This window comes from Dromiciops gliroides, chromosome 2 (assembly GCF_019393635.1).
Source record: "Dromiciops gliroides isolate mDroGli1 chromosome 2, mDroGli1.pri, whole genome shotgun sequence".
Classification (NCBI taxonomy): domain Eukaryota; kingdom Metazoa; phylum Chordata; class Mammalia; order Microbiotheria; family Microbiotheriidae; genus Dromiciops; species Dromiciops gliroides.
In genome coordinates this window covers 555,112,866-555,184,954 of record NC_057862.1, presented here as the reverse complement: position 1 = coordinate 555,184,954, position 72,089 = coordinate 555,112,866, and the positions used below count along the sequence as shown (strand labels likewise).

Sequence of the window (72,089 nt, the reverse complement as noted above, 5' to 3'; positions counted from 1 at the left end):
GAAGCCATACAGCATTACCAAGGAATATTGGTATATAAAGATGGACATTTGGAGTTATCTAAAGCCCTACACAGTTTTCTAAAGTCTTCCAAAAAGAAATTTAATTAACAAAAAACTAAGTAGAGAAAACAACTCATCAGTAACACAGATGTTCCTTGGCATGAGAAAACATACCATGGCAAAACTATTCTGTTAAGTAATGAAAATGCTCTCCTTCTTTGGTGGCAAATAATGGTTCTTATCATAAGGAAACACATTAAAGCAAAAGTGCATCAGTTAACCTCAGGAGTAGGCAAGGATGGGAAACAGGCCTTTAAGAACTATGGAGATAGAGTAGACTGGACAGAACAAAGAAATGGAGTGTTGTATGTTGTACTGGAACTTAGCACCAGCCCCACAATGTACAGCAAGAAATTGGGATGTGATTCTTAGCTGACTATAAGGGAGAATTAAGGTTTTGAGATATTAAGCTAGATGTTTTATGAAGATATTCACAAGGAATATAGGCATACACATATACCCATAAGGAAAATGAAGTAACTATGCAATTAAAAATATAGAATGTCAAAAGACATATAAATGTGAGTGTATAAATATGAAAATATACACATATGTACACAAAAGTATCAAGAAAGCTCTTTGAGAACAGGAATTATTCTATTCTTTATCTCTCCCCCCCCCCTTAAGAGAGTTTCTGGCAATTTTTAACTGCTTAACAAATGGATATCGATTGGAGGTATCAATATCTACATCCATATATACATATTTGTGTATGTATATATATATATTCATATAGTCAATCATTATTATAGGTATATATTTATTACATAATATACATATATATGTATATACACACTCTCACATATTGTCCAGGCTAACTTCTAAAGGGAGCTTCCTTCAAGTTGTCACAACTTTGGAATTAACCAAAAGTGGGTAGAAATCTAATCTTTTGGGGATGAGGGTGTGCGTGGGGATATAGATAATTTATATAAATTGCTTGTTTTGTTTGTGTTTTTGAATGCATGCATATTTATTTACATGCATACATGTGTATGAATACACATATGCCCTGTGAGATAGCAAGGGATCAGATTATATGAAGGGCTTTAAAAGCTAGAGTATTTTATATTTGTTCCTGGAGGTGATAGAGAAACACTGGAGTTTATTGACTAGGAGGATGACAGAGTCAAATTTTATGACTGTGAAATTATATGCTTATATAGCATATCTATACAGATATATAATATACATAGACATACATCTATGCGTGTATATACCACCCAATGAATATATGCACAAACATGCATGCATATACACATAGTATATAAATGCACTATACATATAGCAACCACACATGTAGCGATATGCATACATGTATGTGTCAACACATATAACATGCACGAAAACCATCTATGTCCATGCACATGTATATGCATTTCAATGCCTATTCTTTTACTAGAGTAGAATATCCTTATGATGCTTAGATTTGAAAACTGCAATGCCATTTGTACACTATGACACATTGGCTTAGGGCTAAATGAGGGTTACAGACACTTCCTGCTAGGCCTTCTGGGGAAAGATTGCTATGGTCTGAAGTTGTCAGGGAAACCTTCATAGAAGGGATAGAATGAGTGTCTTGAGAACTTGGGAAACCCATGGTACAAATATTACTATTATTCTCAAATTCCACCTTTATATTAGGATTCTACTTTAGTACAGAAGGGGCAGGCATCTGCTTTGTACATAGTTTCCATGTCATCTCCCCCAGTAGACTGTAAGATCCTTGAAGGCAGGAATTGTCTTTTACCTTTCATTGTGTCCCCAGTGTTTAGCACAGTGTTAGATAAAGTGCCTGGTGCATAAATTCTTGGTGACTTGATTTGAGTTCAAATCTTGGCTCTGCTGCTTTTACTTTTGTGACCTTGGGTAAGTCATTTAACCTCTATAGGCCTCTATTTCCTTATCTGTAAAATGAAGAGGTTGGACAACATGATCCTGAAGTTCCTTTTCATCTCTTGATTGATGATCTTCTAGATTTACAAATAAAAATCTTCTCACAATACTATTATAATGGTTCTCTTACCCACAACCTCCACCATAAACCCAAATAGTTAAAAAATATTTCCTGGAAAGCTATCATGAACAGTCATTCTTAATGGAACAGGTGACTTCTTTGACATACTTTGAAGATTCTTTCTTAATGTTATGCATGCAGATTTATAGATGGAGTTGAGGGTTAAGCTATTACTCAGCTGCATGATTTTCTGACCTTCCTTTAACACCTAGGAAACTAAGCCAGTATTTTAGCAGCCCAAATCCAGGCATAAATGCCATGTCAGAGCAGAGGAATGCTTTGCTGGATATGTGAAAATAAGTAGGTGGTCTTTCAATCCCTATAACTATGGAAACAAGAAGGATTTAAAAAAGTCATCAGAGAAGGTCCCCTGTATCCAAGCATGTGGATGCCAAAATCAAGTGGTAGCCTTCCTTCCTTATGAAGAGTTTTGTACTACTGAAATGAACTGCTTAAGGTCCCTGTTTTTGACCAGAGTCACCTGGCTAATTTAGTTGATAATCTGACTCACCTTGTTTCTTTGGTTTTGTGGACATGGCCTCTTGAGGAACTGAAGTGTATCTAGTTAAACTACCTTATTTTGTAGGTGAGGGAAATGAGCCCAGAGAGGGCTAAGTGGTTTGTCCAAATCACAAAGCTAGTTGGTGACAGAGAAAACTTCAAAATATTCTCCAGCTATCTTTATTCCATGCTTCTTCAATCCAATCTTGGCCTCCTACATGGTATACCATTTCCCATCCTGGAACCTATGCTGCTTCATTGGTGTGAGTTCTCAATAGCCAGCCCAACTCACACTTAGTAGCTATTCTTCATGTCAGTTTTCTAAGCATATACACTCCTTCCTCATGCTGCTGCTTTCTACCTCTAGCTCTGGCATCATTAATCAATCAATACTACCATTCTGGGGAGGGATGTAGTTATCAATTGCTCTGTGATTCCATCTAGCATCCTTGTAATTGCCTAAATCAAAGTACTCTAAAATGTAAGTGTCTTGCATTTTAAAAAAAATTTGTATCCCTAGTGCTAAGCAGAATATCTTTGTACATAGGAAATGCTTGGTACATTTTTGTCATTAATTCATTCAACTTGGGTTCCCTGATGTCCACTTTAGTTCTCAAGCTACCACAGTATGCTATTTATGATCAAGGGATCAGCTTTACCTAAAAAGAAATAAAGATATCCCTGGGACCTGATTAGCCTTGGCTTCCTCGACAACTTTCTGGTCACCAAAGGTCATAAAAAATCTCAGCTACATGGAGTCTTAACCCCTTAACCCCTTAGAACTGGTAGATATCTGTGATCACAACAGTTGTCCTGCCCTGCTGACCTGCTGAACAGAAAATGTTTCTATAAGGACATGAAAGAGGCTACATCTATAAAAGCTAAAGATAAGTGCTACTATATTCTCATTACATACCACTCTTGTGTTAGTGCAAAATAAATCTTCTTTTAGTTAGCTGTTCATTGATTTATGTGTCTCATTTCATCCCCAAATAGGGGGTAAACAAAGAGACCGCTGGTCTTGGGCTCATTTCTTTTAAGTGCCAATGCCCAACCCATCTCAGATTACCAAATCAAAGATCAGTTATTTCCATAAGCCTGAATCAAGTTTTTAAAGCTACTTTTACCTACAAAATAATTTTAAGGCCAATGACCTTTGGATGAGATAGTGTTGAATTCTATTCACTATCCTGAGAGCTGAAGAGCATTCTCTTTTTCTGGCTCAGAGAACTGGGAATGATGTGAGTGATCACGGAATTGGCCATAGTTTGGGATTTTCTCAGCCCCCTGAGGCAAAGACCTCTCTTAAACTCTCATAAAGAACAAATGGGCTATGGAATCCCAAAGGCTTTATGAGAATGTTCAGTGAATCTCTCTTCAAGAGAGTAGATTTTCCACCTGCTTTTGTTTCACAGCTGATTTGTTAGTGGTGGCACTTTGAAGGAACATCCCTTTGGAAATAAGCCTGAAAGGATGTCTTCCTAGTCATTCTTCCTAATCCACCCCCCCCCGCCTCTTAAAATGAGCATCTTTTGTGTCCCTGTCTCTTTCTCATGTTCAGGAAAAGAAAAGAATTATCTACAAATAAATAGTAGTTTTGAGCTTTTTAAAAAATATTTTCCGATAATGATTGGCCATACCAGATCCCACATGATATGGATAGGCAGATGATTTTTATGACAACAAACCATTGGAAATATTCCCATAGGGAATCTGTATGACACTGGAGGTGCAAAGAGCTTACTACTAGTAAGGAAAATGCAACATTTGTGTAGAAGTAAATGAAAGGATATATATATATATATATATATATATATGTATGTATATATGTGTGTATATATACATACACACACATATATATATATAAATACCAAACAACCAACCCCTTCCCCCCAAAAAAACAAGCAATTTCAGGGAGAGGGGAAATTCCTAACAATGATGATAAGGAAAGATCTTGAAGATGAACTTTGAAGGGAATTAGAGCTTCCAAGAAGTCTTGATGAAGAGGGAGAATATACCAATCTTGGGATGCAAAGGTATAGAGGTGGAAGGAGGAATGTTGTAAATGGGAAATGACTAGTAGGCAAATTTGACTGGAATGTGGAGCTGAGAGAGGGAGCTATGTGAAGTAAGCCTGTAAAGATAGATTAAGTCATACTGTGAAGAAGAGAATTTTATATTTTATCTCACAATTGGGAGTCGTTGAAACATCTTGAGCAGGGTAGTGGCATGGTTAAACCTGTGCTTTAAAAATATCGATTTGTAATATGTGTGAGTTGAAAATGTGAGAGACTGTAAGCTAGAGAGAGTAATTTATATCCTGTTTCAATATCTATGTGAAAAGTTTTTTTTTAATATGAAGACTTAATATAGAGTGGGTAGTAGCTATGTGAGTGAGAGAAAGTGACAAATGTAAGAGGTGAGGTAGAATCCCCAAGACTTGGCAACTGATTAGATATTGTGGAGAGGAAGAGTCAAGAGTCAAGAATGACTCTAAACTTGTGATCCTGGGTGGATTAGAAGAATGGTGGTGCCTTCAACAGAACTAGGGAGGGGAGATAGAAGAGTGGGCTTGGGGGAGAGACCCTGGTTAATCTTCCTCACTATCTCTCTGTTTTATTCTTGCTATAATCCTTATATCTTAGATATCTGTAGCACAAAGTAACCCAATTATGATTTTTTTGGGGGATGTCACATTTCATTTGGCTCAACCTCTACCCTGAAACAAGAGATTCTTTCTCCACTGGACAAGCTGGCACCAACTATTTTTTTTTAATTAACAAGTACTTATTTCCTCTTTCTTCCATCTCCCCCTACACTGGGGAAAAAAGTAAAAGAAAAACAACTTCTCCTTTACAAGCACACTGACCACAATGCACCAGAGTAATCACAAAGGCCTACAAAGTTCCACATTGTCTAGTTCCCAGTATAATTTACAATCATAGGATGAAGAATCTTCTCATACTGCGTTCTTCTGTAATTCCATTCTCTCCTTTCTTTTTTCTGCACCATAAATGTTGTACCATTCACATACCTTAAAAGACCAGCATTCACTCTTCTTGTCAGGATTATGTCTGTGATTAAAAAAAATGAATATAATTTTTCTAAAAAAGAAATTTCCATATTTTTAAAATGAAAATTAGACTTGAGATCAGGGACTTGTTTATTTTATTTATATTCTCTGCATCCCAGCACTTAGCCCAGGGCCTAGCATGTACTAGATGCTCAATAAATGCTAGTTGATTGCCTGCAAAGAAAATCAGATCAGGTTTTTATATATTGTTATTTAACTCATGATCTATATATCAATGTCCATACTTGTTTAAAAATGGTAGCTACTGTGACAGTGACAACTTAAGAACCCAATGCAGAATGATTTTTGCTTCATATGAATTGCTTCTTTTCTTCCTGTGAATATATAATCTGGAAAACCCGCAAAAGCCTATGAAGCTAAAATGTCTTTAGGACTTTGAGTTTTTCTCTTCTATTTGATGAACTTATCCATCTGCCCCTCCCCCTTCACCAGCTTATTAACTGTAGGCAAAAGTCCCTCACCTCCAACCATTATGCCTGCCCAAACTACTAATTCTGGAGCCAGGTTCTGCCTTCCCTGCAATTCCCCCTTTTTAAACTTTCCTTTGGATATACTGGGAATTCATCCTGAAGGTGTATGAGGATGTCTCTGTGACATTCCTCAGTATGATACATCTCCCTTTGGAACGCCAGATCATTCTCTCTCCAGAGGTTGTTTCTGTTCTGCCAATAATATGGGATAGAGCAGGGCTATAAATATCATCCCCAAAGCATAAGATTATAATTCTAGCTCTAGAAGCGACCTTGGAAACCATCTAGTTCTATCCATTAATTTTATATATGAGGACAAGGAGATCCATAGATATTAAAGCATTTTTATAAGATCTGATGAGTAGTATGTGACAGAGTTGGGATTTGAACTCAGAGCCTATCACTCTAAATCGATAGCCTTCCACTGGACCATGCCATCCTTATGATGACCTCCATTTGCAAAGGACCATATCCCAACTGTTCAGGAGCTGACAGGCATCCTGCAATGGTTTTCAGCTCTATTGATTTCAACATTAAGGCACATTGTTCAAATGTGGCACACATTTTCATTTGAACAGAGAAGCACTGACAATCCATGTCTATATAGCTCCCAACGTAATACATTCAACCTTTATAGATGAAATTTGCTAGTAGTGGTGAAATAACTCTTGTAATCATTGAGGTCTGGTAAAAATAAAAAAATAAAAGACTGCATATTTGCTTGGTAGATTCTAAACAATTGAAATGTAAAAATTCACGCTAAACTTTAATTTTAATTTTTGACTGAATTCCTCTTATAATTTTACAGTTTTATAGATCTTATCCCACAAACCATTCCCAATGAACTCCCCCCACCACACCATTGGCATACACATTTCTTTTATAATGAAGAGATTGTTTTTGGCCTTAATATACAGTATTTAGCACTTGTAAAAGTGAGACAAAGTACATTGGCAGTATTATTCCTTCTGCAAGCCAAGAATCAGGAATGACCTTGTGTAGATTTTGAGCTTTTCATCCATTCTAGAATGACAATTGGAATTTCCTTAAACACATTCTTTATACAACTTACCTGTGCTTTTTAAGCCATATAAGAACACAAATTCATTCTTGCAACCCCCAAATGACATATCATTGTTATCATTTATACTCTCCAGTGAGAATATGAAGACAGATGGAGAGGTTAAACTAGCTTACCCAAAAGAACATAGGGAGAGTCGGTGACTGTGCCAGGATTAGAAACCCAAGCCCTAGCCTCCCGCTGCTCAGACCACACAGCTAAACTCCCATGCTGAGATGTACTACATACCAGCTGCCAACATCCCACCCTGATATGAAGGTAGAATGGATAGTGAGCGTTCTATATACTCTTCTTAAGTTAATTTACATAGTGCTTTAAAGGCTTCCAAATGTTTTGCATATATTATCTGTTTGCTTTGCAATTAACTCTGACCAGTAGGTGCTATTATTGTCCCCATGTTATAGCTGAGGGCACTGAGACACATGAAGTTAAGTAACTTTCTTAGCGTCAGTAGGTATCTGAGGTCACACTGGAAATTAGGTTTCCCTGGATCCAGGTCCAGTGCTCTACTCACTGTCATCTGGTTGCCTAATATTCAATATTCTGTATAAAATATTCTCAATTCTGATTATCTAAAGCTTAGCAGAAAACCTTGTTGAAATCATTTTAAATTGTCCTGCCTTTGTAAAAAAAAGTATAATGAATGGGATTGAATATTTCAATGTAGACTGAGGATCTTATAGTGCCTCTAGTTCATCATTCATAAAATCAATTATCAGTAAAAACAAGTGAGATAATATGTGGGTATGTCCCAAAAGTCTTAGTGTATTTTAAAGCTATTAAGGCTTAAAACTGCAACAAGACTTTTGGGACACCATGTACATCAAGCATTTACATATTAGCTATTATCATTAAAGGCATTTTACAAATGGCATAGTGGATAGAACCCTGGACTTTGAATGAAGATGTGAATTCAAAAACTGCTTCATAACTTATTAGATGCATGGCCATGGGCAATTCGCCTCTCTGCCTCAGTTTTCCCATCTCTAAAGTGGGGATAATTATAGCACCTTCCTCCCAGGGTTGTTGGGAGAATCAAATGAGATCACAGGTGTAAAGAACTTTGCAAACCTTTAAGTTCTTTGAAAATACTAGCCATGAGCTATTGTCACTCATAGAAGTAGCAAGTATAGCCTGTTGGACTGTATCAGTTCAATAATGGACAAGAAGATATTCCCTGAAAGTTCCTCATCAACAACAATTAGCATTTATATGTTGCCTTAAGGTCTGCAACCCACTGTACAAATATTATCTCACTTGATCTTCACAGTAGCCTTGGGAGGTAGGTGTTATTATTATCCCCATTTTAGAGATGAGGAAACAGAGGCAGCCAAAGGCTAAGTGACTTGCCCATGGTCACATATCTAGGAAAGGTCTGAGGCAGGATTTGAACTAGATTCTTCCTGAGAAGAGGTCCAGAATTTTATGCATCAAGCCATAGCAATGACCAGGGCAGCAACAACAGCAAAGGACTTCAATCCTTGCTCATTTTCTTGTGTGTTCTTTCTTTGTAAGAAAGCAAAATCCAGAAAAAAAATCTGAGTTAATTGGAAATTCTGATTATCTGGGTTCTGGATAACTTAAGTTTTGCTGTAGTGTCCAATTCCACTTAGGTTTCATACAAATTTATTTAGTATAGCAGCAAGTTCAGAAAGTACAGCCTCTGTTTAAGACAGTTCTTTCTGTTCAATATTATGTTGGTTACAATTTCCTGATGTTTTCCTCACATGAAGAAGTCATAGCACATCATTTTTGATTTGAGTTCAAGATTTTTGTGTCATCAAATTCCTAAGAGATGAGTGAGAGAGGCTGAATTGAGGAGACAAGCTGTTATCCCAAAATTGAGCTCACGCACGATTTTTCTGGTTAATTCAAATCCTCAAATATTCATCATGTTCCTACTATGTGAATGGTACCACAGTAGCTGCAGAGAATACATGGATGGAATCAGATTAAAAACATGTCTTCAAGAACCATCAAAGTTAATATTTGGGAAAAGTTTAGCTCATGAAAGAAACTCCTGGGGAAATTCATTTTCAATGGAGACTAAAAAAAGCAGTACCATTATAGAGTGAATTAAATACATCAGCATGTGGAAGGGCATCTGGGCTGGCATTTAGATGAACGAGGTGGTCCTCCTCCTCCTAGTCCTAGATCTTCAACTGACTATGTGACTTTGACAAGCAAGAGGCTTAATATCTCTGAATCTCAGGGCAGGTGATAGACGAATTAAATAATCTCTAAGGATTCTTTCAGCTCTAAAATTCTGTGGAGCCATGATGCCTGCCCCTTCCCCAAATATCCCCAAAGTGCACTAAAGAGTGACCTAACTCTATGCTATCAGCATGCAAGTCAGAAGAAAGCAAATCCCAATTAATGTCTTTGCTCTAATCATGGAAGGCAATTTGAGATCAATAGCAGGAGGTTGTGCAAGTCTGTCAGTACTCACAGCTGAGACAGGTTCTTGGAACCAATACAGACTAATCTAACTTCCTGAGGGAGTTTTCAGAAAATCTATGCACAACATCATGTGGACTGCAAATGTCATATTTTAATCCCTAATGAGAATTCATAAAGAGACCAGGCCAAATGAATGTCAAAATGCCACATGTCACAATGGTGTGAACTTAAAAGTCAGACAATGCCAATAGAATCTAAGGCCAAAGCTTGGCTCTTTGATAACAAAACAGTATAAAGAATGAAAAAGACAAGGAGATGGGAGGGGGGAGGTTCAGAGTAGTGCATAAAAGGAAGAGTAATATTTCAGTGTATATACATATATATGAATAATATATACATACATACACATGCATACACATATATAAACACATATACACATGTACCTACACCTACACTTACACCTACATCTGCATCTACATCATATACATACATATATATATTTCAGAAAGAAATAGAATTCAGTTAACCACTGCTGAGGGAAGGACCAGTGAAGAGAAGTAGGGAGGCAGAGAGGTGGTACTATAAAACAGACATAAGCTCTAGAAATTAGAAAGTGAGAAGAATTTAACAAGGACTTTTCTATGTGCCATGCATTATACTAAGCATTTGACAAATATTATCTCATTTTGTCCCACTTTATCTTATTTTATCCTTGTCAAAATTCTGTTGTGGTGGTGGCACAGTGGATAGAGTTCTGGGCCTGAATTCAGGAAGACTTATCTTTGTGAGTTCAAATCTTGCCTCTGACACTAGCTGTGTGACCCTGGAAATGTGACTTAACCCTGTTTACCTCAGTTTCCTTGTCTGTAAAATGAGCTGGAGAAGGAAATAGCAAACCATTCCAGTATCTTTGCAAGAAAATCCCAAATGGGGTCAAGAAGACTCAGAAACTCCTGAACAATATCAACAACTGTGAGGTGGCTATTATTATCCACATTTTATAGTGGAGGAAACTGAGGTAGACTGAACTTAAGTAAATTGGTCAGGTTCAAATGGTTGGGCAGTGTCTGAAGCCATATTTGAACTCAGGTCTTTCTGACTCCTGGCCCAGCACTCTATCCACTGTGCTACTTAGCTAGAATTTGGAAATAAAAATCTGGAATTTGATGCAAAATGGGGATATGAAATTTACACAAACAATAAATTGATTGTATTCCAATAATAAATGGTAACATTGGATCTTTCCAAAAAGGATTTGGCTTCTTTTATAGAGCTAGTCATCCCTTTTTTTGCCTGCTATATTCACAGAATAGCATTTTGGTACAGTTTATGCAGACAAAGTCTTTGAGTCAGGAAGAGCAATATCCAGATCCTACCTCTGACAGATTGTCTATGAGGACATGGACAAATCATTTCACCTCTTTGTGCCCCACAGGAAATACTCTAAAACAAATTAATTGCAGAGCTGCCCATTTGCATTGGTGAATGACCAATACCCACACCAGGACTTCCCCACATGGACAGCAACTCTATGCATACAAGTGAGTGCTCAGAGCAATGCCATGAATAAGTCAACATGATTATGACCAATCCCTAGATTCACTGACCTAATTAGTATATGTCATTCAAATGAATCTGTGACTTCATTGATTTGGAAGTTTACTCCAGGTATATAGATCACAACCTATCTGTGCCTGTCCATCTTGTTTATCTCTGGTCTGTGGCTTCCCATAAGGTGTTGACCCAATATGTCTTTAGTTTTTCTCAACACAATAAGGATACAAATGGAATTCTCAGCCTATTTAACTAGCTCACCTTGCCCTCATGATATGATAAATCCATCTTCCCTTACCTTCATACATTTCCTTCATGATGTCTTTATTCATTTTCTTCTTTAAAGAAGATACCAAGAACTTCCTGAAGTTTATTTTCTCAAAAAATCTGTCACATTCCTATTTTTCTGAGAAAATCCATTTCCCAGCTTAATAATAATGATAACAATAAGAAACAACTGCCATTAAGATTGTGTTTCATTTTTTGCAAAAATGTGTCATATACATTCTCTCACTTAAGCTTAACAATAGCCCTGTGAAATAAGTTGTACAGGTACTGTTATCCTTATTTTAAAGAGACTCAAAGTATAGAAGTGACTAGTTATGGGAGGCAGGCTTTGAACCCAGGGGTTCCTGACTCAGTCCTACATACTGTCTACTATGTTCTTCTGGAAATAGTCTGGCTTCCTGTTGATCAGTACTGTCTGATATCCAGCTTATTGTGAGAGGCTTATATGTTATCATATTTATAATTTTCTGACAAGTGAAATAATTTATCTTGAATGTTATGGGTTATGAATTTAAAAGACAAGAGAATGGAATTATTTTAAAAATTGCTCATATTTACATGCACTTTTTTCTGTGATCTTCTAGATGTGTGGAAACATTCTCCAATCCACCAAAATTGCCACTAGACTATTAAATCATCACTGGTCCAGCCCATATCTTCCAATTCTCTCTCCCACTTCTATCCAGATTTGTGATCTACTATTTATGATGATGTCCTTTGTTCTCAAAGAGGACCAAAATGGCATCATCAGGTTGGAGTCAAGATACATTGTGTCCAATTGTGGCTGATCAGATCAATAGGAGCTTGGAAGGCTCTACAACAGGTTAGGCACAAATAGTTGATATGAACATTTGAAATGGAGATGTCTCTAAATTTGCACATCTCATGATTGCTTTGTGCTATTACAATTCTGTATTGCTCATACAGCACAGTCTCTTCTTTGGTGGAGGCAATCCATGCTAAGTGGGCCTGTGCCAGCATATCCCATGTCTTACAATTAATTCCATCAGAGTTGCCCTCTCTGCAGGAAAGTTTGAATGCTTGGTAGTTCAGCTCAAGAAAGGACCTCAGTGTCTGGTACCTTATCTTGCCAGGTGATCCTCAGAATATTCCTCAGATGATTCAAATGGAAGCAATTCAGTTTCCTGGTGCTGGCCTACTTTCAAGGTTTCACAGGCATATAACAATTAGGTCATTGCAATGGCTTTCTAGATCTTCAGTTTGGTAGGCAGCCTAATACCTCTTCTCTTCCACACTTTCCTTGAGAGTCTCCCAAACACTGAGCTAGCTCTGGCAATGTGTACATCAACCCTATCATCTATGTGTATGTGTATATCCCTGGAAATTTCTCCATTTGCTGTAACAGATGGTTCCACATATGGATGGTGTGGTGCTGACTGGTAACGAACTGCTATTTTCTTTGTATTAACTGTTAGGCCAAAATTAGCACAGGCAGGAAAGAATTGATCCATACTTTGTTGCATGTCAGCCTCAAAGACTACATTAGACACACAATCATCTGTGAACAAAAAGTCATGCACCAACCATCCCTCCATCCACCTTTGGTCTTGGCTTGTAGCCTTTTCAAGTTAAATAATTTACCATCAATGCAATAGATGATCTTGATGCTGTTTTTGTCCTTATTGAAGGCATCTTACAATGTAGCTGAAATAAAGCATGGGAGCAAGAGCCCTGCTTCACTCCATTGGTGAATGGGAAAGCACAAGAGCATCATCTATTATCCAGAACCTGAGTCAGTATGCCATCATGAAACTGATGTACAATACTGATGACCTTCTCTGAGCAACCAAATTTTGCTACACTGTTTATCATGCTACTGACCAAAACACCTACCTTCAGGAAGCATAGTCTCCTCATGAAAACAACAAAGCAATGCAGTTGAATGCAACAGATTACAATACACAATTATTAAACATCTACTCTAATATACTCTAAGTTAAGTTCATATACATATGTAGCACTTGCCCTGGGCCTCAGTTCCATACTCACCCTCATGGGTAGGAGCCCCAAAAGGCAACTGACTACTATTACTTTATGGATTCTATAAATAACCGAAAGCGACTGTTTTTCTGGAATTGTTGCTCATGAGCCCCACAACTACCACTGTGCTCCCCCTTAACAACTAGCAATAGATTCAATAAGCTTTTAGAAAAGGTGAAAATACTAAGAACAGTTGGTAAAAGAAATAATTGCCCCTAAATCTTATGTTTTTTTCTCCCACAAATACATATAGTCTTCCTAGGGAGAATGGACTGGAACTTAGAATATAAGTGATAAGAAGTCTGGGTGGAAAGGGAGGTGATATGATAGACTTGTACTGATGCTAGGTAGGAAACGGGGCAGTCCTTTCTGTGCCCAGCTGTTAGGGACACAACTCAAAGTAGCACTCCCACTGCAAATCCAAAAGGAATAGAGAAATATGGATGGGTAATCCCTTTTCTATGCTTATTGTATCCCTGTTCAGCAACCAAATTCACCAATTATTCTGCCTTTGATAGTTAATTGGGTAATTCTTTGTCATTACACAGTAGAAATCCCTTTCTGAGTCATTATGGCCTAAACAGACTCACCCAAGGCTTCCACATGGGTGCTTGGACTCAAACTTGGGATTGGCCCCCATAATAGTCTACTCCCATTACTTATACCTTTGATAAGGTATGGTTCTTATCTTCAAGAAAGAGAAAAATCTTATCTTCTAGTAGGAAGATAAAGGATCAATAATGAGACAATGTGCTTTAATGAAAAATGGCATTGTATTTGTATTGAGGAGGCTTGGATTTGAAGTCTAACTCTCATATTTATTGAGTGATCTTGGGTAAGTCACTTTCTCTGAATCTCAATTTCTCCATGTGTAAAATAGAGGAGTCCAAATAAATGATCCCTAATGTCCCTTTCAGTTATGAGTCTAAGAAACTAAATAATGCACATAATTCTATAGTAAATACAATATAGACTACAAATCAAAGAATTATATGAAGTCCAAGGGAAAATTTCATTACCAATTATGGAGGAAGATAGATCAGAGAAGGTTTCCTTAAATGGATGACATGTTGACTTGGATTTTAAAAGATGGCTAGAAATTAAATATCCACCCTTCACCCCCAAGACAAAGAAGATAAGATATCTGAGGCATAGACAACTACCTGGGTAAAAATATGGAGTTAGAAATTCAGGGTTACAGATAATTGCCAAGTTTGGTTATAGTATAGCACAGGGCATACCACAAGTTAGTCTGAAAAGGGGAGAAGCAGACTGTTATGGGTCAGACAAACCATTAAACTACCATTCAGATCATTATCATACACTATGACAGAGTGTATTCTGTTGAAAACAAACAAAATCTCCCTACAAAAGAAAAGAGAGAGTTCACATCCACCAAACAATTTTTTAAAAACACATGAAAGTGGGGCAGCTAGGTGGCGCAGTGGATAGAGCACCGGCCCTGAATTCAGGAGTACCTGAGTTCAAATCCAGCCTCAGACACTTAACACTTACTAGCTGTGTGACCCTGGGCAAGTCACTTAACCCCAATTGCCTCACTAAAAAAAAAGAAAAAGACATGAAAGTGAATTACACAGCAAAAATAATTTAAAGTAATAAAACTTGTTTGATTTGTAAAGAAATAGATTCACTGATTTGCTACTAGCAGATTTGCAGACCTAAAAGTTTTTGGGTTTTTTTGGTTTTGTTTCTTGAAAGTGCTAGCAATATACTTTAAGGATACAAATCTACACAAACTCAATAATTCCATTGTTGGGAATATACCATGATATTTACATATACATGTAATGGGGGAAATGGGATGGTGGGAGTCCTAAAAGTGTAAAGAATTACACTTTTGGGCAGCTAGGTGGCACAGTGGATAAAGCACTGGCCTTGGATTCAAGAGGACCTGAGTTCAAATCCAGCCTCAGACACTTGACACTTACTAGCTGTTTGACCCTGGGCAGGTCACTTAACCCTCATTGCCCCCCCACACACACACACAAAAGAATTACACTTTCAAACACAGTCCAGTTAGGATTAAAATGGTCTTTTATTTAATGCTAGAAAAAGTGACTGAGAGGGAAGTCAAAGACTTAGCCTAGAAGGGAGAAGATGGCATAGACACATTTTCCTCCTAGAACAGAAGGAAGGCCAAAGTTTTTATAGAGGTTTGATGGGGCGATCACCTGACAACATAAAGTTCCTTTGGGAGTGGGGAAAGGTTCCTGAGAGTCAGGGAGGTTTTTCTTTTGGCATGATAGTCCTGACCTCTGGAGTTATCTCTGTCTCCTATCTCATGTAATAGCCATGTCTAATTGACTTTCCGGCTATAGAATTTTATCTCCCCTTACTTCTTAGGTATGTGTGTCTTGATCTCTAGTTGGCCAAGCTAAACTTTTATATACCTCTGTCCTGTTATCTGGTCACCTTTGGTTTTGCTTCTCAAAGGAGAAAAGTTTTCTGAGTTATCATAATGCCCTAATTTATCCTAATAGCTTAATTTGGCCCCATTTCATATATATATGTGTGTTTATAGATTTACAAATATATGTGCATAGCTAAGAATACTTTATCATATGTATATGTACATATGTATGTGTATTCATACAGACATATAATGCATATATGAATATAAACATGTATATATAAAGAATTATCTCTTCAAAGATGGTCATAAACATTATATTTAAATGTGAAAAAATGTTAAGCAAACTAAATGTAGATAAATGGTTAAATGAATCGAAGTACATTATTATAATAAAATACTCCAATTCAAATATGAGGAGTATAAAGAACTCTCAAAAGACTTTTTTATAAAATAATGAAAAATGAAAAAAAGAACTAAAACGGTGTACACTATGGAAATAGAAGAGGAAAAGTGAATGAGAAAGGATGACAAAAAATTCTAAGAGGGAATTTAGAGGAATTGACTAAAAATTATGACATTTTATTTATTGCAGTTAATTTACTTAAATGAAAATTGTTGGAATGAATGTTTAATTAGTTGTGCTGTCGTTTAATACTGAATTCATAATGATGTTTAAAGGGTGATAGCAAGCTTGATTGAGGTGTATAAGTTAAGCCATGAGAGAGGGTGCACAATTTCTCTTCATCCCCTCCCTCTGACTGGCTTGTTCAAGGTGTTGTTTCTAGCCTCTGGCTCTCCAGAACATGAAATTGACACCCTCATTTCTAAGGAAAAGGAGGGCATGTGCAAAGGTCTCAGGTCATCATTTGGAATGTTTTTAATTCTAATTTTTATAGTTGAATCATATTAATGAAATTATTTCTAAGTTGGTTTAACTTTTCTTGTTGAGAACCTGGACTTTTGGTAGCAGTTGTACATTCTTCTGTGATTACATCCAACAGCAAGTAACACCCAATCAATTTAGCAAAAATTAAGCTAGCTCTTAAACATACCATACTATATAACGGTACTTCTCACAAGCAAAAAGAAGAGGTTTGAAAAGCAACCAAACCTCTCCATTGTCTATATTAACAGGCTGTTTTGCTAAACTTTACAATTGAGTTTATTACTACCCAGGGTCAAGAGGGAGAAAAAAAATGAAAGAAAGGGGCTGTTATTAAACTTTGTTTTCATCCAGGCTGAATAGGCTTGGAGAAAGCTCTGAAAGGAACTGTAAGTGAAATGCAAATAAAGATGCAGAAAGCCACCAGCACCTTGGAATGGTACCATATGTCTGAACCTGAATAGTTTAAGAAACATATTCTTCTGTGATTTCCTATTTTTCTGTGTTCCCACTACACAAAGGAGAATGTTTTCTTAGGAGAGAATATATACAATTATACAGAGTTGAATATTGGCTGACCCAGAATTTTTTTCCAAAATGTAGATGTACCCACTGGGACTTCCCACTATCTTTTCCAAACCAGAGCCCTATACCATGAGTCTGTGGTCTCAGGAGAGACATTCCTCTATATTAAATTAGTTAAATATCCCCTTCCCTTTTACCAAATAGAAAATATTTATAAAGAGCTCTGCAAAGTGCCTTCCTGGTACATAGTAGGTGCTTTTGTTATTGTTGTTTAGTCATTTCTGATACTTTGTGACCCCTTTTTGGGGTTTTGCAGGCAAAGATACTGGAGTGGTTTCCATTTCCTTCTATATCTTATTTTACAGATTAGGAAACTAAAGGCAAAAAAGATTAAGTGACTTGTCCAGTGTCACACAACTAATAAGTCTCTGAAGCTGGATTTGTACTAAGTTCTTCCCAGCTCCATGCCTGGTACTCTAGTCATTGTGCCACCTAACTGCCTAGTAAGAGCTACATAAATACTTAGTCCCTTTACGTACCACACCACCTGAGATAAGAATAAAAGTGAAGGGAAAATAAACAAATTTAGAAACTAAATCTCATTCTCTTTGGTAAGAAGCAGAAAAATAGAAGAGTGTTGGACCACTAGAGAAAGACATGACCACATTTCACAACTAAGGTCATTGAAAAAGTCCCCAATGCCATCAATTTATCATATCAATCAACAATTCACTCATATTCTTAAAAAAAAAAAAAGGTGCCTGAACTTTATCTCTTCCATGTTTGTAAAGCAAGGCTTTGAGATATTCATAGAAAGCTAAATAATGAAGCAGCTGATCCACATGGAAAAAACTGAGGGCAACTATGTGTCAAATGCTGATAATTTCAACTGCAACTCCTTCACCAAAGAAGCATCACTAATGGAATTATGGCCTTTAATTCCCCAAAGACAATTAGAAAGACTGATGGCATTAGGTGGGTGGTGGCGGAAAGGCATAATGGATGTGAAACACCAAATGATTTATCTCAATTTTAGCTGTGAAGACACCCAGAGACCCAGATCATAAACTCATCTGCTCCATCAATAGAAAAAAAAGTGTATATGTATATGTGTGTGTACATGTATGTTTATATACACACACATGCACAAATATACTTAATCATAATTTGATCTTCATTTCATCTCCACAGGATTTTTAAGGTTGCAGCTTTTGATTAAGAAACCAGATGCCATTTTTTCATATCTAGGCTCTAAGAGGAGCCCTAATAAATACTTTGAGACTATCTCAGAAGACAAATTCTTAGAAATTATTTTCCAGTACAGAAATTATTATTGACCTTTGCCACTCATAATCATTAGTATGAATCAATTGCCTATTTGCACAAAAATATAAGAAAAATTTAATTGGTCCATATAAATGGATTTCTATCTCTTAAGCATTATAACTTTCAATGGTTTTATTTAGTATGGAAAATTTTAATAAGCTAAAATATAACATAAAAACTCCAATTAAATAATATGATAAACAGCCTTCTTTCTTCTCTCCTGGAGAATCCACCTATTACATAATTTGGTCTAGAAGTACTATACCTGTGATTCTCAAATGTCAGGAGTTTCAGATGTAGAGCAAAACCTACAGAATTTACACTTATGATCACATATGCATATATAATAATTTCCTAATTTTCCCTAGTTTGGGGTATTCTAGGCTCCCTCACAGGAAATAATAATACCAGGCTAGCCTATAGTCACTTCAAAATTAAGATGTCTAAGTATGAACTTTTTAAAAAAAATTCCCAGTAGGGATGTTGTTTTTTAATTTATTATTTCTACTAAAGGCAACAACACAGGCCTCATCATTTAAGTTGGAAATTGTAGTTATTTTTGCCTTGTTTCTCCTTCACATGAACTTGACCCCATTAGAAACCACACCTCATTAATTCTTCCTTTGAATATTTCCAAATGCAGATTGCATTCTTTCCACACCTTAGTTAACAGTTATAACAAGTTGCTTTGACTACCACCAAAAAAAAAAATCACTTGTGGCCAACCTTTAGTGATGTAAAGAACTAATTGTTATTTGAGGTTTTTATGCCTAGCACACTGGCCTGGGGCTCCACAAACTGCACGGTGCTCCACCCACTGGTTGTAGCTGTTGCCATGGCGCTGGCATCTCACATCATCACCACTCGCCAATGCCTACAATAGGCCTGGCAAAATTATGACTGGAAGCCTAGTGATGGCAGTCATGTGAGTGGCAGAGCGGCCAGATAATTGATTGGGGGCTGTGTGGGGTTGCTGGGAATGGGAAGAATTCGCCATTCTAGCTGGAAGCTGGAAGGCAACAGGAGCTCTGCTGTGTATTTTCAGCTGATTCCTGGGTGGTGGTATAAAAGGAAATTGAAGGGATGCCCATCAACTGGAGAATGGATGAGCAAGTTATGATATATGGTTGTGATAGAATACTATTGTGAGAGGACGGTTTCATCAAAACCTGGAAGACTTATATGAATTGTAAAAATATTTTATTAACTAGGGCTAATTTGGGGACCTAATCTGACTGGAGGACTAATCTGGGGACTTTTGACTGTTTTGCTGATTGCTTTTAATTTAATGTGGGCCGTTTATAAAGTTCCACCACACTGCTCCACTCCCAAATTGATAAGCAAAATATTAAGAAGCCTCTTAACTAAATAATCAAAGCAGAGTTTATTTATGAGATACTATTTAAATTAAGAATACAAGGAAATAAAATGTACAACCTGACTGTTTTCCTGTGGTCTCTTTCCAATGTATCTCTTTCCCACCTGCTGTGCTTTGAACTTTTTGAATACAATAAGGGCTTTAGCCACCTCTTGCCTCAGGGTATTCAGGTCCTTTATTCTAACTCTGAGCCCTTTCACTTTGTAAATCCCCCAGCTTCTAACTTTCCTCTCCTTACTGCCACCTCTGAACCCCTGTGTTTCTCTCTCACAGACCTTCTGTCTGTCTGCTCTGTCAGTCTGCCGCCTCCTCAGCAGCCTCTTGACCTCTTCTTGTCTGTCCTCCCCTCTCTTGTCCCCCTGTCTCCTTGTCCAAACCTCTTCTAAGCCTCTCTCTCCCGTCCTTGTCCAAACCCCCCTGAGTCTAACTCTCAGGTCTCTATATACCTTTTCTTCTCTCCACTGAAATCTCCGGGCTTCCTGGGCCCCCACAAACCAAGCTAATCCGCTAGCCAGGGCTGCGGCTGGTTGGGGGTGGGGGGCGGTGTGCTCAAGCAGCTCGTGCCTCAGCACAGGCTAGCCGGGATCTTTCGCTCAGGTCGGAGGGAGCTGGGGGCTTTTTTTTTTTCCCCAGCTGTCTGACCTGGCATCTTGCACAGCCCACCGGGCTTTCTGGCTCAGCTAAAGCAGAGGGGGAGGGGAAGAGACCCTGAAGGCCTAAGGCTTTCTAATCTCAGCCTAAAGGTAGGGTCCCCAAATCAAAATAAATTTCCACAGAACTGATGTAAAGTGAAGTGAGCAGAAGCAGGAGAACGTTATACACAGTAATGACAATATTTTAACGAAGATCAACTGTGAAAGACTTAGATACTCTAAATAATACAATGATCCAAGACAATTCCAAATGACTCACTCATTATTAAAAATGCTATCCACATCCAGAGAACTGATGAACTCTGAGTATAGATTGAAGTATAACTTTTCTTACTTTATTTCTCTTGATTTTTTTTCAACATAGATAATGTAGAAATGTTTTGGAAGACTTCACATATATAATGAATATCATAGTGATTGCCTTCTCAATGGGTGTGGGAGGGTCTGGAGGGAAGGAAAGAATTTGGAACTCAAAATGAAAAAAAAAGAATGCTAAAAATAAACAAATAAATAAAGGATTGTTTAACAAAACTAAATAAAAGTTTTGGTTTGGGGAGTTACATAGATGGTGATTGGAGCCATAAGGTAGTATATTATCCTTTCCAATATCACTGGCAGTACAGATTTATTGCCATTCCCAGAGCAAGAGTAGGAGTAGGCAGAGGGGGGGAAGATGGGGCATCCAAAGGGTGAAGTATGATCAGCTTTTCTCTAAGGGCCTAATCAACTCCAGTTTTGATTGCTAAAAGCCTGACATATGGGAAACTGCAAGGAAGTTTAGACTTGAAAAAAAGGAAGCAAGTCCACATAATTGCCACTTGTAATAACAACTTCCTTGAAGATAGGAAATTGGCTTAGGAGTATGAAAGACATGGGTTCAAATGAAAATAGAAGTTCCTTTTTTTTCTTTTGTATCCCCAGTGGAGTAGCTGGGTTGAGTGGATAGAGTGCCAGACATAGAGTCAAAAGATTCATCTTCCTGAGTTAAAGTCTGTCCTTAGACACTTACTTGCTGTGTTACCCTAGGCAAGTCACTTAAACCCATTAGCTTTAGTTTCCTCATCTGTAAAATGAGCTGGAGTAGGAAATGGCAAACTGCTCCAGATATCTCTGCCAAGAAAACCCCAAATAGGGGAAGGGACTAGGTGCTTTATTACCAATCAGGATGTTATTATGGCTGATGATTAACTGAAATATAAAAGCACTTCCAGAGGGGCTGCTTGTTAGTAATGCAAATGGAAAGTTACCTGTAAGTAAAACTTGAAACTACTTGTGTCCAACAAAACATATTTTAATGCAATTAGCACAGAATCATAGAATTTAAAAGTTGGAAGGGACCTAGGTGGCTATCCTGTCCAAACTATACTAAAACAGAGGTTCTTAACCTTGGATGTATTATGTAACACATTATTTTAAAATATTATTTAGAAATTGTTTAAAACTTTTTCTGAAAAGGGCTCAATAGGCTTTACCAGACAGCCAAAGGTATCTATGTCACAAAGAGGATAACAAATACTTGCACAAAAGGAATCCCAAATATATCATCCATGACAAGTGGATTGTCAAGTCTCTACTTTAAAAGCTAAAAGGAGAGGGGACCCAACACATCTCTAGGGAGATAACCTCAATTTGGGAAAACTCTATTACAACTTGAAGTTTTTTGTTTCGGTTTTACACTGAGCTTAAATTTGCCTCTTTACAACTTCTACACATTGGAAATGGTGAAAAGTTGATAGTGGGGAGCTCTTTGTAGATCTTCCATATAAGGAAAGCACCTAGGGTAACCATCTCACCATCTCCCATCCAGCTGACCTCCTCTGGACTTCATCATACCCCTATACCAAGTACCTTAACTCCTCTCCCACGCTTTTTATCTTTTTATGTGGCCTTCCTCTGATTGTGAACTCCTTAAGATCAGGGACTGTCTTTGCCTTTCTTCATATCCTCAAAGTTTAGCACAGTCCCTGGAACAGAGTATGTGCATAAAAAAAATTAGTGACTGACTATTGGCCCTTTTCTAGATACAATACAGCTTATCGATGTACTTTTTTTCCCCTTTAAAGTGTGGTGCCAGTAACTAAATAGAATATAAAAGATGAAATCTAATAAGGACAGATTAGAGGGGAACAATTAACCTCTTGTTCCTGGAATATAAGGTACTCTTAATGGAGTCCAATATCATGTTAGCTTTTTTTACTTTCACATCATGACTGACTCATATTGAGCCTGCAGTGCACTATGATCCCAAGATCTTTTTCAGAACAATTATTCTCTATCCATGCTAATCCCCAATTTACACTGGTGTTGTTGATTTATTATAGCCAATTACTAGACTTTACACTTACCTCAACTGAATTTCATCTTGAGTCATACCAATACTTTAGTCTATCAAGATCCTTTTGGATACTTATTGTCATCCACTGCATTGACTATATTTCTCTACTTTGTACCACTTATAAGGGACAGCTAGGTGGCGCAGTGGATAGAGCACTGGCCTTTGAGTTGGGAGTACCCGCATTCAAATCTGGTCTTAGACACTTGACACTTACTAGCTGTGTGACACTGAGCAAATCACTTAAACACAAATTGTCTCAAACATCTGGGGCCATCTCCAGTCATCCTGATTTATAACTTGCCACTGGACTCAGATGGCTCTGAAGGAGAGAGTGAGGCTGGTGGTTTAGCACAGTCCTCCCTTACCTAAATTCAGTTCACTCTGAGTAATGATATCACATCCTCATGTCAAGGTCCTCTTCAAGAATGAAGGACAAACAGCAAAACAACAAAAAGTAGCCATCCATAAATTTGATGAGCACACCATCTATTCCTTTATGTATTTCCTTGATAAAATTATTAAATAGCATAAGGTCAACCACACATTGCTGGAGCACTCCAATAGAGACCTCCTGCTTTATTGATATTGAAACATTAATGGCTATTCCAACCTCTAAAATAACTATATCCAACCAATTTGGAATCCATCTTGTTACATTATTCTCTAAACCACTTCTTTCCATCTTCTCCACAAGAATAGCATGATAGCTTTAGGAAAAGTTTTACTAAATTCTAGGTAAACTATATCCCTAACATTCTTTTCAAATATTAGTTTAGCGATCTGATCAAGAAAGGGAATGAGGTTAGTCTTGATGAAGTTATCTATAATCTCTATTTCCGTTATTTACCTCTTCTTCACCTTGACCCTCTTCTGCATTTCCCCCATTGAGTTCCTTGCTTCTGATCTCATTAGGAATTCTCCCTAACAACCTAGAAAAAAATCATTGAGTGCCTTTACCTTCACTTACATAAAGGAGATTAACCTGCATATATTTGGAACGCAAATAATCATCTCTCATCTATGGCAGAAATACAACTAGGTCATACTCAATATAGTCACTGCTTAATTTCCCTTATTCTTCACAAAGGTCGAGATTTTCAACATTTTTTCATGAAACTATTTATGAGTGTTTACACTTCAACTGTGATCATAAGGTCAACACTTTTTAAACACATTATATCTTCTGAATGAATCCCACTCACAATTCTTTACTTTTTTTTCAACAATAACTTCACAGCCATACCTACCTCCTTTTTAGTACGAATATTCTGTCAGTTTTACCAGTTTACCCTACCCTCCAATCTACTCCATTAATTTCCTTACCCCTCACATTTTCCCACATGTATTTCTATTTTTTCTTACTTTGACTTACCAAGTATTTACTATATATCTTTCTTGAGCTTCCCTCTTCAGGTTCTATTCCCAATCTTCCTTGATCCTTTTACATACTCCTTAATTATCCTTGATCCTTTTTCTCTCACAACACAGGCCAGTATTTTGGCCTGGAGATTATCATCAATTTATCCCAAATTTTGTCAAATTCTTTCTTCCTAAATTCAAGTTCTTATATACTTCAATAGCCCAAACCCCACAAATCAATTGCATGATGTTTTCTCTCCTTTAATTTGCCTCAACTGCTTCACTCTTTTTCTGCCCATTTTCCTACAACCATCTCCTATGGGAGCTGGAATGAGAACCAACAAGACAAATGATTATGAGGAATTCAAAGAAATACTGAATGACTTATGAAATTGAGCAAAGTGGTGGTGGTGGTGGTGGTGGGGTAAGCATAAGAGAAGAAAAGTGAATGAGAATGAAAAGAAAGAGTGGACAGAGACTCAATGAAAAATGGAAGGACATTTCTAATCCCAGGTGTAAGGGAACTGACTTAAAAAGTTATTTTATGTTGAAATTAATTCAATTATAAATTGTTATTAAATTTACCTGTATTCATGTTTAATATTTAATTTTTAATCAATCAATTTAATCAACAAACTATAGCTTGCTTTTGATCTGCTTCTGTTAGACCTTTATACTCTCTTGAAATTCTCTTTTGATTATTTTTCTGTGTATAGGATGTACAAATAGAATGTGATGTTCTCAAGAACAATCATCATCATCATAATAATAATTTTTAATTTGTATCCTCAGGACCTGGTATAGTGCCTTGTATATAGAAGACATCTAAAAATTCTTGTTTAACGGTGAACAAAATATCTGCACCAGGAAACATAATAAACAAAGCAATGCAATAATTTAATGATACCTTGTGGGAGACATTGATCTTTTGAAAACTAAGCTTTGATGACTTAGAAAGGGACATACAAACAACAGGCTTGGTTTTCAGTCAGATGCAAGCTTCTTTAAATTATTTACCTGAATTTATACCTATATATCATAATGGTTTTTAAGGGACATATATGTCACCTCCCCCTTTGGGCAAAGTCCATTGGCTGTTTTCATCTAGAAGCACTCATAAACACATGGACAGAGAATTTTAACTGTAAAGAACCTTAGGTTCTGCTAAAGGAAACCTCTCTTTAAGCTCAGCATCTCCATTTTAAAGATGATGAAACTGAATTTCAAAAAAGTTAAATGATTCTTTTGTAAATAACATAACTAATTAATGGTGAAGCCAGAAGTAAAATGCAGTTCTTCTAAATAGTCCTATCCTCACTCCTTTGTAACACAGAAATCATGGCATCATAGGCTCAGAGCTCAAAGGGATTTTAGAGGTCTTCTGCCGAACTCCACCTTTTTACATATGAAGAAATTGATATCCAGAGAGATTAAATTGACCAATGATCAATAGGGAGAGATAGGCTAGAATTGTATCTCAGGTCTTATGAATACAAATCTAATGCTTTCCCCCGACACACACACACACTGTACTGAGTAAGGAGACCTGGGTTTGTATCTGAGCATTGATAACTACTCTCAGAATGATGATGGAAAAGTTACTTCATCTTAAAATCTGTTTCCTCATCTGTAAAATGGAAATAAAAGCACTTATCACTAACTGTCTTATTACCATTAATTTCCAATCAGTTTGCTCAAGCATATGTTAAGAAAGGATAAAGGGATTAAGTAGTCCAGAAGGGTTCTTTCTGGGTGGCAGTGGAGAAGGCAGTCTTGTATTAAATATTATCCTTGAATAAACTACATGTGGATAATAAATGAGTATTCCCACATGTTCCAAATAGTCACTAAAGCTAACTTTAAAAAGGAAGAGCACCATATTAGTTGATCTCTAAGTTTCCCATCTCTAAATTAATATCATTCTATTACCTTCATACTAAAAGATGGGTAAAGAAATAGATAAGGGAGAAATGAACCCTGTTTCAGGCTCCATGAGAAAATCACCAACAGAATTAGAAACCAAACCTGGGTCATTTGACTTCATCGGATATATCTCTTGGGTGGTCCTCATTCTGTCTTCCCAAGAGGGTGAGTAATAAGACTGAAAAATTAAGAAAATATTTGTAAGCAAAGTTCCTAGTTCAAGTTGGAGGTTGGTGAATTCATGCATCCATTTGACTTCAAGCTCTGATTTCATAGTTTTAGAAAACTTCTTATAGCAAATAGGTAACTGCTCTACAATATTTTAGTATTAGAAAGTTCTCTGGAACACTGAAAGGGCAAGTGACTTATCTAGGATCATATAACCAATGTGTCAGAGGCCAGAAGAGAAAGGGAATAATCATTTATATAACTCTTATTATGTACCAGGAACTGTGCTAAGCATTTTTTGAAAAAGAAAATTAATATTATTTCATACAATTTTCAGAACCCTGGAAGATAGGTAATATTATTATCTCCATTTTACAGTTGAGGACACTGAGATTTGCCATGCAATTTTATTATTTTTTATTTCTTTTCAAAATATTTATTTTAGCATTCCTTTTTAAAAAATTGAATTCCAAATTCACTTTTCCATCTGTCGAGAAGACAAGCAATCTGATACCTATAAAATAAGGGAGGTCATGCAAAATATATTTCTTTATTAACCACGTTGAAAAAAAGGAGAAATAAAAAAAATAAAGTGAAATAAAAAAATGAAGTGAAAAACAATATGCTTCAATTTGCCCTCAGAATTCATCAGTTTTATCTCTGGTGGATGATAGCATTTTTTCATCATGAGTCCTTTGGAATTGTTGCAGACCACTGTATTGATCAGAATAGCTAAGTCTTTCACAGTTGATCATTGTTACAATATTGTTGATACTATATACAATGTTGTCTTGGTTTTGTTCACTTTGCTTTTTATCAGTTCATATAAGTCTTCCTATGTTTTTCTGAAATAATTTCCTTTGTCATTTCTTATCCCATAATAGTATTTCATCAGGTCCATTTTCTTTTTCTTTTATTTCTTTGGGATATAGACACAGTAGTAGTATTTTGGGGTCAAAGGTTATGCAGAGTTTTATGCTCCTTTGGTTATAGTTCCAAATTGTTCTATAGCAGTTCATAACTCCACCAGCAGTATATTAGTGTATTTATTCTCCATATCCCTTCAAGCATTTATCATTTTCCTTTTCTGTCATATTAGCCAACATGATAGGTATAGTGTGGTACCTCAAATTTGTTTTAATATGCATTTCTGTAGTTATTAATAATTTACAGAGTTTTTATATTACTTTAGCTTTGATTTCTTTTTCAGACAATTGCCTGCTCTTATCCTTTAACTATTTTTCAATTGGGAAATGACATTTTTTTAGAAAATTGACTTTGTTCCCTTTGGGTTTTAAAGGGAAACTTGCTACAAGCCCCCTTACAATTTCCTGCTTTCCTTCTAATTTTGTCTGTATTGGTTTTGTTTCTGCAAAAATATTTTAGCTTCATGTAATTTAAGAAAATCCATTTTGCTTCTTGTTATGCTATCTCTTCTTGGTCACAAACTTTTCTCTTATTCACAGATATGACAGGTAAATTTTTCTTTGTTCCCTTAATATTCTTTTGGTATCACCCTTTATGTCTAAATCCTATACTCATTTTGATTTTATCTTGACATTTGGCTTGATTTGTTGACCTATGCTTGGTTTCTGTCAGACTGCTTTTCCATTTTCCCAGCACTTTTTGTAATATAGGGAGCTTTTATCCCCAAACCTTGGGTCTTTGGGTTTATTATGTTATATTATTATTTCAGTTGTAATTACTGAAAATTCTCAGTGACCTGTACAATTCAATGACCATATGTTTATCTGTTTAAGTTCTATTCTGCTACCATTCTTTCATAGGAGATTTAAAGGCATACTTCCATGGGCCAAAATAAGAAACTGATCTCATTAGGGAGAAATCTTTTGACTACCTTAGAATTCTTTATATTGTGATATAATAAATTGACCTTGAAAAAGCTGGATTTCTGCAAATGTTTTGGAGAAGTCAAGACAGGATTAGTTCTCTTTAAAGAGAAGAGAGCAGATGAGGATTCATGAAGAAGTAAAAGAGACTTGGAGTAGAGGATTCTAATATCACACAAAGAGTGTTCAGCCTAGCATTAGGGAATATCTGGATTTAAATCTAGACAATGATGCTTACTAGTTATATGAGCATGGGTGAGATCACTTAACTTTTCGAAGTTCATTTTCCTCATCTATTTAAAAAACAGAGGGGAGGGGGAGAGGGAAAGGTCACAGGGTTATTATGAAGCTCAAATGAAAATGTATGCAAAGCAATTATGTTTTTTAATATTATATTTTTAATTTATGGAATAAAGCAAGCATTTACATAACATAGTATAATAAAAAGATGATTACACATGAAACTGCAAATCTATTACTCACAACTTGCTATTCCTTTTGAATATCTAATAAATTTATCATGTAAATTTCTTTTTTCCCCTCCCTTTCAAGATGACTAATATTAGACAAAAATAGGTATGTGTGTGTATACACACACAAACATATTATTTATATATATGTATACATGTAAAATTATTCTATACACACTTCTATATCAATTCTTTCTCTGGATGTAGATAGTGTCTTTATATGTCTATTATTTTTAATTTGTGTATTTGTAATAGTCAAAATGACAGTTGTTTGAATTCATTCTTTTTTTTTCTTTCCAAATTTTTTGCTTAGCATTTTCTCCAAGTTACATGTAAAAAAATTTTTTTCACATTGATTTTTTTTTTGGTGGGGCAATGAGGGTTAAGTGACTTGCCCAGAGTCACACAGCTAGTAAGTGTCAAGTGTCTGAGGCCTGATTTATACTCAGGTCCTCCTGAATCCAGGGCCAATGTTTTATCAACTGCACCACCTAGCTGCCCCTCCAACATTGATTTTGTTAATACTTTGTGTTCCAAATTTTCTTATTCCTTCCCTCCTCAACTCTCCCTTAGAAATCAAGCAATTCAATATAAGTCATACATGTGCAGTTATGCAAAACATCTTCACATTAGTCAGGTTGTGAATGAAAGCAGACAAAATAACTTTAGAAAGAGTAACTAACAAATAAAATTATACTTCAATCTGTATTCACATACCATCAGTTCTTTCTCTGTTTATGGTTTGCATTTTTCATAAGTCCTTCTAATAGCATCCTGCTCATCATTTCTTTTACAGTTACTATTGCTAACTGTATTACCCTCCATCCTATTCCCTCCCCTTCATATTTACTCTATTTTCTATCTTCTTTCACTGTATCCCTCCTCAAAAGTGTTTTGGTTTTTAATGCCCCTTCCCCCAATCTGCCTTCCCTTCTTTCACCTCTTCCCCCTTGATCATGTTCCCCTCCTACTTTCCCTTAGGGCCAAATATATTACTATAGGCACTTTAGTGTGTATGTTATTCCTTTTTTGAGCCAATTCTAATGAGAGTAAGGCTCACTCACTCACCTGCTCCTTTCCCATCTTTCCCTCCACTCCATAAGCTTTTTCTTGTTTCTTTCATGTGGGCTACTTTACCACATTCCACCTCTCCATTTCCCTTTCTTCCAGTGGATTCCTCTTACCCCTTAACTTTATTTTAAAGATATCATTATGGGTCAGCTAGGTGACACAGTGGACAAAGCACCAGTCCTAGACCTAGGAAGCCTCTGAGCCCAAATCTGGCCCCAGACATAAGGTACTCCAACCTGCCTGCCCAACAAAAAGCAAGGATAAACAAAAAATAAATGCTTTACAGATATCATCCCTTCATATTCAATTCACACCTGTGCCCTCTGTCAAAGTATATTCCTTTCAGCTGTCCTAATACTGAGAAAGTTCTTATGAGTTAGAAGTATAATCTTCCCATGTAGGAATGTAAACAGTTTAACCTTTTATATATCCCTCAATTTATTTTTCCTGTTTGCCTTTTTATGCTTCTCTAGAGTCTTCTATTTGAAAGTCAATTTCTCTATTCAATTCCAGTCTTTTCATCATGAATTCCTGAAATTCATCTTTTTTCACTGAAGTCCAATTTTTTTTCCACTGAAAGATTATACTCAGTTTTTCTGGGTATGTGAATTTTGGTTGTAATCCCAGTTTCTTTGCCCTCTGGAATATCATATTCCATGCCTTGCAGTCCTTTAATGTAGAAGCTGCTAGATCTTGTGTTATCCTGATTGTAGCTCTACATTATTTGAATTCTTTTTTTCTAGCTGCTAAAAATATTTTCTCCTAAGCTCTTTTTTTGATCATGGTTTTCAGGTAGTCCAATGATTTTCAAATTATCTCTCCTGGATCTATTTTACAAGTCAGCTGTTTTTCCAAGGAGATATTTCATATTGCCTTCTATTTTTTTATTTGTTTGGGTTTGCTTTATTGTGTCTTGATTTCTCATAAAGTTATTAGCTTCTATTTGCTCTATCCTAATTCTTAAGCAATAATTTTCTTGAGAAAGTTCATGTACCTCCTTTTCCATTGGCCAATTTGGCTTTTCAAGCTGTTGAACTTTTTTTTCATGACCCTTATGCATCACTCTCATTTCTCTTTCCATTTTTTCTACCTCTCTAATTTTTTCCTCTACTTCTCTTACTTTATCTTCAAAGTCCTTTTTTAGCTCTTCCATGGCCTGAGACAAATTCATATTTTTCATGGAAGCTTTGGAAGTAGGGGCTTTGACTTTGTTATTATCTTCTTCTGAGGGTGTATTTTGATCTACCTTGACACCAAAGAAGCTTTTGATGGTCTGCTGCTTTCTCTGCCTGCTCATCTTGACTGTCTATTTATTGGCTTTTAACTCCTTCTTAATGCATAGCACTACTTCCAGGATGCACTGACCCAGGCTACAGGGAGCCCTAGGGGGTACAATTAGGCACGTTCTCAGCCTGTCTGACCTGTAAGTAACCATGGCCCACTTTCTCTTTAAACAGGAAGCAGAAGTCTCATTGAAATCTTATTGTCTATTGTGGGAAATTTGGTGTGCCTGTGCCCCTCCCCCATAGGGCTGCTGCCACTCAAGTCTGTTTACTGGTTCATAATATGGGCACTCCACCTTAGCTCCAGCATAGACCTATCCCCTGTCTCCCTGGCCAACTACTAGACCCCCCCACTGGTCTGTGAGATGAGTGTCAGAAGAAGCCACTGAAGATTCCAAGGCTCTCAAGTCCTGGCCTGCCTGAGGCTGGATCTGTGCTGTGCACTGAGCTCCTCTATCACCCTGAACAGCAGATGATCCCAGTTGCCTAATTAATCCACCTTTGGCTGGAAAACAGTTTCACTCTCTTCCTTTGTGGGTTATGCTGCTCCAGGAATTGTCTTATGGCATTATTTTTAGAGTTGTGTGGGCTGATTTGTTGGGAACACAGGAGAGTCACAGCCCTTCCTCCACCATCTTCCTCAAATTCATTCTTTTTTTTTTTTTTTTTTGCAGGGCAATAGGGGTTAAGTGACTTGCCCAGGGTCACACAGCTAGTAAGTGTCAAGTGTCTGAGGCCGGATTTGAACTCAGGTACTCCTGAATCCAGGGCCGGTGCTTTATCCACTGCACCACCTAGCTGCCCCCTCTCAAATTCATTCTTAAAACAATATTGTTGTTATATACAATGTAGCAATTTCTAACCATTAAAGCATTATATAAATGTCAACTTTTGTTAATTCTTATATTTTGGGTATTAGAAGGAACTTTATAGGTCACCAAGCCTAACTCCCTCATTTTATAGATAAGGAAAGTTAGCCTACCTCCCTAATTACCTTGTATTATTTATATTTGTTATGCATATACTTACATAGGGACCTGTTTTTTTTCCCCATCAGAATGTAAGCATCTTGAGAGTAGGGATTATTTCAGTTTCTTATTTTGGTATCCCCTGTTGCTAACCTAATACCTGGCACATGGTAAGCACTTAATAAATGCTTGTTGACTGACTGATTGGTTGATTGAGTGACTTGTCCTTTGAAAAATAATCTAAGTAGCAAGAGCCAATATCTGAACCCACTTCCTTCTACTCTGTGACCCTATTAATTTTGTCTAGTTTGAGGAGAAATGATGAATGATAAAGGTGGTGCTTTCACTAAATGAAACAAATTATACCCCTTTTCTATAGCCTCAGCAAAAATCACAAGTACTGCCAGACAATAAGCATTCTCCAAACCAGCCTCACAGGGACAAAGTGGGACAGTTCTCCTCATTCAACATACTTCCTTTTCCCCATCTTTCTCACACTTAGCATGATGATAAGACTATAATCACCTTTACAAGACTTTGCATTTGATTGTAAAAATACTGGTTGTTGCAGTAGTACAGAGTTAGGCTCCTACTGTTGGTTTTATTTATGGCTTTGTTTTTTATCCCCAAACATTCTGACTGATGGCCTTATAACTTTAAATACCACCTGAATTTTTGTGAGTTAGGGCTATTTTAAAATTTCTTCAAGACTCTAAAAATTAAATATTTCAGTGAAGTTTATAGAAAGGTCTCAGAAATTGGGAAATGCTCTCACCATTTATTTAGATGTGGGAACCATTACAAGTGGACAAGAAAGTTTAAAGGAGTTAAAGGAGTTCAGTAACTTTTCCCATATTAATGCAGCCAAGGAATATTAGAGCATTTGATTCCTTCTAAGGGTCCAGCATGCTATTTCTAGGCTAGGTTGCCTCTTTCCTGAAGCTTGTACCTTAAGGTAATTCATCGGTTTCACATCTGCTATCTCAGTTGGTTTTCACAGGAGGTCCACAAAGGCCTAAGCCTGGCTGCCATAAGTCTGAGGGAGAGAAATGTGGGTATTGGTTCCATGTCAACATGTTTTTGAATCACTGCCATGGTGTTTTTGGCTAGAGCACCCCTGTGGCAGGAAGACTTTGGTGCAGCTGTAATATGATCCCAGCCAATTTTGACCAATGTCTACTTGGAGAAGAATGACTTGCCCCCTCTGTTCACTGGAGACTGAGCTGCCTCTGAAAGTCTTTGTAGGAAGAACCCACAGAGAGTTTCTGTCATTCTTGATCAATCTCTCACTTTCCTCTCTGGAATAGTCATGACTGAGCTTTACCCTTTCTTCCTTCTAGCTTCAAATTAGATTATCTTTTAGCTTACAGTATTTAGGACAAAGAATCTCTCTGTTTCATATCCATTTCCTAGCAATCCTAAAGTGCCTATGCAGTAAGAAAATGGTAATTCATATTAAGGGGAATAATATACAATAAGGCTGGCAAGGTAGTCCGGGTTCAGATTGTGAAAGGCTTTAAATGTCTAACAAAGGAGTTTATTTTTGACCTTATAAGCCACTGAAATTTGTTGAGTAGGGGAGTTACATGGAATGTGTTTTGGGGAAATCACTTTGTAGAGGACAGAGTGGTGTGCTGAGAGACTTAAGGAAAGGACACCAGGTCACTGCAATAGTAACTAGAGTTGAAAGAGCATTAACACATGGCCCATTAAACCATGGATATTCTTTAAATTAAAACATTTTCCCTTAAACAAAACAATTCTTTATGTAAAGATATACGCCAAGTTTAGGAAAGTTTGGGTTTTTGTTGTTGACATGTAAAGGGATTTTGATATGCAACAGAATATAATGGACTTGTCCCTTGGGTTTATTTTTATTTTGATACCTTTCCCTTTCCTACTCATCTTCTTGGGAGAGAAAAAGTTTTAGAATCAAGAAACTGGAGGACCTTGATCCCCAGCATCCTTGTCATTTTTTTTTGATGGTTTAGCATCCACTTTATTGTGCTTACATAGTTTTAATAAAACAAGCAACACATACTACATCCTCCCAATGTTCATGGCAATGTAGTAATGATATAAAATTCTCCACGGAGAATCAAGGTAACTGGAAATCACATAGAATACTTGTTCACTTAGTAATAAGTGCTACATTAAACAAATAGCATTATACATCATCTTTCCAATGAGCTTCGGTATGAGAAGCTAACAGTAGAGACAGATCTTCTGGCAATCCTGTGAGTTCCTTGAGGTCTGGGAGATGTCAGCAGGCCACAGGCCTATCTTACTCCTCATCAAAAACCAGGTCAGGAAGAAAAGGCCTTCTTCAGTTCAGGAAAAATGAAACCAAACCTGGATATGGCTTGCTGAAATAAAAAAAAAAAATCACCTGGTAGAGATGAAAGCATAAATATTGAGCAGAACCAATAGTCCTGGTGGCAGATGAAAATGGATTTTGGATTGGGCTGATTTACACAGCTCATTTTATTAAATTGTTTCGAATTAAAAAAGTGAAATGCTTCATTATATTTTCTCAGAAATAACTACAAAGATTATAGAGTCCTACACAGTTTAAAGACACAAAGTGGATGCTGAGCGACTAGATGTCACCCCAGGAGCGGAATTTTAGAAAGTTAGTCCTTGGAGTAGAATGGCACCGTGGCTCTGGCAGCAGATACAAAGGAATGATGCTTGGAGAGGAGGTAGGGGACACTCTGCAGTTGGCCGGTGGACAGAAGAGAGTCCCATTCTGAAACGGACTCTTTAACTCCATGGTTTATCTTTCACTTCTCATGCCTCTGTCTTCAAAAATGGTAATTTCAATAACACGAAGTCCTCTCTCAATTGGGTCTGTCAGAAGGAGACCCTGCAGAGCATAAATCTTCTCGTTCTGTTCCAGAATATAATTGGTGATTTTCTTCAGAACCTTCTCATAATTGTTTCCATGCACAAAAAGATAGTATATACTGTCAAACAAGCTAAACAGCCTTCGAGGTAAGATTGGCCCCCAAGCTTTTCTGCTTCTGCATAAAGGTTATTTAGAGTACGAACTGTTTCTTCAAACTGCTGCCAGTCAATCCGGTTCTCCAACTCGGCAGGGAACTTGGTCTGGAACTGGCACCGTGTGCCACTGCTGTAGTCCCGCTGGATGAAGACCTTGCCCGGGGGACAAGACAACACGGTTCTTTTCAGTCCCCCGGGACCAGCCGCACCCGGAGAGGCCGGACCGGAGAGCCGGCCCGGCACAGTGGCCCCGGAGCCCCCGCCCGTCCCATGCTGCCCAGGCCGGCCGCCCTCTCCGCCACCCCACGTTCTCCTCCCTTGTCGTTTTGTCAGAAAAATAGCTTCTACCGGAAGGTTGACTAGGTGTTGCTTAGCTAATGCAAATTAAGCAGGGAACTTAAATGACTTTTTAGTCTTTTGTTAGAGAAAGGTCTCTATTAGAGGTGCAAATCTTAACTTCAAGAAAATAGAGTGCAAAAAAATGTAACCTGGAAAAGTCACTTTAAGTGACTTTTCTCTGTGTCCTAAAGAAGTTTGGTGCTCAGGCTAAAGAATGTCCTTTTATAAAGAAAAACATTTTCTAGCAAAGCGTCTGAAAGAAATCAACAGGCCCTCAATAAAGACCCCCAGTGTGGCATCTCCCTCTCCCTCACTTCCTGGGCTGATGGATGTGAATATTAAGGGCTTCTGTTTTCTAAAAGAGTTGTCTCAGGGAAAACCTCAGAATTTCCAACTAAACGATCATGCCAGAGTCCAATTATCCTATGATCAGGAAAAGATAACCCTCTTGTTAAAGACTGCAACCATAGCCAAAGTTTGGTCACAGCTTCACAACTTCACATTCATGGGAATGAGGAGGCACCAATGTCTGATAGAGATTAGATGTCTTTTGGAGATTCATTATCCATTGGACACTACATGTTTAGCAGAAGCCACACTCAACACAAACCATCAGGGATGGGGCCCAACAGGAACAATGGGAAAACATCACCAGAAGATGTTAGCAGATGTTCAACAGCTGGAAAGTGTGAATTGCTTCTCCATTCATGTGCCCTGATCATTCCCTATCTATGACTCCTCTCCTGTGTTTGTGGGAGAGAGATTTTATTGCTACTTTGTGTTTTTTTCTGTTTTATTTTATTAATGCCTTATCTCTTTTATATCACATAATTCCTGAACATAGGCTTCATTCTCATTGTGTTATTTCACTAAATGTATCTACATCAAAGTGTCCCTTAAAAGTCATTTAATCACTCTAGATTTCAGGCTCTTTTCTTCTAAAATAAGGGTTGAACTAGATCACCTCTAAGGTCCCTTCTTCTGATGGCTTCAGTGTTGGGAAAGATTGAAGGCAAAAATAAAAGGGGATGGCAGAGTATGAGATGGATAGATACAGACTACAAGTTATGTGTCAGGAGCACAGCATCTCATAGTCATATGGCTAGTATTAGAGATGAGCCTATATTTCTCCCAACTCAAACAACCTTTCTACCTCAGGGGTTCTACCATATTCAATATTGCATTTCCCATGAAAGATGAGGGTCTTACCAGATTCCCTATCCCTAAATATACAGTAAAGAGGACCTACCCAAGTTTTGTTGGAATTTCACCATTGCTAGGACTTTTTCCTTCATTAACCTCAAACTTAATGAGACAAAAGACTATGTCATCCTAGAAATATGTTTGTTTCCTCCTGGCCAGGGAAATAGGTAATAAAAGAAAAAAAATATGGCAATGTACTCATTGTCCTTTTAATATTTCAAAATGACCTTTTAATGAATGGAAGAAAATGTCATCATACTTAAGAAATCAGGGCTATAAAAGATTTCAGAGTTCTGCTTGCCTGTGCCTGTGTGCTTCGGAAATAACAAGCTCACCCATAACAGCCCAGAGTTTGGATTTCCTTTCTTAATGTTGAACAGTTGTCATGCCTATCTATTTTTCTTTAACATAAAGATCATGATCTCTCCCTGGTATAAACATTTTTGGTATCCTTTCTTAGTTACAGTTAGTATTTTGCATTTTTTTAACCCACTGACATAACAAATTAACTATTTGTTATAAATGTCATGGATTTAGTTTGACTTTGAGGATTGAGTTTGCAACTGTTTTGTTGGAGCCAGTATAATGAAATCAGGATTACTGTGCTACTCCTTCATGGCTAATTACTGTTGTTTTAGGCTCTTCAAGTTAAGGTAGTTAAGGCTCCAAATGAGCACAGAAGTCAGATAGTGCCCTTTCTTTTCTCACATTCTCCATTCCTGATCTTGAAGATGAACTTATTGTTTGAAGTTAGGAGATGGAATGATTAGTATGCTTAAATTCATTCAAGCAGTTTTTGTTTGTCTAGATAGAGAAAAATTTATGGAATCTTATAATGAGGGCTGAGAACTGAGGAAAAGATAGACCTTGGTTGAGGGTAGATGGGACATTGCACAGTTCTTTGTATTCAATCATTACAAACTGCTGCAGTAACTTGAAATCATTTCAAGATGTTTTCTGATACTGCTCATCCTTGCTTCATATCTCATTTTGAGATTTGGAGGAAGAATGTGAGGAAGGATATGTGCAAGGATATGCAAACTCTTGCAGGTAATTGTCAGGTATGAGAAAGTAAGAGCAATCAAGTTAAACTCAAAAGGCGAATTCTTTGGTCAAAGTGATTCTTGAGTTATCACTTGTATGGTAAAAGTGAGTTTTAGGGTGGGGAAGAAGCAGTTATGCCCTGTCTATGTAACTGACTAGAGAAGTTGTATGACCTAGGGCTTCCCCAAAGCAATAATATCAGTGGGGAACAGTGATAACCAAAAGTCTTCACATATGCTAACTATAAGAATGGCACAGTTGTGAGCTCCTAGTAGTTTCTGCAATAGAAAAAAAAAGAGTATTCAGGAGAAGTCAGTAAAGGATGAGCTTGGCCATGAGTGTAGGTAGTGACAAGTAGTAAAATGGCACTATCCCTAATGCATAGAATCTTAAAGTAGGGAGGAATTTAAGTAGTCATGCAGCTCAAGATCCCAGCCTATTTAGGAATCCCATGAACAACATCCCTGAATCTGCTTTCCTATAAAATTATATAAAAAGATTTTCAGATGCTGGTGAGCCTTGTTTGATGTCTTACTTTGACATCAGAGGAAGAATGTGAGGAATGATGTGTTTCAATGCAAACTGAGAAGTGATTGTCAGATTGACAAAGTCAGAGCATCCAAGTTTATATACTCATGGCTAAGTTTGTGTTCAGGGTTATATTTTAATTTCTTCATAGTGAGTTTGGATATTTTTAATTGACATGGAAATCATTGACCACTTCATCTTTTTGCCATGAGAGAGAAGGGGCAAAAAACGCCCGAACAACCCCAATTTCAGTGAAAATATTCAAATAATTTCCTTATGCTATGACCTCGCACATAGAACTATTATTTCATACTAGATCTAAGGTTCACTGCTGTCAGAGAATTTGTAAAAGAGTTCTGAGACCAAATGAGATCACAACATACTTACGAACTGAGAATAATTTTTTATTTACTTCTTACTGATCATTTCCCTAGATATCAATGTGAAACATTAGACATCTCTCCAGAAATCTGATGCTCCCCTACATTTACAAAGTTTAGCCTAGCTGTGTGACCCTGGGCAAGTCACTTAACCCTCATTGCCCCACAAAAAAAAGGAAAGAAAAAAAAAAGAAAAAAAATGTTTAGCAACATCAGCTTTGGGAAGCTGGATACCAATCCAAATCATATATATAATGAATTGGAAAAAAATCACTGGATTGGAAAGAGAGGACCTGGGTGCAAGTTTCTAGTCTATTACTATGTGATCTGGAGTGTATTCTTCTGAGTTAGTGTGTTCTCATCACTTCTCTTAGTCATTCATGAATTCTCCAAAAAAAGTTGCTTATTGAATACAATGTAAAAAACTACTTAGAATTTGTTTTGTCCAAGCCTTTGAAGGGAAAAGAAAAAAAATCACTCACTGTAGGTTACTCCGATTGTTTGATGCAGAATCTAGATGGAAGAAGGGGTCATTATAGATCATTAGGTCCTCTAGATTTGCCACTATGCTAAATTTATCAAGTCTCAAAATATTGAAGAGCTTTCTATATGGAGTAGCAACTTCCTAACTAGACATATGTTATTCACAATTACTCAAAATCATTTGCCCTATTTATCGATGCTGGGCAAAAACAAACAAGTGGATGAGAATCCCAGTTGTCCAGACTATGAAACATAGTTTGATGAACAACCTATAAAATGCTTCTAGCAATGTCTGTGTGTATGATATATCTCTATATATTATATGTAATCATAGAATGTATACATATATACATATAGTATATATGTGTATGTATGCATGTATGTATGCAAATATATGTGTGCGTGCAGCTAATTGGCTCAGAATTGAACAGAAGAAGGAAAGTAGTCTTGGGTGGATTGTCTTTGGAAATATTAACAGTGATTTTAATGACACTAAGATTTTATGTCACTAAAGTTTATTTTTTAAAATGATGCAGTTTGATTTTATATCACCTTCATTTCGAAATTTATCCTTACGATCCTGTGCACAGGGAGCTCTATCTTGTATTAAATAAAATAGAAAAAAACAGGAAGAAAAACAAAACAAAAAAGGAGTTCATGGCAACTAAACACTGTCAACCCAATCTCATAGTCTATGTAATGTTTCATACTGTGATGTTTAAAATCTAAATGTAAGTGATCACCTTAAATTAGAAACTTTAGCACCAGTCTTTGGGCATTAAGCATTTATTAAAGCATACTAGGTATTAGAAAAAAGAGAACACATAGAGTTAAGAAAAGACCTATCTAGCCTAGAGTTCCAACCTGGTCCAGTTCTTCCTCAAGTCCTCTGTCAGGAGCCTGCTTCAACCACAAACTGCTCAGCAAACTGAGTGTGGAAGCTTTTTATAGGTCCGGAGCAGAGGCAGTCATTAAACACTGCTTCAAGTTGATTGGTTGACATCATCCAAATCCATTGGTTTACTGGACTTGAAGGTGGTCTCAAGTTGAGTTCAAAGTCCTTAGCTTCTGAGAATAATACCTTCTTAAGGGCTATCCAGGTGTGGTTACATTCTAATTATCTCGAAGTAGGCTAATCAGCAAAATCAACTACTCTCACTTAATTCAATCAGTTTAGATCAATCTCCAGGTGAGCCTTTGAGTATCTGCCAAAATCCCATTATTTTCTCACAATATTCATAGTATCCCACCTCTAAAAAGATGGAAAGGAGATGCCCCTTTTCACATTTCTTAAATCACAGTAGCCTTCATGTAACACAATTTGTTTAGTCATTCCCCAGTTGTGAGACATTTTCTTTATTTAAAGTTCTTTGCTACCATGAAAAGTATTGCTCATTTTTTTGAAAATAAGGACTATCTTTTGACTTTATTCATATATTCAGTATTTAGCACAGTTTCTGGAAAGGTATGTGCTTAATAAATGTATGTTGATGAATTTCTGGTCATATTTTGGTTTGTATGGGACCTTTTTGCTTTCATTGCCTTAGTCAAAGTTAGCCTGGGCTATATGACAAGCAATCACATCTCTGGCTAAAGTGAAATGGGTATTTAAGTTACTTTCTTATCATATATTTTAATTGCTTTCCATAAAGTTTAGACCAATTTATAGATCTATCAACTGTGTATTAGAATAACTGTTTCCACAAACACCACAACACTGACTTCCCATCTTATGTTTCCTTTGATAATTGTCTGAGTGTACACCGAATCTTCAATTTTTTTTTTGTGGGGCAATGGGGGTTAAGTGACTTGCCCAGGGTCACACAGCCAGTAAGTTTCAAGTGTCTAAGGCCAGATTTGAAATCAGGAACTCCTGAATCCAGGGCCAGTGCTTTGTCCACTGCGCCACCTAGCCACCCCCAGAGTTAAATATTATAACAGAGTGTTAGTGATTTGGAGCAATCTTCTTATTCTTATTAGACCTATGTTCTCATGGATAATATAATTGTCATTTAGGACATTCCCCCTACCAATGTAGATCATAACTTGTTCTCCAATTAATATAGCTTTAGAAATTTACTATATTGTTGTTAATCATTTATAATTCTTTTGAGAACTATTTATTCATATCCTTTTAACACTTTTCCATTAGTAAAAGGTTCTCTGGCTTATATTTTGAGTCTGTTTCCAACATAGACATGTGCATCAGATGTGCTAGGATGTGTCATTACACCTGGATCATGCTCCATGCATGCTTATGGCTAACTGTAGATCTTGAATATCAGGCCTTTATGAGAGACATTTGATGTAAATATTTTCTTGACAGTTTCCTTTCTTATTAATTCATATTTTTAAAAAATTCTTTGGGTAAAGATAGATAACTGAGTCATGAAACGTAACAGAATCAAATGAATTATCATCAAAGGTTACCTACAGTACAATGGAGAGGCATATGAGTATGAAAAGGCTACAACACATTACCAACTAATACTTTTTTTTTTTAAAAAAGGAGGTTAAAGGATGACAGTAGAGAGCTGGATGTAAGACTAGAAATGAAGGTGAGCCAGTCATTTGACAATTAGGAGAGATCATCAATAAATAGTAATCCATTGATAGTCATGTAATATTAATAAATCTATAGGAAGGTTCCCAACACATAAAGTGGATCCCTGTGGACTATTTATGAGAGGACATGGGCACAAATCCTACAGGATGAAAAAAGCATGGGTGAGGTGTGCTCTGATTCACTGGAACAAACATATAGATTGGCAAGAACATCAACTCATAAAAACTTTGAAGGAATGATCTGAAATTTAAAGTATAAGATTTTCCAAGGTTTTGGCTAAATGGTTAAAAAAGGAATGGAATAGGCAGACTTGGTCATTTAAATGAAAATCCAATCACGCTTTCAGCATATTATTTTTTGTGATTAAGAATGATGGAATTTACTTCTGTTTACTAGTTGATAATGGACAAATATTTAATATTCTTTTTGCAATATTTGTCTCACAGAATGTATTTTTTCTCTTAATGTTAATTCCTCATTTCAGTATTCTAAAAATTCTCATCATTTCACAGTATAGACTCATATTCAGAGCCCTTTCAAGAAAGAATTTCAGATTATAAACAAGGTTCTCTACTCTCTTAGACAAATGTAGTGTTTATCTACCATCTAGCTACAGAGGAGAATCAATGGGAAAGAAAGACTTTTAAATGTTGATAGGCAAGGGGCAGCTAGGTGGTGCAGTGGATAGAGCACTGGACCTGGAATCAGGAGGACCTGAGTTCAAATCGGACCTCAGACAAGTCACTTAACCCCAAATGCCTCACCAAAAACAAAAAAATACAGACTAAATGTTGATAGGCAGACAATATGCTCTGTTTTAAAAATCATCTGGGCACTGTCAAAACATTTGCTCATTACTAACTCTGAAATAGGAAACTTATTTAATTTTCATAAATGCTGAGTGTTTATTTCTCTAGTACATTTGTACTTAAAGATTTTGGACAAAAAATAGAAAGAAAGAAAGAAAGAAAGAAAGAAAGAAAGAAAGAAAGAAAGAAAGAAAGAAAGAAAGAAAGAAAGAAAGAAAGAAAGAAAGAAAGAAAGGGAGAGAGAGAGAGATAAAGGAAGGAAGGAAGGAAGGAAGGAAGGAAGGAAGGAAGGAAGGAAGGAAGGAAGGAAGGAAGGAAGGAAGGAAGGAAGGAAGGAAGGAAGGAAGGAAGGAAGGAAGGAAGGAAGGAAGGAAGGAAAGAAGGAAGGAAGGAAGGGAGGGAGGAAAGAAGGAAGGAAGGAAGGAAGGAAGGAAGGAAGGAAGGAAGGAAGGAAGGAAGGAAGGAAGGAAGGAAGAAAAAGAAAGAAAGACATAAAGAAAGAAAGACACAAAGTTCTTTCCTTGATTCTCCTCTATAGGAACAGAACTATAGCATGTGTGGAGGCAAATAAGAAAATTCAGGTTATGGGAACAGTTGAGGATGCAGTTGATAAGTATTGTGTCTGCTAAAACATTTGGTCTATGACTTGTAATTATACAGCTGTTAAAAACTTATTATGTTCACCTTTTTAGGTTATATTTGTGTAATAAGACTTTGTACATACCCAGATCACCAGTTCTCCCATGATGAAGACACTCATGTGGGAGATGGCAGAGGTCAGCTATGGGGTGAAAACATCTTTTGTTTCCCTACCATGTAGTTGGAAGTAGCCCCTTTCTATTGGCTGCATCTTTAAAACTACCAGACTGGGATAGTCTTTTTCTTTCTCTTTCTAGCAGTATTCAGAGGGAAAAGATGTTGTTTACTTGAAGTTTAGACACTATTGACCAAGGTGGGTATGGGGGAAGAGTTACCTTACCCTTCTTCCTTTAAGGCCTTGTGACCCTGAGAATTGGGTCTGGAGTTTTTGGTCTGTTTTATTTTGTCCTTTTCAGTTCTAGATGCAAGTGGCAGAATCTATGGACCTGGGATCTTGGGCCATGTTGACTTTGGAAACAGGAATTGAGGTTGAATAATTCTTCTAGCCCATCAAGTAAGTCATCAGATATGGAGGCTCTTGGACAAAAACTCGGGGATTCTTTTGACTTGAAATATGTTGTGAATATGCTATATAGGAACTGAGCTAAAGTAGGAAACTAATATCGCTCTCCTCCCCAGAGAATGAGGTAATGTAAGGGAGGATTATACCTCCCAGGTTTTCAAGGGGTTCATATATGTTAGTTGTTGCTATATATTTGAAGCAATCCCTATAAGGTTACCAGAGTACCCTGGGGGCAGGGGTAAAAGTAATATAGCTGGTGGTTAGGCAATGGGGGTCAGAATAATCACTGTTATACTAGTTGCCATTCTTTTTACTCCTTTTGCAGCTGCGGAACCTAAGAATCAAAGAGTTAAACAGTCATTGGAGATGGTTAAGTTCAAACTGAGGTAGTGAGAGGTGATGTGACTTTCCTAGCATAACAAAAAGACAGAGATTGACTTTGAGCCCAAGACTTATGATTTCTCTTTTAATGATCTGTGCTATCCACCCAAAAGAATGCCTACATGGAGGGGCTCACAGACATTCTTAAGAAGAATCAAAAAGCAACAGATGCCATCCTTAAAATTAACTTAAACAGTGGCGGTGGTGGAAATCATTCACTTTTACTGTATTTTTCACTTTGTGGTGCTGAACCTTATCCAAATACCTGGTGTTGTTCCCAGTTTTCCTTTTCAGTTTCAACATCCTAGAAATAGGTATAAATATTGGTCATATCTACTTCCTTGTCAACCTTTCCCATCCAAACCCATTACAATATGGCTTCCAAACTCACTACTCTATTATAATTTCTTTCTCAAAAGTTACCATTAATATTAAATGCTAAATATAAGGACTATTTCTCAACATCTATTTGCATTGATCTCTTTAAAGCACTTGAAACTTAACCACTCCATCTTCTTAGATACTATTTACTCCCATCACATCAGAAACATTGTTCCTCTCTTCTTTAAAAACTTCTCAGCCTTCCTAGCTGGGGAGCACTATTTACCTCCTGCTCTCAAGAGTGGGGTTTCTGCATGACTCTCTCCTGAGCTTCTTATCTCTCTGTTTTCTCATTTGCTCACCTCCTCTACTCTTATGGTTGAATTATCTTTCAGAAGATGATATTTAAATTAAATTGAATTGAAGTAACATATATAAAGTATTATTTTGTACAAGGCAATCTGTTAGGGATTGGGATTACAAAGATATAAATCTATTAGATGTAGAAGTGAGGAAAGAGTGTGAACACAAATTAGGACATACCAATAATATGCAACCCCAGCTTCAATAATCCATACTCCCTATAGAGACTATGGATGTTGTTATGGTATCTATAAGAGGGAACAGATCCCCAAGAAGAGAAATGGTTTAACTATCATCTAATTAGTTGACTATCAAGGCTGTTAAAAGACATGAGGTACATGTGAAAGGGACAAAGAACTTAAAATTCTTCATAGAATAGCTGTAAAACATTTAACCTATTTATAGTTGTTCTTGTAGAACTACAACAAATGGAAAAAGTAATTTCAAGAGGAATAGTACAGTAGTACAATAGACTATATTTCCAACCTATTCTCTGTACTGGATGCTATTTCATCTATATTCCAGTCAACCAATCAACAAATGTCCCTTTAAGGACATTAAGGAAACAAGTACAAGGAATGAAATAATCCCCGTTCACAATAATCTAACATTGTAGCTAGCTATATATCTCTACCTGGATGTCCAACCAACATTTAAAATTCAGCATGTCCAAAATGGAATTGATTCTCTTATTTCCTAAACCCACCTTTCTTCTAAACTTCTTTTCGTTAACTCAGATGCATAACCTTAAAGTCATCTTTGTTTCTTCTGTCTTCCTCAAATCTTTTTTTTTTTTTTAATTAGTGAGGCAATTAGGGTTAAGTGACTTGCCCAGGGTCACAAAGCTAGTAAGTGTTAAGTGTCTGAGGCTGGATTTGAGTTCAGGTACTCCTGACTCCAGGGCCAGTGCTCTATCCACTGTGCCACCTAGCTGCCCCTTTCTCAAATCTTATATCTAGCTATTTACCAGTTTTTGTGGATTCCTATTTCAAATGTTCATCACCTGTTAACCTGCACTAAGACAAAAGCTCCTTCTTTGTATTCCTGCTACTAGATTTTCCCCCTTTTTTCAATCTATCCTTCAAAACAGTTGCCAAAATCAACTTTCTAACTTTCTTCCTGACCATATCCCTCTCTTACTCGAACCTTCAGTGGTTCCCTCTTGCTTCTAGGAACAAATACAAACTCTTTTGTTTATCATTTAATGTCTTTTTACAGTGTAGTTTCAGACAATCTTTAACAAATTGTTACATATTTCTCACCCTCATGTAATCCAAGGTCCAACCAAATGGCCTCACCTATTCTTTTTCACATACCACATTCCATCTCCCATATCCTTTTTTTTCAAAAAGTTTAAGAATCATTATTAACATTTTTCTACAGCTCTTTTGTAAGTCTAGAAATTAACAAGATAATAAATCAAGCCCTGTTTTGTAGCATTTTCTGATTTGTGAGATGTAAATGCTCACATTGAAAATTTAACAATTGCTCTTCCCAGCCAGTATGAGCTGCCTCCAGCGCCACTTTAGGGACTAAGCCAATAATGCAATATCTTCTTATCCCTGCCTTTTACAATTCCTAGTTTTCTTCAAAGCTGAGCTTGTTACCCTCTATATAAGGCTTTTCCTGATCTACCCCAACCTCGAGATGCTAGGACCTCTCTTCTATGAATGACTCAATATTTCTTTAGATGTTCATATGTGTGTGGTTATACAGCAACAAATACATATGAACACATATACTTATATAACCACAATTCATAGAAATATATGCATGTGCTCATAAATTATACATGCACATACATATATGTATACATACATATACATACTTTATGCATTTATATATACAGGCACATAAAACATATAATGCAATGTGAATTCACATGAACATTGCATACACGTGTGTTATGAAATACACACAGCCATATACACACATTTATATACATGTATGTAGACATACACATATATATAGACATAGACACAGACATATACTATACATACATACATACAAGTCATAGAACCAGGAGGGCCTGGGTTCATTTTCTGCTTCTGAAACATATAACAAATACTGGTTGTATTATTTGGGACCTCTCAGTATTTTAGGAAAACTCTTTTAAGAATATAAAAATGGCAGCAGATAGGTGGTACAGTGGATAAAGAGACAGCCTGAATTCAAGAGAACCTGAGTTCAAATCCGGCCTCAGACACTTGACACTTACTAGCTGTGTGACCCTGAGCAAGTCACTTAACCCTCATTGCCCTGCATAAACAAAAAACCCCAAAAAACAAAGAATATAAGAATGGATGAACAATACAATAATGGATGAATAGATTGTGGTATATGACTGTGATGGAATAAAACTATGATATAAAAAATGATGAGCTCAATGATCTTATAAAACTGTGCAAATACTTGCATGAAATAATGAAAAGTGAAATGAGCAGAACCAAGAGAAAGTTGTATACAGTAACAGTAATATTGCTTTAAGAATGACTTTGAGAGATCAAGTAATTTTAATTTTGACTATTATGAACACGCAAATTAACAATAAAGGACATATGAAAAAAGATACTATCTGCATCCAAAGAAAGAAGTGATGAATAGATATATAGAATAATTTTACTTATATCTATATCTATCCATCTCTCTATCTATAGCATCTCTATCTCTATTTACATATATACACATACATACAGACACACACAGATATATCTATTTATGTCTAATGGTAGCCATTTCTAGGGTGGGAAATGGGAGAGAAGAAAAAAGGGGAAAAAGAAAAAAAAGAAATTTACATAAGTTTCTGATCTACAAGGAATAGCAAGTTGTACATAATAGATTTGCAGTCTCATGTGCAATCATCTTTTTTATACTATGTTATGGAAATGCCCATTTTAGTCCATAAAATAAAAATAAAATGAAAATGAAAAAATAATGTAAGTTATAAGGAAGGTGCAAAGCTGCACTGGTAGTAGCAGTTTCCTTATCTAGCAGTTCTCTATAGGAATGAAATCAGAGTTCTAGTCTTCATATTTTGCATGTAACTTAAATGTTTCCATATTGTATCTTCCTCCCATGCCCGTTCCCCATGTAAGTTCCTCGAGGGCAAGGCTTAGTCTGTTCTTCTTCTCTATTCCCAGTGCCTGGCACAAAGTCCATCATAGAGAAAGAAGGTCCTTATTATTTAGGTAGTGCTTTAGATTGATTCATTCACTGGGTGACCCCTGTAATTTGGTTCTAATCGATTTTTAAGGAATTACTTCTCTTTGCTTCACCTTCACATGCTGGGCACTCAAATGAGCCTATATGTTATTTCCTCTACTCCCTTCATACTTTTGCATAGTCTGTCCTCTCAGCCTGAATATCACTTTCTCCTAACCTCCTCCTTTCAGGCTCAGCTAGGTGCCACTTAAGTGATCCTTCTCCAAATTACTTAGTTTTAAGTAATGATTCTCCACCCCCTCCCATCCTATATTCCTCTCTTACATCTGCCTTCCTTTGGAATAGGGATAGTTTTCATTTTTATCTTTGGAATTCTGGCATTTAGCACAGTATATAGTAGGTACTTAATAGATGTTGAATTAAACCGACATTTATGAATACTTAGGTCAGGTAATAATGTACAACAAACTGCATATATCACAGGACAACTGGAAGATTTAGAGTTGATGGGGTCTCAGAGATGATCTAATTCAAGCCACTCAATTTGAAGCAAGTGATATGTCCAAGGTCACAGAACTAATAACTTGCAGAGATAAGATTCCTTATAAATATTTTTATTATTTTCAAGTTACATTTAGAGATAATTTTCAACATTTGTTTTTATAAGATTTCTAGTTTCAAATTTTTCTCCCTCCCTCCCCTCCCTCCCCCCTCCCCAAAATAGCAAGTAATCTGATATAGGTTATATATGTACAATCACATTAAACATATTTCTGCATTAGTCATGTTATGAGAGAAGAATCAGAGCAAAAAGGCAAAACCTCAAAAAGGAACAACAACAAAAAAAAAAAAACAAGAGAATTAGTATGGTTTGATCTGCATCCAGATTCAACATTTTTTTTTCTGGATTTGGAGAGCATTTTCAATCATAAATTCTTTGGAATTATCTTGGACCATTGTATTACTGAGAAGAATCAAGTCTATCACAGTTGATCAATACACAATGTTGTTGATACTGTGTACAGTGTTCTCCTGGTTCTGCTCATCTCACTCATCATCAGTTCATGCAAGTCCTTCCCAGTTTTTCTGAACTCCTCCTGCTCATCGTTTCTTACAGCACAATAGTATACCATTACATTCATATACCACAACTTGTTCAACCATTCCCAAATTGATGGGTGACCCTTCAATTTCTAATTCCTTGCCACTACAAAAAGAGCAGCTATAAATATTTTTGTACATGTGGGTCCTTTTCCTTGTTTTATGACCTCTTTGGGAAAAAGACTTAATAGTGGTATTGCTGATTCAAGGGTATGCAAAGCTTTATAGACCTTTGGGCATAGTTCCAAACTGTTCTCCAGAATGGTTGGATCAGTTCACAGCTCCACCAATGCATTAGTGTTCCAATTTTTCCACAACTTCTACAACATTTATCATTTTCCTTTTTTGTCATATTAGCCAATCTGATAGGTGTCAGGTGATAGCTCAGAGTTGTTTCAATTTGCATCTCTCTAATCAATAGTGATTTAGAACATTTTTTCATATGGCAATAGAAAGCTTTGATTTCTTCATCAGAAAACTGCCTGTTCATATCCTTTGACCATTTCTCAATTAGGGAATGACTTGGATTCTTATAAATTCAATTTCGTTCCAAATATATATATTAGAAATGATGCCTTTATCAGAAGTACTGGCTATAAAAATCGTTTCCCAATTTTCTGTCTTCCTTCTACTTTTAGATGCATTGCTTCTGTTTGTACAAAAATGTTTTTAATTTAATGTAATTGAAATCATCCATTTTGCATTTCATAATATTCTCTATCTCTTGTTCGGTCATAAACTGTTCTCCTTTCCAAAGATCTGAGAGGTTAAACTATTCCTTCCTCTCCTAATTTACCTATGGTATCACCTTTTATGTCTAAATCATGTACCCATTTTGACCTTATTTTAGTATAAGGTATAAGATGTTGGTCTATGCCTAGTTTCTGCCATACTCTCTTCCAGTTTTCCCAGAAGTTTTTGTCAAATACTGAGTTCCTATCTCAAAAACTAGTCTTTGGGATTATCAAACAGTAGATTACTAAAGTTATTTACTACTGTGTCTCCTGTGCCTTATCTATTCCATTGATCCTCCACTCTGTTTCTTAGCCAGTATCATATAGTTTTGATGTCTGCCACTTTATAGTTAAGCTTCAGATTAGGTACAGCTAACCCACTTTCCTGTGCATTTTTTTCATTATTTCCCTTGATATTCTTGATCTTTTGTTTTTTCCAGATGAATTTTGTTATTATTTTTTCTAACTATAAAATAATTTTAGGTAGTCTGATTGGTATGGCACTGAATAAGTAAATTAATTTAGGTAGAATTGCCATTTTTATTATATTAGCTCGGCCTATCCATGAGCAATTGATATCTTTCCAATTATTTACATCTGATTTGATTTGTATGAAAAGTGTTTTGTAATTGTGTTCATAGAGTTCCTGGATTTTTCTTGGCAAATAGATTCTCACAGAGATAAGATTCAAACATAGGTTTTCTGTTTACAAGCCAAGGCTCTTTCCACTACAGCAAAGCTGTAGCCCAAAACCTCAGAGAAAGTCAGGATATGAAAATGAACATGAGACTAATGGGTCTAAATAGAATGATTAAGTTGAGTACAACTAACATTCACTAAATGCCTATTGAATACAAGATGCTGAGGTACTAAGTAATATATTGCATACTTCCCAAATCTCATTGCCATGGGAACCTTTGTTTCCTTATTCTCATGGGGAAAGGGGGAAAGGATTTGGCTGCAGACAGAAAGCAGTAGAGATGGAAAAGGGTTTAGAATTATAATGATTAAGTTCACTTCCTGGCTTTTCCTTTTATTACCCATGTTACCTTGGAAAAGTTGCTTTACTTTTCTGGGCCTCAGTTTCCTCATCTGTTGAATGCAGATCATTTCTCTGATCTCTCCCAACCCTAAATCGATGAGCCTATGTTCATGAAGGTGATGCTTATTTTATGGACTTGAAGATTTTACAAATTTTTAGGAGAGCTGCCTTTGGAACTTATCTAAGACTAGACCCCTGATCTATATGTACTCTAAGATGCTTCCTCTAATCCCATTTACTTAAAACATGTAGGAAGTGACCATTTCTGTTTTTAGCTGAACCCTGCATTTCTAGAAACCAATATGTTCCTCTTTTTTTTTTTTTTTTTAGTGAGGCAATTGGGGTTAAGTGACTTGCCCAGGGTCACACAGCCAGTAAAGTGTTAAGTGTCTGAGGCCAGATTTGAACTCAGGTACTCCTGACTCCAGGGCCGGTGCTCTATCCACTGTGCCACCTAGCTGCCCCTATCTGTTCCTCTTCTAAGGCCAATACCAATTGTAAGCATCACTACCTTTCATAAAAGCAATGAGTGAATGAATGTAAAAAATATATAGGTGGCAGCGAGGTGGCACAGTTGTATACAGCACTGGCCCCTGGATTCGGGAGAACCTTTGTTCAAATCCAGGCTCAAACATTTGACACTTACTATCTGTATGACTTTGGACAAGACACTTAACCCTCATTGCCCTGCCCCCCCTCCCCAAAAAAGTATTAAGCACTTAATGCCTTCAAAGCACTATGCTAAGTGCTGAGGACAAAAAAAAGGCAAAAATAGGTATTTCTTTTAAGTTGCTCCCATTCAAATGGAGAAAAATAAATAAGTTTTATCAACAAAGCAGATGGAAAGTCTCTCCAGTTCTTAGGGCACAAAGCAGATGGTAATACATTTTCTTTAATGCCATTTCCATCAATAAAACCACTATTGCTGATAGTGAAGCACTTGACAGTGCCAAGGACTATGGTGGTAAAAATCATTCTATTCTGAGTCTTTGATATGCATAGCTTCAGACAGCTTAAGATCAACTCACCAGCTGCAAAGGCAATTACCAGAGTTCATCTCTACACAGATGGTTCCCAAGGAATATAGCTACAGGGCCTGAACTGAAAGCAGAGCCAATGGGACTGAGAAGTATTACTATTTGTGGGTTCTTGGGTGCAAGTTTCTAGACTGTCTCTATCTAGGTTGGCGGCATTCAGTGAAGCTTTGTGGATAGAAAAGGCCTGACAAGTTTATATTGGGTTAGTTTGGGGAGAAGTTATACTGAATATTAGATCTAAAAAATAACAACAACAACAAAAACACTTTAGAACTTATGACCTTGACAAAGAAAATGTTTCTTTTATAATTTCAATTAGAGATAATTCGCTGTGTTGGTGCATGTTGAATTTATTCCCTAGTGGACTATATGGCAGAAGAAGCAATGCATTAAAGCACAATGTAATGATCATTTGCATTTTCATATATTTATATTATGAACAGCAATATATAGGAAGATATGATGTGGGCTGGATCTTGTAAACCTATCGATATGTGTGTACTTCAATGGATCTTGATGTCATGATGTCATCAATTTGCTTATGCCCTTTACTTTTGTAGATTGCAACCCACCCCTTCTCCTTTTGTGCCATCCTTCCCCATATTTTCTCTAAATCTTCTGAAGCTATATTCAACAATTCTATTTCTCCTCACTCATGATAGAATGTAAACTGTTTGAGAGACACTGTGCTATTATTTTTTACCTTTGTGTTTTCAGTTCCTAACACAGTGTCTAACATATAGGAGGCATTTGATAAATACTTGATAGATCAGATGATTCTTTTATTATTTCTTTGATGTAAGTGCAACACTCAGCATCTCTGTGATAATGCACTGTCAATGCTTGCTTCAAACATATCCTTTCTTCTGATCATACATATCTTCAAGAATATATTTTATGGGGCAGCTAGGTGGTGCAGTGGAGAGAGCACCAGCCCTGAATTCAGGAGGACCTGAGTTCAAATCCAGCCTCAGACACTTAACACTTACTAGCTGTGTGACCTTGGGCAAGTCATTTAACCCCAAGTGCCTCACAAAAAAAAGAATGTATTTTGTGCCACTTCTCATATCCATCAGTAATAAGCTTCAACCTCCTTATTCCCATCAAGAGTCTTTCCACTATACTCTGAGTCACCTGAATTTTTTATTCTGCAATTATGGCATCTTAATTAGGGCATGGTGACTGGGGCTGTGTCCCATGGTACCAATATTTAGAGCAGAAGTTCTTAATGTGAAGTGTAATTTTTGTATAATTATATTTAAATATAATTGGCCTCCTTTGTAATTCTATGTTATTTATATATTTCAAATAATTATTCTGAAATGGGCCCATGGGCTGGAGCTTTTCCCCCTCCTCCAGCCTATCAAAGGGGTCTAGAAAGGGTACTGACAGCATGTATACTTTTTCATCTGAGTTCAGCACCTGGATAGTAATAAATAGTTTGGGGAGGCCAGAACTCTGTTTTCACCAGTGTGGAAAGCTTCCAGTGACTTCCTTTATCAGTGAAGATTAACAACTTGGCTGCAATTTAAAGCCTTGGAAAGTTGTAGATAGTAAAAATAATTAATTAAAATTGTAAGCTACCATATGGCACTTCCCTTAATCCCTTCTCTAAGTCCATACCCTTAGATTAATTTATCTAAGATTTTATCCTGCCCTGCTCCCTGTCTTGATTATCATTAGCCTCTTGGACAGAAACAGGATGGTGCCTAAAGGTTAAATCTGGAGTAGCTAGGTGGCACAGTGGATAGAATGCCAGGCCTAGAGTCAGGAAGGCTCATCTTCCTGAGTTGAAATCTGGTCCCAGATACTTACGAACTGTGTGACCCTGGAGAAATCACTTAACCCCGTTGGCTTCATTTTACTCATCTGTAAAATAAGCTAGAGAAGGAAATGGAAAACCACTCCAGTATCTTTAGCCAAGAAAACTCCAAATGGGGTCATGAAGAGTTGGACATGATTGAAATGATTGAACAACAACAGCAAAAATTTCCAACCACCCAGGCAGGACATTCTTTCTGTCTATGAAGCTTCTTCCCAATGTCTAGTCTCTGAACTAAATTTACCTTTAAAAGTCCATTTCACAGAATCATAGCATTTGAGAGTTGGAAGGAGTCTTGCAGGCCATTTAATCCAACCTATATATGAAGGAATCCCCACTATAAATACCCAACAAGTATGGTGCCAAGTGAGCCAAGTCTGGCACTGCTGGCTCCAGGCACATTATTTTGGTACTTAATGTAAGTCCCCAAACCATCCATTGCAGCTTGTCATCGTGTGTGACCACACACAAACTTATACATGGTGCAACAGCTTTCTAAATTAAACCTGATATTTACCAGCATTAGGAGCCCACTATGTATCATTTGAGTTGAAAGGAAAAAATTCCAATGTCTCATTTTGTGAGAGAAAAACCCAACTCAGGACAATTTGGCCATGTCTACATTCCCAAATAGATCAGCTATGGGGAATTGTGTGTGCATGTGTTGGGATGGGGGTGGGGGTGGGGGGTATGGGAGGAGAATTAGACTCCATGGACTTGTCCTCACAAATTCTCTACTAAGTTGGGATTTCTACATCTTCTGGATGATTTTTTTTGACCTATGGGCATGATTCTGTTAAGCTTTCCAACTCCAAAGCCCTTTTATGACATTAACTACATTATCTAGTATAGGAAAGAAAATTAATATGTAAAAAATCAAAATAGCATTGCAGAACAAGGAGGAAATTAGGAGGGGGATGAGGTTCAGGGCAACAGTATAGGAAAAGAAAAATCAAATCAAAGGTTAGTGGGATTTTTAAATGATCAGGCAGTTAAAGCTCACTTTTATGAGCCAAGGAAAGAATCCAAGGAATTTGAACCCCTTATTAGAGAAACACACGCTATCAGTTGGAATTTGAATTTTTCTCTCCTGTTTTAGCTAGCTTTTCTTTCTTCCATAGTGTACATTTCTTGGGGTAGTGGGGGTGGAGGGCATCTCCACTAGTCCTGATGTATATCTTACCACTGAACCCAGATGGCTCTGGAGGAGAAACTGAGGCCGATGACTTTGTTCAACTCTTCCTCACCTAAATCAAATTCATTGCAAGCTGTGATATTTGTCACAGTTGTGTTACAGGGGAAATTGGTGGGAGTGCGGTTAGGGGGTTGGGGGTTTTTAGGTATTCCTCTTTAAAGAATTACACCCTTTTGTACCCAAATCCACTTAGAATAAAATAATATTTTATTGGGGCACTAGAGAAAGGAAATCAAGAGAGAAATCCTTGGACTTTTCATGGGGAGAAGACATGACATAGAGAAAGACTTGGTTCTCTGAGATATCTGTCTCCTCAAGCCAGAGAAAGGCAAATACTTTCAAATGCTTTTATAGAGGACTGATGGTGGAGGGGATCATCTGACTGTGGAAAGTTTCCTCATTGGGGGTGATCACCAGAGAGAGGACTGTCCCCCACTGTCAGTGGCTGGGAGAAGTTGGGTGAGAGGAGGTTCTGGCTCTGATCTCTTGAGCCATCTCTGTCCCCCCCCCCCCCCCCGCCGTCACCTCCAGGGGTGGGGGATACTGGAATGAACAAGGCTGGTGGTCTTAGAGTTAGCTTGGTCACAATCAGTGAGGCTTATATCTTTAGGTGTGTCTTTCCTTTGGTTTAGCTTCTCAAGATTCCCCGAGTTCCCCCTGAACACTTCCGAAGTACCCCAGGCCAATAACAGTTCTCTTTGAGAAGGAAAGACAAATTTCTCTGGTGCTCAGCTTCACTATAATAGTAGACAGCATTTACATAGCAATTTAAGGTTCTCAAAGTGCTCTTTGTGTGTCAGCTCATTGTATCCTCAAAACAATCCTGAAAGGTAGGTGCTATTATTATCCCTACTTTACAGATAAGTAAACTGAGGCAAACCCAGGTTAAAAAAGAGACTTGCCCAGGGTCTGTGGTAGGATTTAAACTCAGATCTTCCCTTACTCCAAGTCTTAGGCTCTATCCACTGTGCCACCCAGCTGTCATTATAGACTTTTTAGGACTTTTCTCATCCTCTTAGACATATGCTTAAGAAAGAATGTTTAATTGGCAGCTAGGTGGCACAGTGGATAAAGCACGGGCCCTGGATTCAGGAGGACCTGAGTTCAAATCTGTCCTCAGACACTTGACACTTACTAGCTGTGTGACCCTGGGCAAGTCACTTAACCCTCCTTACCCCACATAAAAATTTAAAAAAACAACAACAAGAAAGAATGTTTAAAATGAAGAGTCCCCACCAAATAATAATCTTTTAAAAGGATTTCCCAGGCAGGATAATCTCAGAGTACACCAGCAAGGTACAAAGGACCTGGGATGGAGACTAACTAGCATTTATAAAGCACTTAAAGGTTTGCAAAGCACTTCTTCACATGTGTTATCTCAATCCTCACAATCAAGGTTGGGGGAGGTGCTAATATTATGCCCATCTTAAAGATGAGGAAACTGAGGCTGAGAGAGATTAAGTGTCATGTCCATGTTCACAAAACTATTAAGTGTATGAGTTGGGATTCAGACTCAGGTAATAGCTAACATAATAGTGATATCTAACATTTACATAGTGCCTACTATTTTCCAACCACTATGCTAAATTTTTACAAATATTATCTCATTTGATTCACACAAAACCCCTTTAAGATAGATATAATTATTATCACCATTTTCCAGATGTGGAAATAGGCAACAAAAGGTTATGTGACTTTCTCAGTCATATAGGTAGCTTCTGAGACCAGATTTGAGTTGATGGTACAGTGAAAAGAGTGATGTGCCTGGAGTCAGGAAGATTCCTCTTCCTGAATACAAATTTGTCCTTAGGCATTTACTAGCTGTGTGACCCTGAGCAAGTCACTTAACTTCTGATTGCCTCAGTTTCCTTATCTGTAAAATGAGATGGAGAAGAAAATGGCAAGAAAACACCAAATGGGGTCACGGAGAGTCAGACATGACTGAAATGACTGAACAACAACTTCCTGAGTCCAACACTATAGCCATTATGTCACAATATGTCAAATATCATGCTAGATGCTGAGGTTATGAAGACAAGAGTGAAACAGACCCTGCCCTCAAGGAGCTTACATTCTAGTAGCAGAGATTGCATGTACAGTAAGTATAAATAGCATACAAAGAAAAGGAAAGCAAGACAGTGTTAGCAGTTTAGAGTATTAGGAGAGTCTTTAAGTGGAAGTAGGTGCTTAAGCTGAGTCTTGAAGGAAACCAGGGATCCGAGGCTGCCAAAGTCAGGAGGGAAAGGATTTCTGGAATAAGGGAAAGGCAGTGCAAAGGTATGGAGAAAGGAGATGGAGTGTTGTGTGTGAGGGAAAGGAGGCAGTCCAGGATGGTTGGATCAACTTTGTACATAGGGGAATAATGTGTAAGGAGACTGTCAGAATAGGAAGGAACCATGTCTGAGTGAAGCCCAGGGGCCTGGTTACAGACACTTATTTGCTGTGTGACCTTGTGCAAATCACTTAACCTCTGTTTGTCTCAGTTTCCTTACCTGTAAAATGAAGACAAAAATAACACTTACCTCACAGGATTGTTGTGAGGATAAGATAAAATAATATTTGTAAAGCACTTAGCACAGTGGTTGACATGTAGTAAATACTATATAAATGTTAGCTATTATTATTTTTATTTGCCTCAGTTTCCCCAACTGTAAAATGGGGGTGATAATAGCACTTCCTTGCCAGGGTCATTATGAGTGTTTAGCCCAATGCCTGGCACATAGTAGGAACTTAATGAATTTTGTTTCCTTCCTTGCATATTGTGAAAGAACTTTAAATTTCAAAGAGAGGTAAGAGGGATACACTGGAATTTACTGAATAGGTAGTTGACATGGGAAGAACAATGCCTTAGGAAAATCACTTTGGTAGCTATATGGGATGTGGATCAGAGTGGGGAGATCTGAATAAGAATTGGGATATTTTGCTTCCAGTTTCTGTCACTTGTTTCCTTAAGTATAAAATAAGGGAGTCTACCCAGATGGTCACTAAAGTCATTGTGCCTTAGATCCTATTAATTTTAGTTGTTAAGAGATGGGGATGGATGTGAGATGGCCTAGAGTAGAGGCCAAGTAGGAAGAGACTTGTTTGAGAGAGAGACCCTGGGAAGCCTTTGGGTTTGGCTTAGTCTATTTTAAAACTAAAAAAAAAAGCTAAAAAGAGTTATTTTTAAAATTTTAATTTTAAAAATGTAAATAATTTGAGCCAGAAATACCTAGATCAAAAAATGTGCTCCCAGTTCTCTTTTTTAAAATCTCCCTCCCCTCCATCAGGCCTAAAGTGGGAGAGAAGTAAGGAAGAGTATTCAATGTCACTTCTCCCCTTGGGGCCTCAGTTTCCACATCTATAAAATTGGAGGGTATGATGGGATCACCCCCAAGGTCACTTTTAGTTTGGTATTATATGGATTACTGAGGGAAATTTGGTATTTGTAACATTAAGGAAACCCACAAAGAATGCCTTCATTATTTACAGTATCAAATATCCAGACCTTGGCAACAGGCATGTGTAAGACAGAAGGCAACTGCAGACCTAAATGATGCTTTCAAATGTTTAGTGGTTAATGTCTTATTCAAGATGGTTGTTCATGCAAGAATTTTATTCAATATAATCATGGCTTAATAAGTTTTGTTTTAATTGGGCTTCCTATACCCATAGTCACTGAATCATGAAAAGCCTAGAAAGGGTCCTTAGAGATGCCATCCCTGGATTGGGGGAGTGGTTTTTCCACTAGATATGTGTATGACCTTAGACACAAATCACTTAAGCTCTCTAGGTTTCAGTTTTTTCTTCTGTAGAATGAAGAAGTTAGACCAAGTAAGCTTTCAAAACCCTTCTACATTTATGAGCCTAGACATCATCTAAGTTAATAATTTTATTTATAGATTCTGCTAGAACCCTATTGAACCAAACAAAAGGCAAAAAAAACTAACAAAAAAACCCATGCAAAATATAAAATCGGAAGGCCAATTTGTCTTCTTTCAGATATGAGTACAGAGGGGTATACTGGCAAATGTTTAACAAAGGGCTCTTTGAGAAGATAAAAGAACTTAGACAACACACGTTTAGGTTTAATGTGCATCATTCAAATTTTCTTTATCACTTCCTTAAGTCAAGACAGCCAACAAAACAATACATTAAACCCTCATTTTTAGCATTTGCACACTCCTGTTTGTTGTCCCCGCTGACAAGAAGCTGAGGCTGGCAGATCTGTTGAGCTCAGGAGTTCTGAGCTGCAGTGGAATAAACCAGTTAGTATATCTGAAATAAGTTCGGAGTTCATATGGTGACCTCCTGGAAAAGGTGGGTTGTCACCAGGTTGCTTAAGAAGAGGCAAACTGGCCCAATTTGTAAATAAAACTGGGCAAAGCTCCTGTGGCGATCAGAGTGGAACCAGGCCAATGAGTGACCCCTGTCTTCCAGCCTGACTGAGAAAGGGAGAACTGATCTTTAAAAAAAAGTGAGGCCCCCTATTTTTCAGAGTGGTAGGTCCTTGAAGGCACAAATAATTTGGTACTCTTCATAGTTGTTTTCTAACACACTTTGGAAGTATCCACAAGCAGGATAGTACTTTCTGGGGTACCCTTTGATACTGACAAAAGCACATATGTTCACAGGACTTAGAGCTCAAAGAAAATATTGAGATCATCTAGTCTAACCTCCTCATTTTATAGATTTGGAAATGGAAGGCAAGAGATATGAAGGGACTTGTCCAATGTCACACAAAAACTCAAAAGCAGAGCTGGGATTTAACCAATATGATGAGATTCCAAATACAGGATTCTCCTGCCAAGAGAAAATTGATTTGTCCACCTTAAAGGTTAAACAACTTAGTTGGCATAGCTGGTCATTTGATCCTACCCTTAGTGGTGGGCTAATCCATTAGAAAATGATATCCAGTGGCTTTGTATTATGACTACCCACCTCTCCACCATTAGTCATCTTTTTCCCAGTTTACCCATAATGCTCACCATGGTATTTCCTAACCATCCTTCATAGGACTAACTTAAATGTTACTTCTTTATGAAGTCATCCTTGATAGTGTGATGTTTAAAATCTAAAATCCAACTGTGATGTTTAAAATCTAAATGTGTGGTCACCTTAAATTAGAAGTTTTAGCACCTGTCTTTGGCCATTAAGCATTTATTAAAGCAAACCAGGTATTCACGTGGAGTTCAGAAAGTTAAGAAAAGGCCTATCTAGCCTAGAGTTCCAGCCTGGTCGGGTTCTTCCTCAAGTTCTCTGCCATGAGCCTGCTTTTGAAAATTTAAAGGGACAGGCACATAAAATCAAGGAAAATAGGAGAAACGTACAAACATAAAATTTCTTACCCAACATGAAGATCAGAAGGTTGAGGGGTTCAGCAGTCCTTTCATGGTTGCCAACTGTGATGTTTCAAATTAACATCACAATAGGCTAGGTTAGAATGGCTCTCTCCTGAAAAACCATATATATTGGACCGCTCACATTTATTTTTTTTTAAATTATGCCTTGGTCTTTCAAGTACAGCAGCTTACAAAGCATAACTATTTTACTGGATAGAGGAAGACTTGATGATGGGGGCAAGGGAGTTGTTTACTTAAATAAAAGTGATTCATTATATTAAAAGATCATTTAAAATATTAAAATAAGAATTCATTTAGACAAATAACACAACTATCAAAACTTCCACCTATTGGTTAAATATATTGTAATATCTACACTTATCTATGTAATGGAAAAAGCAGTGGATGGAACTGGGCTAAAATCTTGGCTCTAACCCTTCCTAGATGACCTTTAACCATGGCTATCCAGAATGTCAACTTTTTTATCTGTAAAATCAGGAAAATCATCATTATACTACCTCCCTCATAAAGATGTTTTGATTATAGTGCTTTCTATACCTAAAGGCTCTAATATTTGGAGTCAGAAAAGGAGAGTCAACTAGTGAGTCCTTATTTTACTAGTTGGTATCTTTAGTTTTATTGTGCACTATACTACTATTCTCAATTGCTATTGGGTACTACATACCAAATGTGTTCCATTGACCCAGTTTTCTATTGTTTAAACAAGTACCAGTTAGTTTTGATGATTTTTTCTTCCTCCTGATGAATTTTGTTACTATTTCATCTAGATTTTTAAAATAACCCTTTGTATATTTGATTGGTTTGACATCTAGGTCTGTAAATAAATTTCAATAATATTGTGATCCTAGCATTTTTCATGTATGACTCCTTTGGACTTATCTCAATCTTCCTTGTGCCCTAGCTGTTCATATTATTGTTGTTTTATCTGTGAATTATATTTAAGTGAAACAGAGAGAGTTGAACAAAATTATCAGACTTACTCTTATTTCCTGAATCATCCAAGCCCAGTGGCAAGAGAAAAAAGTCAAGACAACTGGCAATTGGCTCAGGTTGCAGTGAATTACTTTGATTTTTTAATGTCTGACCAAGCTCTAAGCAATCCATGGCTTCTTCTTCAGCAGCCTTCATGGTCATTGAAACAAATTATTCTCATCCACTCTTTCCACCAGGGAAGTTGTTATATGCTTGGGGTAGACACTTCCTAACTCACCAACAGGTTTGAGGTCTGTCCATTACCCTCAACCTGCTTTAGCCTGTCTAACAAGATGGTTACCAGGGTATAGCCACTGCATATGCTAGAACTTCTTGGAGCCACAGGTGAGAGTTGGGGAAATTGGGTAGACACCAAAGGTGGATGAGCAGCTCTGAAAAAGTCTGGCTAAGCCCTCATACCAGAAGTGTTTGTCCTCCTGAATATACCATAAACCTGTCCTTGGGCAAATCCTCTTCTTTCCATTGTAAACTATTTAAGAGAAGAGCCCTGTATAATATCTTGCTATTTCCAATGTGCAGCACAAGCCTCTGCTCAGAGAAGGAAATAAATATATTTTGGTTGAACTGAATACTCACCATATTTTGCATGTGCATCTGTGCATGTGATTTTTATAGAAGAACCCTTAAGATAGCAGGCCATATAATAAGAAGAGCCAGCCTTTTTATAGTTCTTTAAGGTTTACAAAGTGTTTTCTATGCCATCTTATTGTCATCAAAAACCTATGTAGTAGGTTCCATTATTATCCCAATTGTAGAGATGAGGAAATTGAGGTTGACAGAAGCCAAGTGACTTCATCAGGAGAGAGAGAGGGACACACACAAAGAGAGACACAGACACACACACAGACATACACACACAGACACACACACACGGGGGGTGGGGGGGGAGAGAGGGAGAGAGGAAGAGAAACACCCAAAACTTGGCCTGCTGGATTTATATGTTTTGGAGGTGGGAGAAGGTTTTTTCCCCAAGAATCCTTTACCTTAAGAAAAAAATTACAATAATAATCAGGAGTGGTTTCCACCTCAATTCTAAAGCTGTCAATAAATACATGTACGGTAGTTTAGCAGGAATTGAGAATCAATTGTTAAAGCCCAGCCCTTTTTTGCCATCTGGGTGTTGGAATGAGGTGTTTCTGATCAGAAAGTCCAATTTTCAGATATTCTGAGCATGAGGTTGCTTGTTAGGGAAATTTCCCAGTGAATTCACATCTCCTCACATCTGCTTGGAAGCAAACAAACCAGCCAGATCTTGTGATATATGCAGTGGGAGGTTGAATGCAATGATCCCTTGAGTCTGGTATTTTCCCCTGCAGCATGAGTAGACCCAAACACTCAATCTCCCACAGCCCAGATAGCTAGCCAGCCAGCCTTGCAATCCTCGGCATGGGAGAACGCTTTCCTGAGCCCCAGAGGCAGTGGTTTTGTATCAAAAAGCCAATTTCTTGTCAAGTGTGAGATTTGATTGTCCTTATCTGAGTTTGGATAATCACGACTATTCTTCGATTTAGACTACATGTACAAAAGACTCTCCATGCCATCCAAAGGCTTCCTACAATCCTTGTTATGGGAGTCTCTGTTGTTAAGCTGACATCTCCCAAGGAAATAGAAGATCAAGGCCTTTTGGGTCCATCTTGGGAATACAACTATAGTTCCAAACCCAAGACTGGAGGGAAAGGAAATCAACTGCCCCAATAGAAGAGATATTCAGAACATTGCAGATCCCAATAATTCAAATATAGGGAACTGACTCAAGTGTGTAGCACCAGGAAAACAAAATTCCTTTCAATGAAAAACAATAGGGAGATTGGTAGCATAAATGGGGAGGGAACACATGGAAATTAGGGAACTTTAAAGAGAAATGGCAAAAAAAAGCAAAAGACTTAACAAATATAATACTTCTTACATTAAGGAAATCTAAAATAGATGAAGAATGACAAATGACAATGAATTGCTGTGTCAAATAATATTAGCAAGAAACTAACACTTTCCTGGCAGAAACAAGGTGCTGATGAGGGACAGGGGAAACCGTGGTAGCTATAAGAAGGAAGCATGTGGGCCTTATTGATGGGAGGTATTGTTTGCTATTAGTTATCATGTGTCACTTTAAAAAATACAATAAAGAATGAAAGTTTCTCAGAGGATGTCATCCAAGACATGCCCGTTAGAATGACCATAGAGTACTTAGAGTACTTAGAGTCAGACGATTTGAATTCACATCTTACCTGTTATATATTACTTGAAACACTGTCAGGAAAGTATGGCATTGATTTACATCTTAGCATGAATATGTCAGTGGTGTTTTTCCTGTGGTATTTGTACTTCAAAGATTATCCTTATGGTATTATGATTTTTAAAAAATGTTTTTGTTAAAGCAATTTCAGGCAGCAGTAATCAGGAAACTAGCCATGTCTCACTCTCCAAATTAAACCATCATGGTAGGAAGTCTGAGAAAACATACATTTTATAGGAAGCACACTAAGTGGGCTTCTCTAGGGACAGAGGGGAGAGTGCCTATGAGGGAAAGCAACAAAAGATCTTGATGAAGTTCTGGAAAGGAATCATGTAGACCTGGCCTTTAGAGAGGAAGGGGTCCAGAAGTCAGTCTAGGACAATAGCATAGAGAATCCAAATGTATGAGTAGTACCACCACACAATATTCTTTTGTTGGTTTATTTTACTGTATATATTTTCCTCCTTCCCTACCTAGAAAGACAGGAAAGAGATGACTTTGTGTCTTTGTTACTAATTAAACACCAGTACAAGAGCAGCAGTTCCTTGGAAAGGGCTGGAAAAGGTATAAAGTAATACTTTATAGAAAAGAGGGTCAGAAGAGGTCAGTAATGAGATTGTTAAGGGCAGGCTATTCAGTTAGGCTAATCTATACTGTGGACATTTATAAATTGTATTGCATGCAAATTATTTTTCATTATCCCTTGTAAGAAAGAGCTGCTTCTTTTTATCCATCTTTCCAAAACCTAAGAAGCAAGCTCATCCTGTCATTGGAAAATTAGGAGGTGACGGCTAAGTTGGGGGTGGGGTTGGCAAGCATGTTACTAATTTCACTTCAGAACAGAAAAGGCAGGCTCAGTTTTCCTCTTTCCTTTACTGTAGGTGAGGCATTGTCTAGTCTCCCCTGTGTGTCTTCAGCAGGGCAGGATGGGTGTGTTGACTAATGTCATTAGCAACAAAGAAACCTCCCAGGTTCCCTGTCCCAGCCTCAGAGAAAATCATGTACTATATTTAGGTATGGATTTTCAATAGACCCAAAAGAGCATTTTTCCTTAACAAGAACTAGCTTAATAAGGCCTTGATATGATCCACATCTAATATCCAACCCTCTGGTCAGAGGGAGCTTATATAATAAAACAAATCTCTGAAGCCAAACAAAAAGTTGTCATTAAATATGTATATCATGTTTTTGGTCAATTTAGTTTGTGTGTCTGTATAGATGTACGTTTGTACGTGTTGTGTGTTTGAGAGGAAGGGATTACAAGGTAGGTTGATTTGTCAAAAAATACTAGGCTAAGTCATTTTTTCTTATGAGAGCACAAAAACTTATAGAAGACTTGAGAGTGGAGACAAAAAAGGCATGTTTGAAGAGTTGTCATTCAGGAAAGTGGTTAGACTTATTCTGTCTGATTATAGTGGTAAAACTGGGAGGAAAAAATGGAAGTCATAGAGCAAAACATTTCATAAGATCGTCAACTTAGAATTGTAATAGTATTTCCCATCCCTTATTTGTTAGGCATTAATTCTAGTTCTTTGCTAACACAAAAACTATTTCCAGAAATAATTTAGTTCATATGGGACCTTTCTTTATGCCTTTAACCTCCTTGGAATCAAAGAGTATAGATATTATAGTTATTTTTTGGCATAATTCCAAATAGCTTTCCAGAAATGTTGTAATGATTTGTAGTTCCATCAAAAGTGTTTTCCTGTCTTTCCATAGCCTCTTCAATACAGATTATTCTAATCTTTTGTCATCATAATAATATCCTACCAATTCACTCATTTTATAACTGAGGCCTGGAAAAATGAATGCTTTAGATGACCTTTTTGGTTAGCGACAGGGCTAGAATCAGAATCTAGGTCTTCTCAATCCTAGTGTTGTGCTTCTCCTACAATTCCAATGCTTCATTCCAATCCTATAGCAATGCTCACCTCCATAGCATTGCTTAGTCACATCACCAATGCAATTTATGCCAAAGGATACACAACACATTTGTGTTCAAATTCATGGCATTAGTGGATATGTATTATTTGTTTAGTCAGGCTGCCCTATGCCCCCATAGCCTCTTCTCCCTTACTACCCCATGGATAAACACACATTTTTCCATTTTTAGGGTTTTTAAAGCAATTGACTAAATGACTAATATGGAAATGTTCTACTTAATTGCACATGTATAACCTGTATCAGATTCCTTACCATCTCAGGGAGAGGAGGAAGGGAGAAATAGAATTTGGAATGCAAAACCTAAAAAAAATGAATGTTAAAAATTGTTTTTACATGTAATTGGGGGAAAATAAAATATTATTTTTAAAAATGAGCTGGAGAAAAAAATGTCAAACCAGTCTAATAACTTTGCCAAGAAAACTCCAATTGGGGTCATGAGTCAGACAGGACCGAAAAAACAAATGACTCAGCACAATTAACTAATACACCCTAGTTCTAATTATTCAAAATTCCACACCCATAGTATTCCCCCTTTGTAATGAGGGCAGGGAGGGGCATTTTCTCAGTTGTTCTCTGGGTCAAAGCTAATGAAGCTACTTTTATCTAGTAGTTTAACTTGTGAACCCATCACACAGGGAATATGCCATTCTCTGATTCTTTATAGTGCTTGTTTATGGATCATCAATACCCATTTACCTAAGGAAATTCATGGGAAAATAAGATTTGTATTTTCCCCCTTTATCATTGACTAAATTTATTGTAGGTAACAGACTTCTTTTTTTCTTTTTCTTTTTTTCTGTATTACAGTTACATTATCCTGGATTCAAAAATATGGATGCCTATATTATAATTTTCTGTTACCCTGGTCATTAAATTTCATTCTGAACCTACCCATCTCCTTCTCCATTTAGATTTTGTGTTGACCTTATGAAATGAATTGGTGCCCAGGAAATCATTGTGACCCCACTTGGTGGCATGCTAACACTAGAAAAAGTCAATTTCCCTAAGTAGCAAAGCAAAGGAAATAAAGTATAATTTAATGAATAAACAATTTCCTTGGAGTCTTCCAGTGAGTTGGAGAGAACATCATGAACTGAAGTGTTTTAGGTAATTTCTATTTGTAGATATCTTTCCATTTGTATCTTTCATGTAGTACCAGACACCTAAAACTGACTCTTATAGACATTTAATTCTTAGTACTGTCTAGGAGAAAAGTCTTTCCTTCTACTTCCAATACTATTCTTATTATGCATTTATATACTACGTTTTTAAGTTCATTATTATATCTCATCATTCTATCTGGCAAATGAAATCTAGAAGGCAGAGTGTACAACCTGAAGGCCCTTTAATTAAGAAGATAATTTATATACTTGCTTTCTATGAAAATCCTACTTCATGAAAAATTTTAAATAACAACAAGCATTTATTAAGCACCTGTTATATGCCAAGCACAATTAGGCATTGAGTATATTATACTCAGGCATTTGGTGAACTCAAAAGATCTCATTGGTTTAAATATGATCTTTGTGTAGATTTCTTTCAGATCTTTAGTCTTTCATTCTTTTATATCACCAATGACCTATTGTGCATTTCAAATTCTATGCCCAATAAACATCTTAAATTTAATGATGTTCAATTGCAGTTGTGCACGTATCCAACTATTCTGGAAAACAATTTGGAACTATGCCCAAAGGGCTATGAGACTGTTCATACCCTTTGACCCAGTAATACCATTACTAGATCTGTATTGCAAAGAGATCATAAAAAAGGGAAAAGAAACCTCATGTACAAAAATATTTATAGCAGCTCTCTTTGTGGTGGCAAAGAATTGGAAATTGAGGGAATGCCCATAAGTTGGGGAATGGCTGAACAAGTTGTGGTATATGAATGTAATGGAATACTATTGTGCTGTAAGAAATTATGAGCAGGCAGATTTCAGAAAAACCTGGAAAGACTTAAGTGGACTGATGCTGAGTGAAGTGAGCATCACCAGGAGAACATTGTACACAGTAACAGCAACATTATGTGATGATCAAATGTGATAGACTTAGCTCTTCTCAGCAATACAATGATCCAAGATAATTCCAAAGGACTCATGATGGAAAAAACTCTCTACATTCAGAAAAAACAAAACAAACAAACAAAAAGCTGAGGAATCTGAATCTAGATTGAACCATATTGTTTCTACTTTTGGATTTTTTTTTTGAGGTTTTCCCCTTTTGTTCTAATTCTTCTTTCACAACATGACTAATGCAGGGAAAAAGAAAAACAACTTGATGGTGTTCAAAACAGAATTTGTTATCTTTAACTACAAAACTCACCCCTCTTCTAAATTTCCCCTTTTCTATGGAGGATACTACCATCCTACTGGTCTCCCAGTCTACCTATCCATTAAGTTGACAGATCTTGCCATTTGTACCTCTTCAACAACTCTCATATCTTATACCTTCTCTCTCTTCATATGATTACCACCCTAGTACTAGCCCTTATCATCTTTTGCCTATACTATTACAAAGGCCTCCTAATTGGTCTTCCTACTCTGTTTCTCCTTTCATTTTCCTTTCAATTCCTAGTGCCCTGCTCCCCAAATTACCTTGTATTTATTTTGCATATATTCTGTATATATTTGTGTAATGGATTTAATCATCAGTAGAACTTCCCCTCCTACTCCCCAGTCATCTTTGGCTAGAGTATATCTCATGCAGCATATGCTTTGGGATGGACCTTTTCCACTGTCAACTATGCTGTTTTTGGAGCTGGTGACACATTTTCTCAAGTTCTTCCCTGCAGGTCATATAGTTGGCTTAGGGTTGAAAGGCATTACTCTATGATAGTAGAAGAGAATAAGGGCTGCTAAGACAGACCTTAACACAAGAATTTTCTCTTTTTTCTTTTCCTGGATCCTGTGGAAGTTTATATCTCTGTCAACTTCTTATGATGGGGTAAAGTGGTACCTCTTCTCCTTACCCCCAATGACTGTGGCTCACACATGGTAACAGGCACATTTATTTTAAACAATCCAATAAACATTTATTAGGTGCCTATGACATGCCAGGCACAGTGCTAAGCACTGAGATACAATTCATAAAAAGAAAGACAGACCCTACCCTCAACAAGCTTACAAGCTAATGGGTGGACAATACACAGAAAGAGACAGAAAAGCAGAACAGGGAAGTTGGGTCGCCAAGGAGTATCTTATCCGCCTTTGATTCTTGAAGGTCAGTCTATGCATTTGTAAAAAGCAATGTTTATGTACTATAGTTTTTATTGTTGTTATTTGTCTTTTGTTCTTTTTCCCCAAAATGATAAATATTTTTATTTAAAGTTTTGAGTTCCAAATTTGATCCCTCTTTCCCTCCCTCCTCTCCCCCTTCCCTGAGGTGGTAAGCAATCAGATATAGGTCATACATGTACAATTATATTAAAAAATTACCATATTAGTTATTTTGTATAAGAAGATTTGAATAAAAGAAAAAAATGAAAGAGTACAAAATAACATGCTCCAGTCTGTTCCATCAATATCAGTTCTTTCTTTGGAGATAGATAGCATGTTTCATCAACATTAGCCTGAGGATTGTCTTGGAACATTGTATTGTTGAGAATAGTTAAGTCATTCACAGTTCATCAAACAATATTGCTGTCACTTTGCACAACATTCTCTTGGTTCTGATCACTTCACTATACATAAATTCATACAAGTTTTTCCAGGCATTTCTGAAATCATCCTGCTTTTCATTTCTTATAGCACAATAACATCACACAGCACAGCTTGTTTAGCCATTCCCCAATTGATGGGCATTCCTTTGATTTCTAATTCTTAGACACTACAAAAAGAATTGCTATGAATATTTTTGTACAAATAAGTCTTTTTCTCTTCTTTTGGATGACTTTGAGATATAAAGCTAGCAGTGGTATTTCTGGATCAAAGGATATGCACAGTTTGATAGCCCTTTGGGCATAGTTCCAAATTGTTCTCCAGAATGGTTGGATCTTTTCACAACTCCATCAACAGTTGATAAGCATCCCAGTTTTCCCACATCCCCTCCAACATCTAGTATTTTCTTTTTTTATATATATTTTCCATTCTGATAGGTGTGAGGTGATAGCTTAGAGTTATTTTGATCTGCATTTCTCTGATCAATATTGATCCAGAGAATTTTTATATGATTATAGATATTTGGGGGGGGCAGGGCAATGAGGGTTAAGTGACTTGTCCAGGGTCATACAGCTAGTAAGTGTCAAGTGTCTGAGGCCACATTTGAACTCAGGTCCTCATTAATCCAGGGCCAGTGTTTTATCCACTGTGCCATCTAGCTGCCCCATTATGCAAGGTACTGCCCCTTTTGTACGTGAATAGCTTGGTTGCTGAAAAGATCAGAGAAAGAACACTGTGTAAGAAAAAGTATTAAAATCTACTTGTGGAAAAAATGTAGTCTCTCAGATAAAATGTTGGGGAGAGACATGATTTTTTTTTCTGTGAATCAGATAGAGAACTATCCTTCAGATGAATGAATGTACTAAGGATTTGCTTGAAGGCAGACAGCTACTGAGCTAATGACACTTTGAGGACACTGTAGGTTATAGTCTCATTTTCATGTGACTGGACTCTTTTCGACTTTTGAAATTTATAAATGATGAAATTATAACTTAGATAACCGGGGGCTTATCAAAAGATTATATAAAGACTTTCAGACTGAAAGAAAAATTCCTTAAGTTTTACTTCATAAGGAAAACATGAGTCACTGATTACTCTGATTTGAGATATTAGAAACTAGTAAGAAGGCAGTAGGAGAAGAAACTTTAGGAAGGGATGGAGAAAGAATCAGGAGAAAAAACTGAGTTGTGGGAATTTATTTTGATTTGGGGACCCTGCCTTTGGGCTAAGATTAAAAAGCCTTAGGCCCTCAGGGTTGTTTCTGTGTGAGAGGCCAGTGCCCCTCCCCCTCCACTTCAGCTGAACCAAAAAAAGCCCTGTGGGCATTTCAGGATGCCAGGTCAGACTGCTGGGGGTGGGGGAGCCCCAGCTCCCTATGCCCTGAGGGGAGCTGCCCTGGAGATCCCAGGCTTGTCCTGCCAGGCCCTAGCATAGCCCATGTGGAGGTCCCAGGCGTGCATCAGGGGGCTCGGGCCCCTCAAACCCCACTGGGCACAGCCTTAGTGTAGCCAGTGGATTAGCTTGGTATGTGTGGGGACGCAGAGAGCCCAAGGTTTGAGGGGAGAGAAGGAACATATACACAGGGGAGCAAGACAGTGAAGGGGGGACCGCTGGAGGACTAGGAGGATGCAGGGAGGCTGGAAGATTGAAAGAACAGGTGGACAATACAGGAAAGGCCAGAAGATTAAGAGATCAGAAGACAGTATGGTGGTTGGAGAAAGCGCTAAGATACAGAGATGCTAGAGACACCAGGGGGTTGGCAGCAGAGGTGAGGACACTAAGAGGCTTTTCACAGACGGGGGTGGGTTGATAAAGTGAAAGTTGGAGTGAAGGAGAAAAAGTGTGAAAGTTGGAGAGAACTAGTCCAAACAACATACACTAAGGCAAGAGGTGGCAAAGGCCCTCATTAAAAGCAGACAGGTATAATTTGCATTTCTTAACCCTTATCTCTTACACTGATTTTTATAAACAAACACTGCTTTGATTATTTAAGAGGCTTCTTAATCTTTTTCTTATCAATTTTGGGAGTGGAGCAGTGTGGAGAAATTTTATAAATGGCCCATACTAAATTAATAGCAGTCAGATAGCCAGCCAGTCAAAAGTCACCAGATTAGTCCTCCAGTAAGATTAGGCCCCTAGATTAGTCCCCCCCAAAATTAGGCAAACTAGCTAGCTAAAATATTTTTACAGAGTGCAGGAGGACTCTTAAGAAACTGGGGACAGGAGACATACAAAACTTCCAGCTGGAACCCATGAATCTCAACTGCTTTTCTGGGAACTTGATGATTGGAAGAGAAAAAATTCTTCATGGATTGTCTGGAGAAAGACTAAAGTAGATGCTGGAAAGTTACTAGAAAAAAAGATGAATCCTGCTGGTGTGTAGAGAGCTATTGGTTTACTTGCTCTTTAATTCCATTGAAAGGCTGAGAGGGGAAACATTTCAGGATTACCCAAATTGTCCTTCACTATCCTTTCAGAAGCAGCTGGTGGTTCAGTGGATGGAGTGTTTGGCCTGGAGTCAGAAAGACCTGAGTTCAAATGTGACCTCAGACACAATAGCTGTGTGATCCTGGGAGATGAACCTAATCCCTGTTTGCCTCAGTTTCCTAAACTGCAAAGTGAGGATAATAATAGCAAATACCTCCCAGGGTATGTTTGAGGATCAAATGAGATAATAATTATAAAGCCTAGCATGTAGTAGGTACTATATAAAGAGCTTATTCCCTTCCTATTCTCATTAAAGAGTGAGGAAAGATAAGATTTGTATCTGTTTTTCTGTGAATTGTGCTTTGCTGTGAGAAAAGTTTTGGAACTGATAGCACAATGTATTTATGGCTCTGAGGAATCTGGTGGTTCTTCATCTTAAGGGAACTGCTTGTCTCTGTGAGGGCATCACTCTTGTCACTTGTTATTTTCCTTCAGTGTCCTGTTAAGGGTAGCTTTGAAGAAACAGAGGAGCAGCTAATTAAAATTCTTTGTGTAGTGTCTTGGGATTTTCTAATGGATACTTCCTTACAGATTTTGATAACCATTCAGTTGTGTCTGATTATTCATGACCCCATTTTATGTGGTTTCCTCGGCAAAGTTACTGTTCTTAACCATATTTTGGTCCTAATTTTACTGTCTCAAGGCTAGACTATATAAGGTCAACTTCCAAGTGGGGGCTATTTGCCCAATAACTGCAAAAACGTTCTGGAATTTGGAAATCCAAATAGTTT

At 37.2% G+C, this 72,089-nt stretch overlaps 1 protein-coding gene across 1 annotated transcript; it reads right to left on the bottom strand.

Annotated features, from left to right (window-relative positions):
• Positions 1–34,591: 34,591 nt before the first annotated feature.
• LOC122739296 (golgin subfamily A member 7-like) lies at positions 34,592–61,174 on the bottom strand. Its single transcript, XM_043981096.1, is given in 3 exon segments — positions 34,592–34,966; positions 34,969–35,406; positions 61,027–61,174. Coding segments are annotated over 3 exon segments (747 nt in total). The 3' UTR covers positions 34,592–34,805.
• Between the last annotated feature and the right edge of the window lie 10,915 nt (positions 61,175–72,089).